This window comes from Rhincodon typus, chromosome 10, assembly GCF_021869965.1.
Source record: "Rhincodon typus isolate 14 chromosome 10, sRhiTyp1.1, whole genome shotgun sequence".
NCBI lineage: Eukaryota > Metazoa > Chordata > Chondrichthyes > Orectolobiformes > Rhincodontidae > Rhincodon > Rhincodon typus.
The window spans coordinates 14,325,118-14,387,784 of NC_063341.1; the positions used below are offsets into that span (position 1 = coordinate 14,325,118).

The 62,667-nt window shown below is 39.5% G+C and overlaps 1 protein-coding gene and 1 long non-coding RNA gene across 3 annotated transcripts; one reads left to right on the plus strand and one right to left on the minus strand.

Moving 5' to 3' along the window:
- Positions 1-10,754: 10,754 nt before the first annotated feature.
- uap1 (UDP-N-acetylglucosamine pyrophosphorylase 1) lies at positions 10,755-53,108 on the minus strand. 2 transcript variants are annotated; one of them, XM_048601874.1, is made up of 10 exons: positions 52,805-53,108; positions 41,503-41,707; positions 39,089-39,264; positions 33,042-33,214; positions 30,818-31,011; positions 30,565-30,705; positions 25,933-26,121; positions 23,607-23,642; positions 21,803-21,869; positions 10,755-11,995 (listed from the first exon to the last, which is right to left on the minus strand). In XM_048601874.1, exons 1-10 carry the CDS (start codon positions 53,106-53,108, stop codon positions 11,903-11,905), a joined length of 1,578 nt encoding a protein of 525 aa, XP_048457831.1. In that variant the 3' UTR covers positions 10,755-11,902. The 2 variants fall into 2 exon arrangements, with proteins under 2 accessions (XP_048457831.1, XP_048457832.1); XM_048601875.1 differs by lacking the exon at positions 23,607-23,642.
- A 146-nt stretch (positions 53,109-53,254) lies between these two features.
- Positions 53,255-57,217, plus strand: LOC125484191. The gene is made up of 2 exons (XR_007263032.1): positions 53,255-53,369; positions 56,836-57,217. It is a non-coding gene; the product is annotated as an uncharacterized LOC125484191 (long non-coding RNA).
- Positions 57,218-62,667: the final 5,450 nt, after the last annotated feature.

Sequence of the window (62,667 nt, forward strand, 5' to 3'; positions counted from 1 at the left end):
AGCAGAATCATTAACAGCTTTCAAACTTCAATTGGCTTTTTAATTGAAAGACGTAAAAATTTCAAGACCATAGGGCAAGACACCAACTGGGTAGCTCACTATTTCAAAGAGGTAGTGCGGGCCTGTTGGTGCAGGGATTAATGGTACTCTTCAGTGCTATATGATTCAATGATTCTATGTATACACATCTTAACATCACTATCCCTCATGTCAAAGATAATACTTTCATTCAAATAACTGTTTCATTGAGATGTCGAATTGGCTGTGGCTGTAGGATAAGACAGGCTAATATACACTTTTACCATGCAGAAAATGGCAAGTAAATTTTCCTTAGCAAAATTACAACTGAGTAATGTGTTAATCATTGTAATTATGTAATTGTGTTGCTTTGTGGCTATTTTTTGTCTTTTGCTATTGTAAATACAATCTGTGGAATAAGAAATGCTCAGCTTCTCATCTAATTATTTAGAATTACTTCTCTTGGAAATAGAGCTGATTATTTTGATTTTAAGAATAGTGCGTACAGTGATTGAAATAAAATTATAATCCTGTGGAGTGGATTTTTACTGGGACCTGAGATTTCATTACACTCAGTGATATGTACTTTTTTCTTTAAAAAAGGGAAAATAATTCTCTACATCTTGCCAGCTTCTTGACAATTTTATAGCAAAAGTACACTGTATTATAGTGTTTTTTTCTCTTTTATTTTGTATGCTGCCACTCATTTTTGTTTAGCAGTTCTCGGCTCTAAAGACAATCATCTGCTTTGCAACTTCTGTAAAGTGGACAGCTTTTTCTGGCAAAAATGGCTTTTGCTAATAGGAAAAGGGGAGAAGGAGCTCAAATTATGTCAAATAATGGGACTTAGCAGCTCTTTATCTGTACGTGTACAATTCCCTATTCGGCTGTCAAGTTAGCAATGACCCTTCTTCAGAGTTCTAAAAAAGGGGTCACTGGACTTGAAATATTAATTCTGCTTGCTCTCAACAGATGCTGTCAGCCCTGCTGAGATTTTCCATCAATTTCTGTTTTTGCTTAGAAGAACAGCCAAATGTAATTCAAATTAAAGTATCCTCTTTGGTAACCTACAATTCTTAGGACGACCAGATTTTCAAATGTTTAAGTCAAGACTTGCTGAATAGCATTGAGAAGGTAGGACTCTGTAATGATTGATGTGACGGTACACCAATGGCAGGAGTCTTGGGCAAGGTGAACCCAGCATCTAATGGCATCTTTTGGAATATATCCAGCCAGCATTGGCAACCCTGTTCTATTGATCACTTAAAAGGTATCATCAGCATTGGAGCTGTCGACACCAAGAAGGTAATGGTAACATCTTTAGAGATGCCAAGGGGGCAGTGGAAAAAGTTGTAAGATCCATTACATACAATGCAATTCACTATGATGGGTGTTTACAGGAAGAAGAATGCAATTTCAGAAACTTTCTCCCTGCCCTATCCCACCTTACATTTTCCTTTTCTTTGTCAAATGTGAAAACTGGAACATTTGAACTATTTTTTGGAAATTGTCAGGACATTTGATACAAAACTGGGAAGTCCCAGCAAAAATGCAATGTGTAGTTATCTATCTCTCCTCTAACCCTATTCCTACCAGAAATAGGCTTGTCCATTTTAAAATAGATGTTGAACAGCAGCGCAGATACCATCTTCATGGAATGAATTCTTTAAAGCTAACATAGTCTTTTTATCCATTGTACGTTACAAGGGTTGCTCCTCTATCACCTCTTTTCAGAAAAGAGGATAAAAGGAGATCAGAGTGTGTAAAATCTGATTTTACTACACCCACCATCATGCATTAACCATATTCACAGCCCAAGGTACAACTGGCAGATAAAGAAGAACTGTTCTGTGATTTCAGGTCAGATATGCAGCCAGCCTTCATTATAGCATTAAGTGTCAAAGAGGCCTCTGCCTCCTTTCATTTAAGCAAAATAAGCATTCAGGAATTACTGGGAGCGAGGCATGTCACGAGAAGCTTGAGATGGTCAATAAAAATGACTGAGATAGTAGGAACTGCAGATGCTGGAAAATCTGAGATAACAAGGTGTAGAGCTGGATGAACACAGCAGGCCAAGCAGCATCATAGGAGCAGGAAGGCTGACGTTTCGGGCCTAGACCCTTCTTCAGAAATTGGGGAGGGGAAGGGAGTTCTGAAATAAATAGGGAGAGAGGGGGAGGCGGATAGAAGATGGATAGAGGCGAGGATAGGTGGAGAGGAAACAGACAGGTCAAAGAGGCGGGGATGGAGCCAGTAAAGGTGAGTGTAGGTGGGGAAGTAGGGAGGAGATAGGTCAGTCCAGGGAGGACAGGGAGGACAGGCGGGATGAGGTTAGTAGGTAGGAAATGGGGGTGTGGCTTGAGGTGGGAGGAGGGGATAGGTGGGAGGAAGAACAGATTAGGGAGGCGGGGACGAGCTGGGCTGGTTTTGGGATGCGTTAGGGGGAGGGGAGATTTTGAAGCTTGTGAAATCCACATTGATACCACTGGGCTGCAGGGTTCCCGAGCGGAATATGAGATGCTGTTCCTGCAACCTTCGGGTGGCATCGTTGTTGCACTGCAGGAGGCCCAGGATGGACATGTCGTCTGAGGAATGGGAGGGGGAGTTGAAATGGTTCGCGACTGGGAGGTGCAGTTGTTTATTGCGAACCGAACGTAGGTATTCTACAAAACGGTCCCCAAGCCTCTGCTTGGTTTCCCCGATGTAGAGGAGGCCACAACGGGTACAGCGGATGCAGTATACCACATTGGCAGATGTGCAGGTGAACATCTGCTTGATGTGGAAAGTCTTCTTGGGGCCTGGGATGGGGGTGAGGGAGGAGTGTAGGGGCAGGTATAGCACTTCCTGCGGTTGCAGGGAAAAGTGCCGAGTGTGGTGGGGCTGGAGGGGAGTGTGGAGCGGACAAGGGAGTCACGGAGAGAGTGGTCCCTCTCACCTTCCTGGACCTCTCTGTCTCCATCTCAGGCAACCACCTAGAAACTGATATCCATTTCAAGCCCACCGACTTCTACATCTACCTAGAATACACCTCCTCCCACCCACCTTCCTGCAAAAATGCCACCCCCTATTCCCAATTCCTTCGCCTCCGCCGCATCTGCTCCCAGGATGAGGCATTCCACTCCCGTACATCTCAGATGTCCTCGTTTTTCAAGGATTGCAACATCCCCCCCTCAGTGGTCGAGAACGCCCTCGACCGTGTCTCCCGCATTTCCCACAACTCATCCCTCACACCCCGTCCCCGCAATAAGAACCAAAAAAGAATCCTCCTCTTCCTCACGTACCACCCCACCAACCTCCGGATCCAACGCATCATCCTCCGACACTTCCGCCATCTGCAATCTGACCCCACCACCAAAGACATTTTTCCCTCCCCACCCTTATCTGCTTTCCGGAGGGACCACTCTCTCCGTGACTCCCTTGTCCACTCCACACTCCCCTCCAGCCCCACCACACCCGGCACTTTTCCCTGCAACCGCAGGAAGTGCTATACCTGCCCCCATACCTCCTCCCTCACCCCCATCTTAGGCCCCAAGAAGACTTTCCACATCAAGCAGATGTTCACCTGCACATCTGCTAATGTGGTATACTGCATCCGCTGTACCCGGTGTGGCCTCCTCTACATCAGGGAAACCAAGCGGAGACTCGGGGACTGCTTTGCAGAACACCTACGCTCGGTTCGCAATAAACAACTGCATCTCCCAGTCGCAAACCATTTCAACTCCCCCTCCCATTCCTCAGATGACACGTCCATCCTGGGCCTCCTGCAGTGCCACAACGATGCCACCCGAAAGTTGCAGGAACAGCAACTCATATTCCGCTTGGGAACCCTGCAGCCCAATGGAATCAATGTGGACTTCACAAGCTTCAAAATCTCCCCTCCCCCTAACGCATCCCAAAACCAGCCCAGCTCATCCCTGCCTCCCTAACCTGTTCTTCCTCCCACCTATCCCTTCCTCCCAACTCAAGCCGCACCCCCATTTCCTACCTACTAACCTCATCCCGCCCCCTTGACCTGTCCGTCTTCCCTGGACTGACCTATCTCCTCCCTACCTCCCCACCTACACTCACCTTTACTGGCTCCATCCCCCCCTCTTTGACCTGTCTGTTTCCTCTCCACCTATCCTCTCCCCTATCCATCTTCTTTCCGCCTCCCCCTCTCTCCCTATTTATTTCAGAACACCCTTCCCCTCCCCCATTTCTGAAGAAGGGTCTAGGCCCGAAACGTCAGCCTTCCTGCTCCTATGATGCTGCTTGGCCTGCTGTGTTCATCCAGCTCTACACCTTTGTTATCTCTAATAGCCGCCACGCCTGTTTATCAAAATGATAACTGAAAAAATGGGGCAGAATTCAGATGGAACTAACTTCCGCCCCTCAGTCCAAGTGACTGGTTCCCTGCTCTCTGCCATGGGATTGGGAATGGGCTTCCAGGTTTATATTTCCCCTAATGCCATCATTACTGAGAACAAACTTGGCAAAATGTAGGAATTGAATCTTTGTATGCTGCATGAATTACTGTTACTCAATTAGTGCTGAGCTTTCTAAAGAATTACAAGCTCATACACTTTGGCATGGTTAATGAAGGATGCTTTGTTTTATCAGATGACTTTAGTCTCCAAAATACACTCGAGTGACAATAGCTGCCTGGAGAACAAGAGTCCACACTGAATGTGAGCCTGTGGCAACAAGTATCATACCAGAGCGGCTGTTCTGCTCGTTGAATTGCATGATAGCTAGGGATTCTGTGGTTTTCTTGGGACTATTCTCTATATATTTTAGGTGAGGCTTTTAGCTTCCAAGTAGTTATAGGGTAGGAAAAGAGTATAGTTTTTCCACTGGTGGGGTTACCTAGGGCAAAAGAACATGGCCTTAAAATCAAAATCCAGCCATTCAGGGTAAGGGAACCCCCTCTCTTGAAGTAATATATGCTGTGCAAGTAATAATAAATGTAAAACTGAAATTGATAAGATTTTTGCTAGATGACTGTGTTAATTATCATGGAGCCAACTCAGGTGAATGAGGTTAAGATACAGATCAGCCACATTCTCATTGACTGGTTCAGGAATCTGAATGGCCTACCTATATTATACATTGCTATAAGCATATTCCCATGTTTTCTGGCCTGTAACTTCCACTGTGAGAATGACTTAGGATTCAAACTTAACACTTTCCCACACCAATTATGCTCAAATCTCAAGGCAATCTTGTTGTCTGAATGTAAAATGGTGTAAATCAGTGTAAGCAATTTGAGCACAAGTAAAGCATGAATAGTTTGATGTATTTTGCTTAAGTACAAACTATCCTTCGTACACGGATAAAATCTTTTGAGAACTGGAATTCAGGGGATGTTTTGACTTCTTACCATTACTTAAAGATACCATAAAATGTATTAAAAGAAATGAAGTTACAGAGCATATCTCATTGAAGATACTTGTAATGATGTAGCTAAAAAAATGAGTTTCCTGCTGCTGATGAAAATTTAGTCAGGATTAGCAGAGCTTCTCTGAACGAATTAAATTGTAGGAAATTTGTCTGTGTGACTCAGTTAGTTGGAGATGGAGCCAGTCTTGTGGTCTGGAGTTGTGTCCAGTTTTGCTATTGATTGAAAGACAGTTGGAAAAAGATTAAGATGATGTATTTAGGGCTTAAGTGCTGTTGTCTCTACCTTTGAGTCATGAGACCTGGCTTCAGGTCCCACCTGCTCCAGGGGTATCTTAAAAACATCTCTGAACAGGTTAATTAGAAAATATCTATGTTGTACATAAACGTAGGGTTTAGGTGATCTTCTGGCACATTTGGTAGTGTCCCTACTTCTGAACCACAAGGCCTGGTTCAAATCCCACCTGTTTCAAAGGTATGTCATAACATATCCCAACAGGTTGATCAATAAATATCAAAAGAAAAAAGGCAACAGATTTTTTAAAAAACTAAACATAGGGCTGCTGTGGTACAGTGGCAGTATCTCTACCTCTGAGCCAGGGGACCCAGGTTGAAGTCCCACCTGTTCCAGAGGTGTGTAATAACATCTTTGGACAGGTTGATTTTAAAAATATATAGTAAATAAAGACAATGCTCTTATGCCCTAGATTTCTGCAATCATTAAAGTTGTGTTTTTGAGAGATTCTTGGGTTACCCATGTTTTGGTGTAAATAGAAAGTTCCAGCCCGCACTGCTATATTAGACACTGCAGAAGACATGTACTCCCACAACGAATGACACTGACACTGTTTCAGTGACCCAAAAAATGCTTGTAGCCAAAACAGCCTGAGATATTGTACCCCTATACCTGGCAAATACACTGACTGTTATTATGAGACATTATCTTCATTCTCAACCTAATTCTAGAAAAAAATTAGGTAGCTGAAATGGAGGTCTGTGGGTTGAGACTTTTAATGGACAGCTTTCTGAAAGCAGAACTAAAATAATGATTTATTATTGTCACATGTACCGAGAAAGCGAAAAGTATTGTTTTGCGTGCTAACCAGACAAATCATACCTTACATAACTACATCAGAGTAACAGAACAGAATGCAGGATATAATGTTACAGCTACAGAGAAGACGCAGGGAAAGATGAATTCTAATATGAGGGGTCCGTTCATACGTCTGATAACATTGGGGAAGAAGGTGTTTTTAAATCTGTTGGTACATATTTTCAGACTCTTGTATTCTGGCTGATGGAAGGGAGTATAACCTGGGAGGATCTTTGATTATATCGGCTGCTTTCCCGAGGCAGTGGAAAGTGTAGACTGAGTCAATGGTTGGAAGGCTGGGTTTCGTAATGGACTGGGCTGCATTCACAACTCTCTGTAATTTCTTGCAGTTTTGGGCAGTGCAGTTGCCATATCAAGCTGTGATGCATCAGGATAGAATGTTTTCTATAGTGCATCTATAAAAGAGTCATTGTGGACATGTTGAATTTCCTTAGCCTTCTGAGGAAGTTGAGGCTTTCTTGACTGTAGTATTGAAGGGGATGGATTGGGATAGATTGTTGGTGATATTTATTGCTAGGAACTTGAACCTCTTGACCATCTCCACCTTAGGACCATTGATGATGAGCGCCTTCATTTTGCTACATTTGTAGGTGGGGTGGGGGGAAAGGAGGAGATTGTTTTCTTTACACCATGCCACTAAGTGTTCTTTTTCCTGTACTGTCATTGTTTGCGATCTGACCCACTCCAGTGGTGTCATCACAAATTTCTAAATGAATTAGAGCAGAATTTGGCTACAGTTTGTGTGTATGTGTGTAAATAGTAAGGGGCTAAGTACGCAGTTTTGCAGGGGATTGGTGTTGAGGATTATTGTGGAGGTGTTGTTGCTTATCCTTACTAATTGTGGTCTATGGATTAGGAAGTCAAGGATCCAGTTGCAGGGCGGGGGAAAGCAGAGTCCTGGTTCTTGGAATTTGGAAGCGTTTTGTTAGAATTATGGTGTTGAAGGCAAAGCTAAAGTCAATAAATAGGACTCTGACCTAGGTGTCCTTGCTGTCCAGATGTTCTAGGGATGAGTGTAGGGCCAGGGAGATGGTGTCTGCTGTGGGCATATTGTGGTGGTAACTGAATTGTAATGGATCAAGGCAATCCTGGAGGCTGGTGTTGGCATGTGTCATTACTAACCTCTTAAAGCACTTCATAATGATGGATGTCAGAGCCACCAGGTGGTAGTTATTGACTAGTTATCGTCAATAACTTTTGGTTTATTTAAGTGAGACTCTGTTTTTGATTTGGTAATCAAATTTTTGAAGATCTTAGCTAGCCGGACATATTTATAACCAGAAATAGGTTTCAGGAAATGAACATGCTTCTTCAGCTAGCATTCTCAGCACTCAGCTTTACCTTTTCAAACCAAGCACTGTATTGCAGCTTGATACAATTCTACCTTGGAAGAATTCAATGATTGATTTACTTGGCTTTGAAAGTCTAACATTTCAGATTAGACAACCTAAGTAAATTTTGGCTATAGTTTGTCTGGCAAAGCACCAGGTCTGTGAAAGAGTTTACAGTGAGCACTTAGGGAACTTGATTTGCAACACATTATTCGGGAACCTTTGTACTTCTACATTAGAGACTGTGTTATACATAAGGGAATGCAATATAATTGTAATCAGTCCTTGACTCTGTTATTCCAATTATGATTTAGGGCTTTAGGCCTTTACAAAAAGTTTTTTCAGTTCAGAATGAGTGATTAAAAATGAACTATGCATTCCTTCTTGTAAATCAACAGATATGACAGAAGTTATTGCTATTGATGATATTAGTTATGTGATCAATGCTTGTACTTTTTTCTTTCTCACTAAAGAATTTACCTTTGTTTTCTTACTCCTTTTAGTAATTAAGTTGATTTATAAAATATCTTGGATGGAAAAACGTTTTAGTTAGAGTTGATATTATATACCCTCACCGATTTATTTTTGGCAGGAGAAGCATGTAAAATAGGCTGGGACATTAGTCCACATCATCTTACCCACCCCCGTAAGAGGGCAAGTAGGTGCCAAAATTGGCATTTCACCCACCATATGTAAATAAGGTTCAATTCAGCATGTTAAAAGCTCAGTCTCAATATTACACAGCACACACCATAGAATGTTTGGTATGGGCTGGAGTGGGCATTCTGTTTTAATTGAAAGTTTTAAAAATAGCAGCAAAGAAGGGTGAACTATCTTTGTGCAGTCGGTGGGGGAGGGAGGTTCCTTTTGCTCATTGGTGGCACCTCACTAGAAGATAGTACACCCTTTCCTTCCTGCTCTCCCATTCAAAACCCACACCCCTACAAACTCTGTACCCTCCATAAGGTTCCAAAGAGATCCCTTGACTGACCCTCACTCTGGAAACTATCCGAACGTATTTCTAGGCCTGCCTATATACCTGTCAGTCCCCAGTCAGACTACCCAGCAGCTCCAGAGAGTGAGAAACCTTTATCTCAGTGAGGGGTACAGCTCCCAGTATCTATAAATTTAGTTCATTCAACTGCAACAAATTGTCAGTAGGACTGACCTGCTGACTTGAGAGTTGAGCTATCTGCCCTCCCCAGAATTTTCTACCCAAAGATTTTGCTGGAAGATCTCCACTTTAGTTACATTTAAGCTGCTCCTTTGCTTAACATCAACTTTGGTTAGTGTACTTTACCAAATGTATCCATTAACTCTATTAAATAAATAAAAATATGCCAAATTATGTTGAGAACATTGAGACCAATTTGTGCTAATTCTTCACTAGTGCACAGCTTGCTGCTTACATATGCTTTAGACATATAAATCAGCATAATACACACACTAGAGATAGCAAAGCACCTGAGAAAACTGCTCTATAATCTATTCATGTTCTATTCTTAGTCTATAGCCCAATTCTGGCACCTTGAATATAATGAAAATTATGTCACAAAATTTATGGCTTGTGACATACTTTGGGCAAAGAAAAATATAAGGATTCAACTTCACAAAAAATATAATCTATTTTCTTCTAGGAATGTGAATGTTAACACAACCAGAATTGGTCTAAATACTATTTGGACAACAAAGTTTTTTTTAAAAATATAAATCATGACCATTATGTCCATAATACTATCATGTGGCATAGCAAAGACATCTTCTCACCTTCCAGTCAGCTCTTCTAGTACTTGGAAATCTTCGATACAGCAGGTAGGACATTGGTTCTGAGGTGATTGTAATAAGTTACAGCTTTTATGGCATCTAGGATCACTATCCAGAATTGTTCAAAGGAAGTGTATAGAATGTTGATACATTGTGCTTCAATGTTTAACCAAACTCCTGAGGACATAGATGTTATGAAAAGAATGAGAATTATGAAATTGTGTCCAAATGAAGACTGACCATAGTTCCTGGGGTGAGGCAAGCAGGCACTTAATGATACTGAAGGATATCAGGACTAACCAACCTTCAGTTCTGAAAAAAGGCATAGCTTACTGCACTATAGTGGGTAAGAGACAAGGATTGAACAAGTCTATATGCCTATTTCCCCTGATATTGGGTACAACTGGAAAGTGATCTTGTGCTGGGATAGTGTTGAGACTACTGACCATGGCTGCAGTCCCAAATTGTGGACAGGTTTTGACCTGCTTCTCAGCAAGGACTTTGCAGGATCAAACGTCGTATCCCCAGTGGTCTTCGAGAAACCTGTTGAAGTCTGAATGAGTGAACAGTTGCAGGAGAAAATAAGAACTTCTTGATAGCAGCAAGACAAACTGATCCACTGTTTAAAAACAGCAGCTCAGTGTGAATGCTACTACAGTAAAAAAAAAGGTACTGACGGGGAAAATGAAGACCACTCCCCCCACCTCAGAGTTGCAAATGAGTGGGCAGTGATCCCCAGGCAGTGGTGCTGTCAGGATACCACAGGGAAATATTGCAGCTAGATAATGAAATTCTAATGGCTGGACATGTTGTTATATGCAAAATTAAAGTCCACATTAGGCATGTTTTACCAGCCACAACTCTAGAAGAAGAAGTAAGGAGTTCTACGATCACGCCTTCTATGATTCTGAGTGGAACCATAACAAATTAGGGAACAATGAAGTCTAATCATAACAAAGGTACAGCATGGTCCTGTATAGATTCCACGTAGAATTTAGGAAGTATCAATGTTCTCACACCATTCTTTTACAGAGTTGCATTCAAGACAGAAACTATTACCTGGAATTTGCTTTAAAAAGATAGTCGTTTATTACCATTTATAAGGCAAGGGAGTCATTGACTTAACATCTATAAATAAATTAAGCAGCAAACAAAATTAGATAAGATTTTATTTGGCTGTCAAAATAATCATTCACTACAAAAATTGGCTGACAAAGAATCAGCTATGTAGCTCAATTTGCTAATGTGCAAGAACCACATTCTGAAGTTCTTTGGCAAGACACCTTTTCCATTATTGAACATTCACAAGATGCAATTTATAGTATAAGGTACCATCAATATCAATATAGAAAAAAATTAAAGAATTTTCATAATCAAAGCAACAGGAATTCAGAGACATTTGTCAGGCATTCCTTTAGACTCTAGAACAGGCTAAGCAGTTCAAGTGAGGTTTCTAAAACCTTTTAAAATTTAGCTAAGTCAGACTTCAAAAGTATCCTTTTTTTCTAAAGGGAGTTATTAATGATTTCTCTACTGCAGTAGAGAAGCTTAATTTGTTACAAACCAGGCTATTGGTCCTGGGTAGCTGAAGGAGATTCTGCATAATGTGGAACGGGCATTAATAAAATTAGCTTGCAAGCTAAATGCAAATTCAGCCTTTGAGAGGGTACCGTAACTGTAGCAGACCAAGACTATTCTATGGAGATTTTTCTTTAAAGGCTCAGTTTTAAATAATAAATACCCTAGTACCAATTGAAACCCTTCATAGAACAGAGGCCATATATAAATATATATATATATATAAAATGCAGTGACTTATTCATTATTAATCACAAGTATAAGATACAGTAACAGATGTTATGGAAGTTATGAAGGTCTTCACCACAAATTAAAGCAGGTAACTTGACCCATCACTGAACATGATATTTTAATTATTATACAGGCTGGGTTTAAAAAAAATTGTCACTGGATTATCACCTAACATGATGTTCAATTATTTTAATGTGATATATTAACATTTAGATCTATAAAAATTCAACCATACCCAGTGAACAAAACCTATTCACCTGAAAAAATAAACCAGCTTCTATAATAATGCAGATAATGATTTAAATACTAAAACTGTAAAATAGTTTAAAAATATTTCCTTTGAAAGAAATTTTTAAATAATAATTTAAAATATGTTTGCCTCTAACTGTTGAACAATGTACCAATGGTCCTAAATGCATGTTGTCGCACAGTTTAATTGCTGTAAAAAGACGACTTCTAAAAGGATCCTCATTCTGCTGCATTTTTCATTTTAGAGCCCATTTGCAGTCAATTCTTGGACCCCATTCTCATCTATAATCAGCGGAGGCCGGAACTCACGTCCTGCAACATATTTATCCAGATCCTGCAACACAAATTACAATTTCAATTCTAGCAATGGAACTATGTAATTACAGGAACAGCAAGAGAATAGTGCCATTCATAAAATTAAAATTATTCTCAGGGTGGTGTTGTCGGTTAGAATTGTCTGCCATTTTTGGGTTGAAGTCTTCCCCTCTATCCACCATTTAGAAGAATCCCACATGTAATGAATATTACTGGGATCAAGCCTCTAGCAGAGGTGAACCTACAGCACTTCTATAGTTTAGAATCTCATTAAAATAGGTCAGAGGAGGAGCTGGGCTGTAAACAATTGTACCGGAGGGTATTCTTTTGATTTTGCAGTTAAAAGATATATCACCAGGTCTGGCAGCATTTATGGAGACAGAAACAGTTAACATTTCAAGTTCAAAGACTTCTTTGGAACTCTATATTCAGTTCTGAACAGGCATATTTCGACTTGAAATATTAACTTTGTTCCTTTCTCCATAGATATTGCCTGAATAGCTAAGTTTCTCCAGCATTTTTTTATTTAGATTCCCAGAATTCATAATTTTTTTTTAGTAAAAGCAAAATATTAATATGTTTAATTGAACTGGCTTAAATGCAAAGGGTTGATAATTTTGCCACATGATAAAGTAACTTCCACCTTTTAGATGCAGCAGGTTAGAAGAAAGCAGGATTTTTTTTCTCCTAAGCATTATGTTGATTTGGAATGCTCTAACACAGATACAGGCAAACTAAAACATTTCTTTCATTAAGTTTCAGTGCTTTTTAATGTAAAATATTGCATTTGCGTTCTATATTCACTTGATAACACAGGCTTGAGTACTACTGAAGAGGGACATGCTGTTGAAACTTTTCATCATGCATCATAGGACAGTGTAAAGTGCTGCATTCCTCTGAAATTTGCATTATTGCACCTGTATTAATGAACGCAAGATGAAAAGCTTTGACACTGTCTCTTTGCTCAACAATATCCTCTACTCTGCACTTGGTACTTACCTCTGTTGGATTTTCAGATCTGTCCAACTAATTATTGTGAAAGGTAGGAAATTCTGGAGTGTTTTTGTACCTTCTATACCTTGAGAGAATCTTTGAACTCTTGGGACGGAATCTTTCAGGGTCTGAGCGATGTGGCTTATAGTGAGACGTGTCAGAGTTGGGTGACAGAAGCAGCAAGGCCCTTCTCACCATTAAAATCATCACACTCCATTTTTTTTTAAATGTCATGGCAAGATTCTCACTAGGCAATGGGGAGATGCCAAATGACATGCATTATTGCTTGTTAAATGCCTTTTTAATACCACCACTCATTTAATAACACACTCCCAAATTACCAAGCTTCCCAATAAGCTAAACACGAGAAAATCCGACAAGGAAACCAAAGTGTGTACTTGGAGGATCCAGATCGTTGTTTGCTCCAAGCATCCTCTGTGTTGGAAACTAGGCACCAACATCAAGGCACTGCCACACATGCCTCAATGGCCACAGATATAGACATAAGATTGATGCCAGCCTTTAAGAAATCTCATGACACATCACTTTACATTTACATTTACAATCGTTTCTATACTTCAGTGCCATATTGCAGGGTGTAGTGCCAACTAGCATTGTAATAATGCAGCCAGGACACACTGTTCAGGGACATGCACCCAATTAATAGATTGGACTAAATTACATTTCTGATCTCTTATCTTACTGTTACGGCATTACTCACTGAGTCTACTTGGACAGTCACAGCATCCCTGCCTTGCATTTTTTTTTCCACTCAGCCAGAGACACCAGCTTCACATTATTGCTCTGTTGCCTTGTTGTTTAGTGCAGCCAGTCAGGAAGCTTGTCTTAATTGTTTGCAGGTCTTGGTCAACTAACTGCTCAGGACTAAGGAGCAAAGGATAGACAACAGACCACACAATCTTTCTGCGCTTGTGGTCTGTTTCTCTTCCACAGTGAGAGAGAGCGAGAGAGAGGTATTCTGGGAGATGGTGGGGGGGCGCGGTCAAGGCTATTACTTTTGGTTCAGGTGGGCAAGTGTGCCAAGCAAGTGACTAGGCTGTGCAAGGGTTATGCAGAGTTAGTGGTACTGGTAGTTAGGGTGGGTCAGTGCAAATAGGGAAATGTTGCAAACAGTAATCAGTGGGAGATGGGTACAGTCACAGGTAGTGTGTAAGGTATCAGAGAAGATAGTGGACCTTACAATGATGGAGTAGGGAAGGACATTACCCTTCTTCCTTCAGTTGTGCTAGGCTCCCCCATCATTGAGGATGGGGATATTTGTGGAGCCTGATCCTCCAGTGTATTGTTTGCTTGTCCATCACCATTTATGACTGGATATGTAGAGCTTGTATCAGATCCGTTGGTTGTGGGATCACGCAGCTCTATCACTTGCTGCTTATGCTGTTTGGCATGCAAGTAGTTCTGAGTTGTAGTTTCGCTGGAGTCGAAATCACATCTTTAGGTACGCTTATGTGCTGTTCCTGGCTTGCCCTCCTGCACTTTTCATTCAGCAGTATTGATCCCCCTAGCATGATGTGTTAATGGCAGTGTGGGGGATATGTCAGAGCATAAGGTTGCAGAATGTTTTGGAGTACAATTTTTGCTGCTGCTGCTGAGGTTTCAAGGATGCCCAGTCTTGGGCTTCTAGGTCTATTCGAAATTTATCCCATTTAGCACAGGGATAATGCGACACAGTTTTGTGCTAGGTATTCTCAACGTGAAAGTGGGACTTGGTCTCCACAAGGACTGCGCAGTGGCTCCGATTACATAAATATCTGAAATAGTATTACCACTATTTGCAGGTAAAATGGAGGCATTATGACAACAGCATAATAAAGCATCCCAAGGAACTTCACAGATCTGTAAAACAACAGGACATTGTGACTGAGATATTAGATGGCCGTATCCTTGGTTAGAGAGTAGGTTTTAAGAAGTGTCTTAAAAGGGACAAACATAGAAGAAGTGAGAGGGTAGGGAGGGAATTCCACAGCTTAGAACTTGGAAAACTGAAAATGTAGTCTCTAATGGCAAAGCAATTGAAAATTAGCACTGCTCAAGAGTTGAGAATCTGCTAAATGCAGTACCTTGAAGGGTTGGCATGTTTAGACATAGGGACAGCTGAGCTTGTGTAGAAGGGTTTGAAAACAAGAATGAGAATTTTAAAATCAAGGTGTTGCTTGACCAGGAGCCAATTTAGGTCATTAAGTGCAGGGATACAAGGGGTTTGGTGAGAATTAGAACAAATGCAGCAGAAGTTTAATGATGTCACGATTAGAAAGAGGAGAATGTTGGAGACTAGCCAGAATGTATTGCAAAATTCAAATCAAGAGATAACAAAGGCACGAATGAAAGTTTAAACAGATGTGCTGAAGCAGGGGTGAGGTCAGCGATTTTATGGAGAAAGGTGACTTAGTTATTGCATGACTATGTTGTTGGAAATTCACTTGCAATCAAGATGGCACCAAAGTAGTGAAGTATCCGGTTTCATTTCAGATAGTTGACAGGGAGGGGAATAAAATCTGTAGTTCATGGATGAAGTTTTATTGCATCTTTGTGGAATGAATTGCCAGAGGAAGTGGTAGATGCAGGTACACATACAACATTTCAACACATTTTAGATAGGTACATGAATTGGAAAAGTTGAAGAGGGATACGTGCCAACTTTAGTTTGGGGAAACTTGGTTGGAATGGGTGAGTTGGACCAAAGAGTCTGTTTCCATGTTGTACGACTGACTCTATACTGGTTAGAGATTATTGGGCAATTAGTTTATTACAGTTGGTTATGAATTAACATTGTAAGTGAGCTGTTAGTATTTGTGGAATTAAAATTCGTCTCATCTCTGGCTTCCACATATCCAATCCCTCAGATACCTTTGGCTGCCCCTGTTGCAAATGGTCCTCGTTTTCTTATACCTGCTTGTATAGCTGCTGCTAAAACTAGGATCTAGTCTTCATACACCAAATACAATAATTTGAAGATATTATGTGATCAGATGCCACACGAACAATAATCTTAACCAGATTTGGGCAAGCGGCAAGTAACATTTACACCACACAAATACAGCGCAAGGACATCTCCAACAGGAAAGAATCTAACCACTGCAATTTGAGGGTGGTGGTGGTGGAGGGTTGCTTTTCAGACTGGAGGCCTGGGACCAGCGGTATGCCACAACGATTGGTGCTGGGTCCATTGCTTTTTGTCATCTTATATAAATTATTTAGATGTGAATGTAGGAGGCACAGTTAGTAAGATTGCAGATGACACCAAAATTGGAGGTTTAGTGGACGGAAAAGATGATCATCTCAGAATACAATAAGATCTTGATCAGATCGGCCAACGAGCCGAAGAGTGGCAGATGGAGTTTAATTTAGATAAATGTGAACTGCTGCATTTTGGAAAGGCAAATCAGGACAGGACCCTTACACTTAATGGTAAACTCCTAGGGAGTGTTGCTGAACAAAGAGACCTTGGAGTGCACGTTCATAGTTCCTTGAAAGTGGAGTCACAGATAGATAGGATAGCGAAGAAGGCATTTGGTATGCTTGCCTTTATTGGTCAGTGCATTGAGTATAGGAGTTGGAAGGTCATGTTGCGGCTGTATAGGACATTGGTTAGGGCACTATTGGAATATTGCGTGCAGTTCTGGCCTCTCTGCTATAGGAGGAATGTTGTGAAACTTGAAAGGGTTCAGAAAAGATTTGAGGATGTTGCCAAGGTCGGAGAGTTTGAGCTTTGGGGGCTGACAGGTGGCCTTTATAAAGGTTTACAAAATCATGATGGGCATGGATAGGGTAAATAGGCAAGGTCTTTTCTTTAGTTTTGGACTCCCCAAACCCAGAGGGCGTAGGTTTAAAGTGAGAGGGGAAAAATTTAAAAAGGGCAACTTTTTCATGCAGAGGGTGGTGCGTTTATGGAATGAGCTGGAAGTGGAGGCTGGTACAATTTCAATATTTAAAAGGCACCTGTATGGGTATATGAACAGGAAGGGTTAAGAGGGATATGGGCCAAATTCTGGCGATTGGGACTAGATTAATTTAGGATATCTGGTCGACATGGATGAGTTGGACCAAAAGGTATGTTTCCATGCTGTACATCTCTAGACTCTGACATTCAAATGTTTTAACGTTGCTGAATCTTCTACTGTCTTTGTAAGGGCTACCATTTACCAGAAACTGAACTGGACCAACCATATGCATACTACACCTACAACAGCAGCTCAGAGGCTCGGAACCCTACAGCAAGTAAGATCATGTGACAGCCCAATGTATTTGCTCCACCATCCGATGAGATTATGGCTGATCTGATAATCTTTAACTCCACTTTCTTGCCTTTTCCCCATAATCCTTGATTCTCTTATTGATTAAAATTCTGTCTATCTTAACGATGAATATACTTAATGACCCAGTGTCAATCTACTTCTACGGTAAAAAATTCCTCAGATTCACTACCCACAGAAGAAGTTTCTCCTCTTCTCTGTCTTAAGTGTGCAAACCTTTATTCTGAGATGCTGCCCTCTGGTCCTAGACACTACCACAATGGGAAACAACCTCTTCACATCTACCCTGTCTCAATATGGTCAAATCTCATTCTAAATTTCCACGAGTACAGACTCAACCTACTCATTGTCGCCCCATAAGACAGCCCCTCCAACCTGGAATCAGCCTATGCACCTTCTCTGAACAGCCTCCAATGCCAGTATATCATTTCCTTAGATAAAGATAGCAGAACTGTTCATGGTATTCCAGGTGTTGTCTGACTAATGCCTTGTATAGTTTTAGCAAGATTTCCCTACTTTTATACTCAATTCTCTTTAAAATAAGGATCAACATTCCATTTGCCTTCCCTATTACTCCCTGAACTCTGACAATTTTTTTGTGATTCATGAACTAGGATCCCTAAGTTCCTTTGTTCCGTAGCTTTCTGCAGTCCTTCTCCATTTAAATAGTATTCAGCTCCTCTATTGTTTCTGCTAAAGTGCATAGCCTCACATTTTCCCACATTATATTTCATCAGCCATGTTCCTACTACTTGCTTATCCTGTTTACATCACCGTCATCCCCACCACTTGCCTTTTCACTTGTTTTTGTGTCACTTGCAAACTTGGTTATAACATATTCACTTTCCTCATTCAAATATATATTGAAAATAATTTGTGGTTCTAGCCATGATCTCTGTGGCACTTGACTAGTTACAGGTTGCCATCCTGAAAATGCCCTCCCTTATTCCAACTGTCCATTAGTTAGACTATCCTCTATCCACACAATATAGAATGTCTAACACCATGGAGGTTTATCCTATCAAGTAGGCTAATGTGTGGTACCTTATCAAATGCCTTCTGAAAATCCAAATATAACATTCAATTCTTCCCCTTTATCTATCCCGCTTATTATCAACTCAACTAGGCATGATTTCCCCTTCATGAAGCCACACTGACTCTGCTTGATCATATTATGTATTTCTAAATGCTCTGCTATTATGTCCTTTACTCTTAACACTTCTCAACAACAAACGTTAAGCTAACCAGCCTATAGTTATTTGTTTTGGTTCTCCTTCCCTAAAAGGTCTTAGTGAAAGTTTTCCTATCCTCTAGGACCTTTTCAGAATTTATGAATCCTTGTAATAATCTTTCAAGTAAATCCTCTATTTCTGTAGCTGCTTCTTTTTAATATGCTAGGATGCATCCCTTCAGATCCAAAGAACTTCATGGTCTTTAATCCACAACAGTTTCTCCATCACTTTTTCTCTCCTGATGGTTATTGTATTTAGTTCCTCTCCTCCTTTTTGTCCCTTGATTATTTAGTAATACTAATATCATTACAGTGTCTTCTACTGAAAACTAATGTAAAATATTTATTGTACTACTCTGCCATTTCCTGGTTCCACATTACTTCCCCAGTCTCATTTTCTAAGGAGACGTTCACTTTGGCTTCGCTTTTCGTTTTAATATACTTAATGAAGCTCTTGCAAGTTTACACTCAAAACTTATTTTCTCCTTCTCTATAATTTTCTCTCACTTCCTTACTCCTCAAAGCTTGTCCATCATCCAAATGGCACATGTCAAGAGTATTATGGAATATTCCCTACTTGCTTGGATGAATGTAGCTTTAAAGCACTCAAGAAGCTCAACACCATCCAGGACAAAGAAGCACATTTGATTGGGACTATATCCACAAACATTCACTCACTCCACCACTGATTCGCAGTATGAAACAATGTGAACCAGCTACAGGATGCACTGCAGAAATTCACCAAGTCTCTTTTGACAGCATCCTCTAAACTACCACCTTGAAAGGAGAATGGCAGCAGATATGTGGGAATACCGGCAATTTCAAGTTTCTCTCCGAGCCTTTTACCATCCTGACTTGGAAATGTAGTGCCTTCCCTTCAGTGTTGTTGGGTCAAAATCCTGGAGTTCCCTCCCTAACAGTGTTGTGGATGTACCTAACAATAGAGATTGCAGATGTTCAAGAATGCAGCTCACCATTACCTTTTCAAGGCAACTAGGTTCGAATGATTAAATATTAGTCCAGCTGGTGACACCCACATCTCTCAAATTAATTAAACTGCAACAACGGAGAGAAAGCCACTGATGATTTGATTGCTGCTAAGGAATCATTGCAATGATATTCTGGCAAAGAATTGATTGGTTGTGGGTGTTAAGTCCATTCTTTGGACCGGGCTGACTTCAACCTCAACTAACTGCTTGGCAACATGGTACAACTTGCTTTTTTGGAGCAGACAGGAAAACATGGAGGCTATCCAATGCAGGCCTCAAATTTTATTTGTTCTTCTCAAAGTTTCAAGTTTTGGCTTAAATATAAAATTTGATCTATTCATGGAAACTGCTGGGAGTGTGTTATAAACGGAAGATTTGGAAGGAACAATCTTTACCAACAGTCTGTTCTAATAATGTACTAATACTCCAAGTCACTGTTCAAAGCCACTAATTAGTTTAAACAAAACTGTAACAAAAATGCCTTGGAGACAAATGGGAAAAGATTTGCAATAAATCCCATATGTTTCAAACAGGAAGAGAAATATTCTTCAAATTCTTAATTTCCTTGCTTTTACATATTGCCAGAATTTAATACTATTGTGCCAGATTTCATAATCCTCCAGTATTTGAACTGAATATCTTTTTTATTCACAATATTAACTTGTACCATTGGAATTGGGACAGTGATTTCTAGATTTAAAATAATTATACTTGCAACTCAAACTATAATTTTAATTTTCAGTTAACTTAGACAAAAAGTTTTGGAATTTAGACTTAAATGGGTATGCGACTCACCTTTGCATCTGCGATCCATGATATTCTTTCCCTTCATCATAGATGCACTTGTGTGTATGGAATCTACATAGTAATACACAGTGCCCTATTCTTTGCAGACAGAAAGAACATGTACATACACTGTGCCTGATTCAAAGTAATAAACTAGGTGACAGCCATTCACTGATTCATTTCTCAGGCTAATACCTTAACCAGTCAATATGCCTGATTTTAAAATTTAAATCAAGCCTGGCAGTTAACAGGCAATCATTAACTGTACTCTCTGTGACAATGCTCTACCAGAGTCCAAGTAATCAGCACTCCCCTTTTATGCAGTATAAATGGTTCCTTTCTGACTCCATTTTGATTTAACCTTCTCCTTCCCTCTCCCTTACTTCTTGGTGCCATTGCTATTGCTTGATGGCATCTGGACGTAAACTGAACAACTGGAAACACATAATTTACTGACGGAGGTTAATAGGTGAAGTTGCCACAGGTGATTTCATGGTGGGAAAAGCTGGTCATGTGTTTGTGACAATACTTCTGGATATAATAAAAATGCTGACTCTCCCCTTGAATTGGTAATCCTACAAATTGTCTTGACCAAATTGTCAAAAACTTTTCATTACCAAAAGAATGTTTAAAAATTGGAGTGGCTGTCTTGACATTAACATGGAATCAAAAGTTGCCAATACTCAGCTAATTTCAATCTTCAATAACTCCACCTTGTTAGATGCAAATTCTAAATCGTTCTGCCCAAAGCTAAAGGCTGGAAAATAAATCATTAACTTCACAAGTACCAGAAAGACCTTAAGTGCAAAACCAAAACCTCAAACTATCTTGCAGAGGTCTGAGAGCCTTCCGTCTTCAATTGATCCCTGGATGCTTGTTGAACATATTTCCCCTATTCTACATGAAGTACATCTCTCTCCTCCTAGACTTATTCTTAAAGAATGCAATTTGTTAGTGTAACTTATGAATGTTATACCGCTTATCTGTTTTAAAGAGAAATTACACTGCAAAAATGTTCCTATTACTAGCATGGAAATGGGAGGTGGGAGGAAGGGGTGGAAGCCACAAAAAGGGTCAAACTTTTCATTGGGCAGATCAAAGAACAGAGAAACAAGTCCCAGAAACAGTTTAATATTCCACAGCACCTTCCAGGGTTCTGCAATTCAACATTCTATCAGAAGGAATTATGTACAAATCTTCCTAGAAATACCAGTAACATGTCCTTCTGAACAACTTTACAGAGCCTCCTGAAAGTTACTTAATCTACCAGTATACCTAACACTATTCATTATTTTTACTAACTCAGCAGCTTGAGACATCCACTCCTAAATGTTTGAAATGTGAGAATTCATCATGGTCTGTTTTCTTGCTAAGTGTGTTACATTCACAAAAGGTTTCATCCATCAGCTTTATACAAAGCTCGTTAAATCAGTACACTTAGTGTTGGAGTTTATACTGTTTTGAATAACTGACTAAGACGATAATTCTCCATAAATACAAGTTTCACTTCTAAAGCAATCACTTCTTATCCATGTTAAGTAAACACTCACCTCTCCAGAATAAGATACAAGTGGAGAAATTTCACATTTGATTGGAACATCTGCTAACTCCTGTAGACTGAAAAGTAAAATATGATTTTCAGCAACTTACTAAAACTCACTCAGCAAATACTAAGTCTTCTTAGAATCTATCACAACAATTCTTGCATAGTCGCGTTTTAACATAAAGCTTCAAAGTCAATATTAACATTAGCCTTTCAATTTTTATTAAAGTGGAAGATGATAACTGGATTAGAATTGTAAACAACCAAATACCCTCATTGAGGTAGCTGGAACTAATTGGTTATTTACAAAGTTTCTTTACATCATCCCATAGTGGTGTCTAATGAGGTGAGAAACAAGCAGTTTTTATTCATTATGGATCACAATCATTCTAAAACCACCATCACATATCCAGTCTGTAAGCAGGACTCTTCAGTAGTTGGATTAAAAGGTCAGAATTGTACGTGGAAGGAACATTTTATGCTGAACATGTTAAAATGCAAAATCAGGTTCTAAATTAAAATAATGGCAAAAAAAAAAGCAGATTCACCTCTGCTGGTGAGTCGGTGCGAACCAGATGGGCCAAATGCCCTATTTCCACATTGTAGAGATTCTAAAAACTGTTTAATAACCCAACCGTTTCTTCATTCAATTGAAGGAAATGCGATAATGTTAGTATATCAATGGGATTTAATTTTATTTCAGTATTTGGACATAATGATTCTTTCAAGATCAACCTTTGTTTTAAAAAGGAAGGTGAAAACCAAAGTGAATTTCGGTGCAATTTGGTTTTCTGGAGAACGAGTGTCTTCCAATTATCTTTTGTCTTCAGTAATCATCAACACTAAAGGAATCAAATTAAAGACCTATAATTTTTAAAGGGAACTTTGACTGATGTATTTGTGGATAGATTCTTTAGAAGAGATAGTACTGCTGATTTAAAAGTCCAAACCAATCACCATTACTCAAATTAACATGCTAAGTAGTGTTCAGGCATGCAAACCTTGTTTAGTGTTAGTATGTGTGTTTTCACCGCCAATCTAATAAGATCAGCATTTACCTGCAACTGCCAATGTCTAAGCCCAGTCGATCCATAAAGAACTACATTATAGAAAAATAGCCATGGACTATTCTTTTAATGGTATAATCTATATTCCATTAACAGACTGTTTTAAAAATTGAATTTTTAAAAGAAAGAATACAGCATGCTAAAAATAATGCATTAAATCCAATGTTTCAGTGGCTTGAAGAGGGGTACACCCCTAAATGAAGTGATAGCAAATAGTAAATCACCAAGCAAAACAAAATAAAAGTGGAAAGGATGGTCAAATTAAGTACAAACAAAAATAATGTCTCCTTGGGTTTTTTGATAACTTGAAAGTCAGTCTGGGTCACAGTGAGGCAAATAGAACTTGATCAGATGTGTGGGCGACTACCCCTCATATACTGTCAAGTACTGACATATTTAATGTATAGCCATAAGGCAGCATGTGTTCTTCGGAAATTAAGGCTTTTCCTACATACTTCTAATACAGAGATAATAAATTTGGACTTGCAAAACAAATTGCATCATACATGATCCAACTATGCCCTTTAACACTATAGTAATAAGATTTTCAGTGGATAATATTATTGTTCATAATAAGGGCCTTAATTAATTATACAAAACATATTGATAGAATCTTGTTTTGTTTTATAAGCATTTACACACTGGCAGTACAAAAAGGCAAGTCTTCCTCTACATTGTTTCCTTTACTTCAGCAAAGCAGCCATGACCCATCACCATGCATTAAACCAAACCCAAGATATTTACTTGTTATTGATCGCTTCTGACATTCCAGTTGTCGAACTGCCACATGGGAAGAAAGAGTGAGTTAATGGGAAAATAAAATGCAACAAAACCACAAAGTTACAAATAAATATGGAAATGAAATAAAATTGATTTAATAAAAAACAACGTTCTACAAAATTATATGAAAGTGAATTTTAATAAACTTCAAAGACCGTAAAAGGGAATAAATAAGAGGCTTGTCTCGGACTTCAAATTTCTCCCCAATATTCCCCAAAAGATTGTGTGTTAAAAGAACTCAAACTGGACTGGCTGGTCTGCTGTCGAAATCACGAGTTACAAAATAGACTCAAATCAAACACTTCATACAGGAGGCATCTCAAATAAATGCAGACATCACAAAGGGATAAGTAACCATTCAATGTGCATTAAACTTTTGTGAAAGATGTTTCCTGAAATATATTACATGGATTTATCAGCAATCATAAACAACATTTTTAATAAAATATATCTTTTGAGGAGAATCAACTCATTATTTTTATCTGATAAGGTTACTTTATAGACATGGGAAAGTGGCATTCAATTTTATTTAAAAGATGGTAAAGGAAACTTCAAAATAAAAATGAATACCAAGAATTCTGTAGCAGATACCATTAGTTTGAGAAATCAGGAACATTCATAAGAGCTCAAAAACTGTGAAAGTCTACCATGGGCTGATACCACATTGCATACATAGGGATTGCTAAACTGAGGTGGGAGAGAAGTCTCACTGGATTTGGGCAACGTACATATATAGCTGTAATTATAAATTTAATTGTGAAGCTGTACAAATTTTAAAGCTAAATTGTAATTGCTTCTGGCTACATTATCAACTGCAGTTACTTTCACACGAATGTAAATCACAAATTAAACAATAGAACGTAACAGCATAAGAACTAGGAGCAAGTGTAGACAATTCAGCCCTTCAAACCTACTCCACCATTCAGTATTGTTTTGCTGACCTCAGCCTCATCTCCACTTTCCTGCTCATTCTCCATTACCCTTCAACCTATTAAAGATCCATCTATCTCCTCCTCAAATTTACTCATTATCCCAGCACCCACTGCAATCTGAGATCAGGATTCCACAGATTCTTGACCCTTTGGAAGAAATTATTTCTGTTCATCAGTTTTAAATCTGCTACCTCATCCTAAGTTGTCACATGAGGTAACATCCTGGCAATCCCCTTTAGCATCTTGTATACCTCAACTAGATCTCCTGTCTTTCTAAATTCCAGGGAGTATCTCTCTTCATGAAAAAAAATCCCTCATCTCTGGAATCAATCTAGTGGACATTTTCTGAACTACCACATACATATAAAACCTAGTTGCAGCTGGATGTATTTGTTAATATTTTAACACTGATAATACGTCTTAAAATCTGTCTTTCCTTATATTATACAACAGTTTTTATTCCGTGTGCTCATGCTTGCAGAGTAAGCTATTGCTGTGCTGTAGCAATCTTATAAGTCTCAACAAGATGCAGGAACAAATAATGCAAGATAGATGATGATGATGATGATGATGATGGACAGCTTCTGAGATGGGTGTGAACAGTTTTTCTGCTGAGCAGTTACAGCAGCCAATCAGATTGGCCCAAGAAGATTTTTGTTGCTTTCTTTCAATTTATAATCATCAGCTGCATTGTGATGTAAATACAAAAGATGATATAGCATGTACTGGAAGTTCTAAAGGTAGAATTTTAGACTTGGGAAATAGAGAGTTTATCTGGATAGTAATCCATCTTTCTACCCAAACGTTTGTACATATTCAGTCACAGGATGTCGTCATCACTTGACGATGGCAACAGCTATTGCTCATTCATCAACTCCCTTGAAAAAAGTGATCATGAACTTTGTTTGAACCACAACACCAAGTATAGAGAAGGTATTCCTAGAGATAGTGTGTTCTAGGAATTTGACCCAGTAATGAAGGTAAAATGATGAGATGTTCCACTGACATACTGACTTGGAGGGAAGATTGGAGGTGACTGTCCTCATATTGATCATGTGTTCTGGTACTTTCAAGTAGAGTAGGTTGTGGGTTTGGGAGTTGCAGAAAGAATCGTAGCAAGTTGCCTCCTGATTCTACTCTGAATTTAAAGGTTTTCTTGAGAACTTTTTAAAAGGGATTCTGGATCTTACAGCAGCAGCAGTTTTACTATATTTAAACCAAATTTCAAAATGGAGGTGGAGGTGATGGTCATTCCATGTGCAAGTTATCTTTAACCTAGGTGGCAGAAGTCACAAGGTTTGGGAAGTGCTACCAAACGAACGTGTGCTTTATCTAGAACTTTTGCTCAAATTATATACCTGGGAATTGCTGGAATCCTTGTTCCATTTTCATCAACAAAGTGTCCACCCGCATTTAGTACCCATCGATGGTGCAGGGACATCAGTGCATGGCGTGCTGTTGTAGGTGTGTCTTTCCCATTCTGACTATCTGCATTCTTCAGTGGAGAAAATTCATCTTCTCGCAAGACTTCAAACACTACAAATTTCCTATGAAAATATACTTTGATTACATTCCTGATACAGAAAACATAAAAATTATCCTTTCACGCGAAAAGTGGTACTACTAAAGTTGATTCTAAATACACTCAAAAGGAAACACAGTTAATGTCTCATGAAAATAGACAAGAATTATACAGTAACAATGGTCCCTAAGAATAGTGAAAACTAACCTTTGTTCCCTTCTGCTAGAATTTGAAACTACTTGATTTGGTACTTATAACACAGTGTGGAGCTGGAGGAACACAGCAGGCCAGGTAGCAGAGGAGAAGGAAAGCTGACGTTTCATCAGAACATAAGAATTCGGAGCAGGAGTAGGCCATTCGGCCCCTTGAGCCTGCCCCTCCATTCAATAAGACCATGGCTGATCTTTTTGAGACTCAGCTCCACTTACCTGCCCACACACCATAACCCTTAACTCCTTTACTGTTCAAAAATTTATCTAGCCTTGCCATAAACGCATTCAGCAAGGTAGCTTCAACTGCTTCACTGGGCAGGAAATTCCACAGGCTCACAACCCTTTGGGTGAAGAAGTTCCTCCTGACCTCAGTCCTACATCTGCTTCCCTTTATTTTGAGGCTATGCCCCCTAGTCCTAGTTTCACCTGCTAGTGGAAACAACCTCCCTGCCTCCACCCTATCTATTCCCTTCATAATCTTGTATGTTTCTATAAGATCTCCCCTCATTCTTCTGAATTCCAATGGGTATAATCCCAGCCTACTCAGTTTCTCCTCATAATTCAACCCTCTCAACTCTGGAATCAACTGAGTGAATCTCCTCTGCACCCCCTCCAGTGCTAGTATATCCCTTCTCAAATAAGGAGACCAAAACTGCAGACAGTACTCCAGGTGTGGCCTCACCAGGACCCTACACAGCTGCAGCATAGCCTCCCTGTTTTCAAACTCCATCCCTCTAGCAATGACAGATAAAATTCCATTTGCCTTTTTAATTACCAGCTGCACCTGCAATCCTACTTTTAGCGATTCATGAACAAGGACACCCAAGTCCCTCTGCACAGCAGCGTGCTGCAATTTTTTACCATTTAAAACATAGTCCATTTTGTTGTTATTCCTACCCAAATGGATGACCTCACACTTATCAACATTGTACTCCATCTGCCAGACCTTGGCCCACTCACTTAGACTATCTATATCCCTCTGCAGACTTTGTGTCTTCTGCACACTTTGCTCTACCACTCATCTTAATGTCATCTGCAAATTTTGACACACTACACTTAGTCCCCAACTCCAAATCATCTATGTAAATTGTAAACAATTACGGTCCCAACACTGATCCCGGAGGCACACCACTAGCCACTGACTGCTAACCAGAAAAACACCCATTTACCCTTACTCTTTGCTTTCTACTAGTCAACCAATCCTCTATCCATGCCAATACATTACCTGTAATACCGTGCAACTTTATCTTATGTAGCAACCTTTGGTGTGGCACCTTGTCAAATATCTTCTGGAAATCCAGATACACTACATCCACAGGTTCCCCATTGTCCACCATGCAAGTAATGTCCTCAAAGAATTCCACCAAATTAGTTGAACATGACCTACCCTTCATGAACCCATGCTGGGTGTTCCCAATGGGAGAATTTGTATCTAGATGCCTTGCTATTTCTTCCTTAATGATAGATTCAAGCATTTTCCCCACTACCAAAGTTAAGCTAACTGGCCTATAGTTACCTGCTTTTTGTCTACTTCCTTTTTTAAACAGTGGCGTCACATTGGCTGTTTTCCAATCTGCGGGAACCACCCCACAGTCCAGTGAATTTTGGTACATAATTACTAGTGCATTTGCTATTTCCCCCATCACCTCTTTTAGTATCCTGGGATGCATTTCATCAGGGCCAGGAGACTTGTCTACCTTTAGCCCCCATTAGCTTGCCCAGCACTGCTTCCTTAGTGATAATGATAGTTTCTAGGTCCTCACCTGCTATAACCTTCTTGCCATCAGGTTTCGGCATGTTATTTGTGTCTTCCACTGTGAAGACCAACACAAAATAACTGTTTAATGCCTCGGCTATTTCCTCATTCCCAGTTATTAAATTGGCCTTCTCATCCTCTAAAGGACCAATGTTTACCTTCGCCACACTTTTACTATTTACATATTTATAGAAACTTTTGCTGTCTGTTTTTATATTTTGAGCTCGTTTACTCTCATAACCTATCTTACTTTTCTTTATAACTTTTTTTGTGGCTTTCACAAAAAAAAAAAGTTTCGGCTCAGGACCCTTCTTCAGAAATGTCAGCTTTTCTGCTCCTCTGATGCTGCCTGGCCTGCTGTGTTCCTCCAGCTCCACACTGTGTTAACTCCGACTCCAGCATTGGCAGTTCTTAATATCTCTCTTGATTTGGTCCTTTCCTCCTTATCTAGAAGGAACTAGTACTCAAAGATTGGGAATACTTAAACATCAGATAAACAAACTGGCTGAGTGAAAAACATTGTGCACTTGCAAATAACAGAGGTTGCAGTGAGCAATTGAACTGAATTATGTGGTACATTTATAGTGAAGTTTATTTCTTTGTTATGGATAAAGAAAATTCTACTGGTCAGTGTAGAAGCCAGCATGACAAATAGAATTAAGCTTAATCAAGGGATGATGGGAAAAAAAAAATCACTCCTTTCAGCAATATGTCCCAAGCAATAAAAGGAACAAATCACCAGAAGTATGGGCATTACTAAACTTTGAAGTGGGGAGAACAATGCAGGCCCCCTCACAAAGTAAAACCTATTTAACCTAGTGCTTAAAACTGTCGAAGAGTGGAATTTAGAAAGTGAATGCTATTCTTTTCCTACGCAAAGTCTAAGTTTTCTATGATTTCTTCTCTTTTGGAAATAAAAATGATGACTTTTTATTGACATAAAATTTGTGCCAAAAGTCTCATTATTTACTACAACAATTTAAAGAAATAGTTTTGGCTTCTCAGGAGTACAAAAAACAAGACTGTATTTCAGGAGTTTGGTGAGCTGACTGCTAAGGAAGCTGAAGCCAAGACCACATCAAGTTGGAAGTTTCAACACTTAGTCTTCATACTGGATACAATAAAACTCTAATTAGACATAAACTTACCTTTATATTATTTTAATTCTGCCAAAGACAGTGTACTGCTCTCCATAACTTCTTGACATTAAAAAGAATCAAATGGAGTGGTAAATCACTCAGAGATAGCAAGAACTGCAGATGCTGAAGTCAGAGACAACACAGTATGGAGCTGGAGGAACACAGCAGGCCAGGCTGCATCAGAGGAGCAGGAAAGTTGATGTTTCGAGTCGGGACCCTTCTTCAGAAGTGGGGAGGGGGAAGGGAGCTCAGAAATAAATAGAGGAGGGGTGGGGCTTGGAAAGGTAGGTGGGATGGTGGTACGTGAGTGCAGGTAGGCTGTGGTGGGGATGTTCATTTCCAAGCCCCCTCCCTCATCCCCGCCTCCTTGACCTGACACAACTTGTCCATCTTCTCTCCCACCTAGCCACCCTATCCTTCCCACTGACTAACCCCCACCACTCACTACCTGCATTCACCTATCAACATCCCACCTACCTTCCCCAGCCCCACCACTCCTTTCTCTATTTATTTCACAGCTCTCTTCCCCCTCCCCATTTCTGAAGAAGGGTCCTGGCCTGAAACATCAACTTTCCTGCTCCTCTGATGCTGCCTGGCCTGCTGTGATCCTCCAGCTCCACATTGTGTTTTGTCTAATGGAGTGGTACCTCACAGCTCCTTTGCAGCTGGCAATGCAACTAGTTGTAAAAAATAAGTTTGTTTCAGAACAAATGAACAGACTGAATAGTGCAAAACTATTAAAAGATGTGATTACAAAGATAACAAAAAAAGCATGAAATAAACAAAAGTTTGAGGATTTTTTTTCAAAAGTTGGTAATAACTGCCATCTAGTGTTGTGACTGTTGAAACATTCAGTTCAAAACTATTTTCCATTCAGCACAAACGAAAAATAAGGGCTCAACCCAGTAGAAACAAGACAAAAATGGCCAAAGTTCCTGAAAGAAAAACTCAGCAATCAGGGTCTCTCGATAATGTTAATGTTGTTTTCCTATCCATAGCAGTCTTACAAATCACATTTCACTCATGCGTATGAATAGTTGGCACTTCCATTTATGTTGAGCGTAAGTGACACAATGAGGTCAGGTATTTATCTTACAGGCTCCCTCTATAGCTGAGAGGTTAAAAGGGCTGACTGGTGTGTTAAACTATACACATCAGGGGAAGCGCCAGGACTGGGCAAGACTCTGCCAGCCATAACTCCATATAATCCAATAGCTGACAATACTAATTTTTCCAGACTTGCAAGTAAAGCATGGCAATCTGGCCAAAATATTGTATCAACCATAATACAGCTGGAGATCCTGCTTACAGGAAGAAAAGAAAAATGTATTGAAACATTTTTTTTCTATAAGAACACTTACTTTGAAAACTGAAAGATGTCAAATACAAATTTCTCCAACTTGATTCCATTAGGGCTGTCTGGTTTGATTTGCTGACCATTTTCATCAATATAAGGAATTTTCTTCCGGGCAACATGGTGTCGCAATTTAGGCTCATAGTCTCTGATAGAAGAAAAGGAAACCAACTCATTTGGTCACTCTAAGTTAAATAATTACACGATATTTTCTGAAAACAATTATATTTTACAGAATAGTCCCAAATGTATTAACATACTTAACAATGTTCTTTAAGAACTGCAGTGTAAAGAAATGATTGCATATGTTCCCTGCGTTGAATGTTAGACGTCCATCAGCATTCCTTCTCTGTGCAGTAACTAGGGTGATTTCACTGTATTCCACAACTTGATACAGGCCATTTACTTTACATACAACACCAACAGCCTCAGTTGGATTTGTCTTTTCTACTACCTGGAAATTAAACAATTTCACAAGAATCCATTATTCAATGCTGCTTCACTTATTCACAACAACAGGCACCTATAATATTTCATAGTTACGGGAAAAAGGATTAATAAACTTCAAAAATTTAGCCAAAGTTGCACAACTACAAAAATTGAACATTCCCTTTTAAAAATCCACACTACTTTCAATTTAAAACATTTATGTAAAGCTTCCAAGCTTATTTTAAAGTTGGCATTTATTTTGGCAACACCACAAAAACATCAAAAATCTTCGACAAAAGATACAAAAGAATGGGATCGAACACAAGTACTCTGCCTGAGTTAAAACAGCCATCTGTACAATCACAGCAGAAAACAGATGATCAAAATGTTTTGAGTTCTTCCACTTTCTGGGTACAATGACATCAGTAGTATTTTTGTAAATTTTCTCCCAATCCCTGTACATACCAAGAAGTGATTCACCCAGTGAAATTGGAGCACTGCAAGGCCTAAAATAGGAGCATTTCATTTATTACACTGTTCCGTGCCCACCTCGTCCATCATGCTGCTGTTTTCCCTCTTAAAAGATGCTCATTAATTCTGTAAGTATGGATTCTATGGTGCCCACAAGATCACAAATACAATTTTGCAGTACAAGCAGGCAGAAAGTATTGGTAAGCAATACTTTCAGCAACCTTAAAAGAAATTTTTACAGCCTATTCATAAAATTGTCTCTTCCACTGCCAGTTTTCTACCATTACATATGACTGTCTCCCAAATCTCATCTACCCACTATTTGTTGGCTGGTTCAACAAGAAATTCAACTAATTATCCAACCCCCAGAACTATCTAGCTGTAGCAGGCTACTTACAGCTCATTAGTGGAACAACAACAAGCATCAGAATCCCCATTGACTCAAGAATGCAAAGTCATGAATGGACAGGCATGCTCCATCAGGCAGTTAAAACCAGCCTTATTAATAAAACAAAGACTATGCAGCTAATAATATTTGATTTTTAAAAGATGCATCCTGCATCAAAAATCGGACCAGTTATTCAATGCAAATACAGTAGAGAGAGCAATATTTACCTTTCATTGAGGAAAAAAAAATCTAGTCTACAAATAATCGAATCTCAAACTAGCATCATAAATCACATCAGGAAACATTTTAAAAATCTGGTGAACAAGCAGGAGGATAATGTTTAAATATCAAAATAAGAAAAAAAACAAAACCGCGAATGCTGGAAATCAGAAACAAAAAACAAATTGCTGCACAGCATCTATGGACAGAAAACAGTTAACGTTTTGGGTTCAGCGGCCATTCTTCAGAACAGTTCTGAAATTTTTGTTTTAAATATCAAAATGGTGGCATCCACAAGTGAGTGCACACTGCCAATGGAGGCTCAGTTATTAAAGTATAGAGAAGAGAGAGATCAATAGATTTCTAGATATTAAAGATGTCAAGGGCTGTGGCATTACTGTAGAAAAATGGTGTTGACATATTTTTTCTAATAGTTAAGACACGGTTTAGAATCACACAGCACAAAAGGACAGCATCCAGCCTATTAATTCAATGCAGTTCTTTGAAAGAGCTACCAAATTAGTCCCAATGTTCTGCTCCTTTCCTCACAAACCTGCAACTTTTACTTCCTCTGCATATGTCCAATTCTTTAGTTAGAAAGTTGAAACTGCATCCGTCAACTTTAGGCTGTGTATCCCAGATTATCATAATATTTCCATTTTAAAAAATTCCTCTCAGCTCCAGTTCTTTGCTAATTTTCTTAAGTTAAACACTCTGGTTACAGTCAGTAGAAATAATTCGTCCTCAACCTCCGTTTTTAAGGAGGACAATGCAAGTTCTCTAATCTTTCATCATAAAGTCTCCATTCTTGATAGCATTCTGATAAATCTCCTCCGCATCCTCTTGAGCTCCCAGCTCTCATTGCTGCGAGATCTTTTATATCCACCCAAAACAGCAAACATCACAGCTCAGCAAGTTAGAAACTGGATTGTAATGGTAGCTTCAGTGTCAGAAGAATACTAATAAAATACACATACCTTGGCTCCACAATCAGCTTGCTGCTTAACACAGAAACCAATGAAGGTTGGATCAGCAACTTTAACAAGAATATTGTCCACACAGTACACATGAATAAAACTAATGCCTCGCTTTTCCATATCCTCCACAATCTTCTGATTTCGAAGTGCTCGATAAAGGCCTCCATTCCCATCTATAAGAACAGAATACTTTATATATGTCAGTTCCTGGAATGTATATAGTACAATGGCAAGCTTTAAATTCTATACATCTTGAACTTGAAAATTGGTAAAATGTCCAAAAATCGGCAAAGACAACAATAATTTTACAAATCAACAAACAGAACAAAATTGCTGCAGAATGGCTGGCAAGCAAGACTACAGTGCCACTCAATGACTGCTGGTGGCGTTGCAAGAACATGCAGTTCTAGAAACCGAGTTGAAGGCAGTGATTCAAGAGGACCACAAGTTTTTTTAATATACTCATTCATCCGCAAATGTGGACATCACTGGTTATTGTCCATCGTCAATTGCCCTTACAAAGTAATGGAGTACAACTATCTTGAACTGCTGTAGTCCATGTAGTGTAGGTTCACCCACAGTGCTGTTCGGAAGGAATTTCCAGGGATGGCAATACCTGTATAGAGTCATAGAGATATACAGCATGGAAACAGATCCTTTAGTTCAACTCATCCATGCCAACCAGATATCCTAAGTAAATCTAGACCCATTTGCCAGCATTTGGCCTATATCTCTCTAAACTCTTCCTATTCATGTACCCATCCTGATGCCTTTTAAATGTTGTAAACCACCACTTCCTCTGGCAGCTCATGCAATATCCTCTGCGTGGAAAAGTTGCCACTCAGGTCCCTTTTAAATCTTTCCCCTCTACCTTAAACCTATGCCCTCTAGTTTTGGACTCCCCTACACCAGGGGAAAAAAAAAAACTTTGTCTATTTACCCCATCCATGCCCTTCATGATTTTATAAACCTCTATAAAGGTCACCCCTCAGCCTCCAAAGCTCCAGGGAAAATAGCCCCAATCTATTCAGCCTCTCCCTAAAGCTCAAACCCTCCGACCCTGGCAACATCCTTGTAAATCTTTTCTGAACCCTTTCAAGTTTCACAACATCCTTCCTATATTCAGGGCGATCAGAATTGCTGCAGTATTCCAATACTGGCCTAACCAATGTCCTGTACATCTGCAACATGACCTCTCAACTCCTATACTCAATGCACTGACAAATAAAGGCAAGCATGCCAAACGCCTTCTTCATTATCCTATTCACCTGCGACTCCACTGTCAAGGAACTATGAACCTGCACTCCAAGGTCTCTTTGTTCAGCAACACACCCCAGGATCTTACCATTAAGTGTATAAGTTCTGCCCTGATTTGCCTTTCCAAAATGCAGCACATCAGATTTATCTAAATTAAACTCCATCTGCCACTCCTCGGGCCATTGGCCCATCTGATCAAGATCCCTTTGTACTCTGGAGATAACTTTCTTTTCCGACCGCTACACCTCCAATTTTGGTATCATCTGCAAATGTACCAGCCATACCTCCTACATTCACATCCAAATCATTTATATAAATGATGAAAAGCATTGGACCCAACACTGATCCTTGTGGCACACCACTGGTCACAGGCCTCCACCACCACCCTCTGTCTTCTACCTTCAAGCCAGTTCTGTATCCAAGTAGCTGGCTCTCTCTCTATTCCGTGTGAACTAACCTTGCTAACCAGTCTACCACGAGGAATCTTGTCGAACGCCTTACTAAAGTCCGTAAATATCACATCCACCAGTCTGCCATCATCAATCCTCTTTGTTACTTCTTCAAAAAACTCAATCAAGTTCGTGACACATGATCTCCCACAGACAAAGCCATGTTGACTATCCTTAGAGACAGCAAGGACTGCAGATGCTAGAAGCTAGAGTCAATAAATATGAGGCTAGAAAAACACAGCAGGTCCGACAGCGTCCAAGGAGCAGGAAAGTTAATGTTTCAGGCCAAAATCCTTCGTCAGGACTTGGATCTTGCCTTTCCAAATACATGTAAATTCCGTCCCTCAGGATTCCCTCCAACAACTTGCCCACCACCGATGTCAGGCTCATCACTCTATAGTTCCCTGGATTTTCCTTACCACCTTTCTTAGAGAGTGGCACCACGTTAGCCAACCTCCAGTCTTTCAGCATCTGATCTGTGGCTATCGATGATACAAATATCTCAGCAAAGGGCCAAGCAATTTCTTCCCTAGCTTCACATTGAGTTGTAGGGTATACCTGATCAGGTCCTGGGAATTTATCCAACTTTATGCATTTAAAGATGTCCAGCAGCACCTCCTCTGTAACATTGAAATTTTACAGATGTTGCTATTTATTTCCCCACATTCTCTATCTTCCATATCCTGCTCCACAGGAAACACTGATGCAAAATACTTGTTTACTCTCTCCCCCAACTCCTGCAGTTCCACACATAGGTGGCTTGCTGATCTTTAAGGGGGACCAATTCTCTTCCTAGTTACCCTTTTGTCCTTAATGTATTTGTAGAATCCCTTTGGATTCTCCTTAACCCTATTTGTCAAAGCTATCTCACGTCTCCTTTATAGTCCCAGCTCAGGGTGGCCTGGGACTTGGAGAAGAACTTGTAGATTTGAAAACTGCTGTGGAAAGAGCCTGGTACATGGTACAAGCTGGTGCCACTGTGCACCTGTGGTGGAGAGTGAATGTTTGACATGGGGGTGCCAATCGAGTGGGTGCTACTTGGTCTTGAATAGTTTTATGGTTCCCGAGTGTTGGCGGAGTCACGCTCAACTAGGTAAGAGGTCAGCCATGATCCTAATGAATAATGGAGCAGGTTTAAAAGGTCCAAATGGCTTATTCCTGCTCCTATTTTCAATGTTTCTATGACAACATTCTACTACACTTCTGACTTTTGCCTTGGAAACAGTCGATAAACTTCAGCAAGTTGGAGGCAAGTTACATGCTATAGAATTCCCAATCTCTGATGTGATCTTTGTTTAACTAGATCGTCCAGTCAAGTTGCTGTTCGGTAGTAAACCCCAGGATGTTTGTACTAGGGAATTTAGTGATGGTAATATTATTGAACATCAAGAGTAGACTGTTAATTCTTTCATGTTGAAGATGCTCATTGCTTGCCACTAGTATGGTACAAATGTTGCCACAGGTAAGAGAAGAAGCAAGTCAAAACAGACAGGCCTATGATTGCCTGTAAATGCAAAGGTAATGAAGAAGGGCCGACAACTCCCTGTCGATCGCGTTCCAAGATGCAGACACATTTTGCGTTTTTCTCTTTGAAGAATACACAAACACAGGGGTTTAAAAAGCCAGTTTCAATTCTACTGGAGTGCGATAGTGGGAATTAGGTTCTGCGGCCAGTGGGCTAAGATACCCGTGTGTACTTGCCTGGGTTTCAGCAATGACATGCTATGAAGGTTGAAGTCTATCCCCCAGTAGCCCCCGTGTTGCAGTTAAAGGGACTGAGTGCTAGAAGCTGGCTAGCTAACTCGCAAGCCTGCCAACAAGGAAACAAAACACCAAAATAATTCTGAGATAACAAGGTGTGGAACTGAATGAAGACAGCAGGCCGGACAGCATCAGAAGAGCAGGAAAGCCAAACCCGAAACGTCAGCTTTCCTGCTCCTCTGACGCTGCCTGGCCTGCTGTGTTCATCCAGCTCTACACCTTGTTATCTCAGATTCTCCAGCATCGGCAGTTCCTACTATCTCTCACCAAAATATTTCTCTTGTACCCAGAATCCTGGAATTCAATTACAGTCGAAAGGATTCGAGACCACAGAATCTCAACAACCTGCAAAACTTTCAACGTCAACACTACCATTAACCTCAAAAACTTTCAAAACCTTAGTTCATATAGGTACAGGAGAAAGATATCCTCAAGGGAAGGGATCCATCTTAAAATTAAATGTTGTTGTGACCAACTGAAGTGGTGGTTGAATAAAGAAAGGGAGCAATTCACCACTCCTCACCCGGGAACTCAATGATTTGGGGTATTCCATCTGAAACCATCATAATTTTGGGAATGCTCTCTGGGATCTGAACAACTCCTTAGATACACAAATGGCATAAATGGTGGTTACCATTGTGCAATCATCAGCAAACATCCTTACTTCTGACCAAATGATGGAAGGAGAGTCATTGATGCAGGAGCAGCAGATATTTGGGCCTAGAATGCTTCCCTGAGGAACTCCTGCAGTGATGTCCCAGGGCTGAGATGATTTGACGTCTGACAATCACAGCCATCTTCTTTAGCCTAACTCCAATCAGTTGAGGCATTTCTTCCAGATTCTCATCAAATTCACTTTTGCTAGAGCTCCTTGGTGCCACTCAATGAAATGCTGCCCTGATGTCAAGGGCAGTAACTCAGACCTCACATTTGGAGTTCAGCATTTTTAACCATGTTTAGAGCAAGGCTTAATTAAGTCAGGTGCTGAATTGGCCCTGGCAGAATCCAAATTAATCATCAATGAGACTACTGATGATTCCTTCCATGACGTTTACTGATGGTCAAATGCAGACTGACAGCAAACTCATTCGCCAAATACTGCCCTGAGCATTATAATATCAATTGCAATAAAGTTCCCAACATCTCATATTATTGTGAAAATATGGTTCTTTTTCTCAAAATGTTACAGCAAACAATTCAAAAACATTTAAGTTTACAAATCTTTACTATAGATAACATTGTCATAATGGGATTAGCTGTACAGTAATACTCTATATCTTGAACAAACTTCAAAATACAATCATATGATCTAGCGTTTTTTAAAAGGCATTTCCATAACTCGTCTTGCAGAGTTGCAAGTAGATGGAACTAAAGCAGATGGATTTCAACTTGGGGATGAGAGGTCATTTTCTTCAGAACTAAGACAACCAAATTAAAATAATTTCTTAAACAGTAAGAAATTAGGATCCATAGATCTGTAAAGGGATTTAGTTGTCCATGCACACAAGTCATTAAAAGCTCATGCAACTGTACAAAACAATCAAAAGGAATACCAAAGTAAGGAAATGTCTCAGCTGGGTTAAATTTCAAGTATTTAACAAAGGTACTAATGTTAAGAAAGGATTTATTGGCCTCGGAAGGCAACAACATAAATTTACCTGGTAAAAATTGTTAATCTGAAGAAAGCTCACTAAAACCTGGTTCATATTCATTTGAGCTTAGCAGGATAAGGAGTGATCAAATTTAAGCCTACATTGAGGTTTGAAATGACAATGGATTCAGTAGGTTAGACGAACAGGCACTATTTTTTCAGGTGATGAAATCCAGAATGAATGGACATGACCATAAATTAAAATTTAAACCAAACAAAATGAGGAATGTTCATTCTATAACAATCCTCTCGCTGTTCTTCTTCCCAGGCTCCCCGGCTAAAACCCTATAACATTTCTAATTTTTAAAAATTCTGATGTGAGGTCATAGACCAAAAATAGGCCTGCAGAATGTTTTCAGCATTTTCCATTATCATTTCAAAATGGGAAGTACGTTTTCACCATCACCATTCCACCACTCTCCCCACAAAAATTTCCCCAGAAATAAATTGAAATTCGAGGCTTGCACTTCTCAAACTCTGTGGTTGGTAAGTCCACCAGAGTTTTAAACTTGAAGATTTGCATTAGGTAAGATTATCAAAGCTTATGGAGTAAAGGCAGATAAATAATCCGAGGAATAGATTAGTTACAATCTAATTGAATAGTCTACTTGGTGTACCTATTTATTTTCTTGAACAATTTTAGAAGAAATATGTTTTTTTGGTGGAAATGAATGATCAATTATTAGTTTTTCTAATAGAAAACAAATTAAAAACTGCCATTAGTAATATCTTTGAATTGTCATAAAGTTGCTCAACATCTAATTACAATATTGTTAAAGACGAACAACATTAGCAAGGAAACATCTGAATTCACTTTGGACCAGGGGAGAACACAGCTATAATAAGGCATTCTTTCATAATCTATATCCAATCTGCTTGTTGTAATATCAAATTGACATTTCCACAATTTGCCCAAAATTTTCACCAACCTGGCGCCAGTGAAATTTTGCTTTTTCCTTCAAGGATAGCTTTCCCATCAAAAGCCATAGCTGGCAACATTCCCTGTTGGAAAAATATGACATTTCCTTCCTGTAAACCAAAGTAGCCATTCAGATTGAAAAATTCTTTTGTAGATTCCATTGTCCGACTACTAGTCATGATATACCTGTGATTGGAAAAAAAGGCACATTATACTTTTTAAAATTCCACATCTAATCTGTTGGTGCTGTTAAAAAACATTTTTATAATTTTAAAATTATACAGAAATATGACCAAGGGCAGGAGCATAATACAGTATTGATTTGAAAATAAGAGGAATCAAAAAATATTATTTGATGATTCGAACACAAAATGCTCTTACACAGAATCATGAAGTCATGCCATTAAGTATGAAATTTCAAGTTGAGAGGAAGAAAGTGGTACATTGAGGTATCTTTCACAAAAGCATTGTGTTTTTAAATTTGGTACAGAACAATAAAAAGACTTGAACCATAAGATATAGGATCAGAATTAGGCCATTTGGCCTATTGAGTTTGCTCTGCCATTCAATCATGGCTATATTTCTCAACCCCATTCTCCGGCCTTCTATCCATAATGCTTGACGCCCTTACTAATCAAAAACCTATCTTAAATACGCTCAATGACTTGGCCTCTACAGCCTTCTGTGTCATTGAATTCCACAACTCACTACTCTCTGGCTGAAGAAATTCCTCATCTCAGTTCTCAACTGTCATCCCTTCACTGAGGTTGTGCCTTCAGGTCTTAACCTCTTCTAATAATGCAAACATCTGTCCATGTCCACACTCTCAGGTCTCTCAGCATTCTCTAAGTTTCAATCAGATCCCTCTTATCCTTCTGAATGCCAAGTACATACCATGAGTCCTCAACTGCTCTTCATGACAAGCCCTTCATCCCTGGAATCATTCTTGTAAACCTCCTCTGGACCCCATCCAAGGCCAGTATTTCATTCCTTAGATTAGGGGCCCAAAACTGCTCACAATATTCCAAATGCAGTTTGACCATAGCCTTACAAAGCCTCAACAGTACATCCCTGCTCTTATATTCTAGCCCTCTTGAAATGAATACAATCATTGCATTTGGCTTCCTAATTTGGCTGCCAAATGAACCTGCATGTTAACCTTAAGAGAATCCTGAACTAGTGCTCGAGTCCCTTTGTGCTTCAGATTTCCGAAGTCTTTCCCCATCAAGAATATAGTCTACACCCCTATTCTTCCCAAAGTGTATAACCTCATACTTTCCCACATGTGGACAGAAAAGTTTCTGCAGAAGTTGCTAGAATATATTTTTAGCTTCAGAATAAAATTAATTGACTTTTAACAACTCGCCAAACCTTCTTCAATAGAAACTTCCAACACAGACTGGATTTTACAACCACATGCTTGTGGTTACAGGGGTGGTGTTGGAATGGGAAAGAAGATGGGTGGCTAGCTCACCATTTCTTACTCATCTTGTTTCTCATAACAATAAAAATTTCAAAAAAAAGACAATTAACAGGCATTGACAAGCTAATTGATCTGAGCACTACACTGTCCATACCACAGTATGATTGAGATGACAGGATGGGCTGTATTTCTAACCATTTGAATGTTTAAAGGCTGTTCGATGGTGGTTACATTCTGGGGGAATGCCATAACATGGGTCAGCTAATGTCCAATAATTCATCTGCTAGTTAGGCAGTGGATGGTGGGGATGGTCAGCTACGCAAGCCTTTGATGATATCCTACGATAAAACTGAAGATGGATCACTGCTTGATCTTGCAGTAAGCCATTTACAGTGAACATCAAATGACCCTCTGAGACACAGGGAACAAGCACTGTGCAGTCTCAAAAACAGAAGCCAAAAAATATCTGGAGTAAAAAAAAAGGACTGGAGCAAAAAAATCCCCAAAATGGGAGTTAGATTTTTTTTCTAATCCAGTATCATTCTCACATTAACATACACTTTGTTGTTCCATAATATCCACAGTAATTATATTTACTATGTAATCCTGAATTAAAACAATGAATTAATTCTTAAACTGATCATTCTGAATCATTCACACTTCAAATAAACAAGAAGTTGAGACTTATTCTCATGTAAACCTTCTCAAAGCTCTGCAAGGGTTCCACATATTCCTTTTCCCTGCCTCCCTAACTTTGGACATACAGTTGCTGTTTCTATATTCAGCACACAAGAGAGGTACTGCTAAAGCAACATTGTAACAAGCAAAACACTGACTAGATCAATTTAAACCATGACAAACTCAATTCAATCTACATCCACTTTGTAAGAGATTATTTTAATTGTGCAGCTGCAAGGAATACACCATTAGTTCAAAATTTCATCTCTGCACTTAAACTAACATACTGGAGTTAAAATTCTAAAGTGGGTTGACACACTTACCATGGAATAGTGCATCTGTGCCCAAACTGCTCTGACGCCAAATGCTGAAGTTTCAGAATACGTTCAGCTTGAATCTGAAAGAGCGTTTTCCTCGATAGCAAACCAACGTTGTACATTCCTTTAGGATAGGTTACTCCAAGACGTGTTCCCTGTCCACCAGCTAAAAGTAAAACTGCTACTTTGTTCTTAGAGATTTGAAGAAGACCTGAGGAAAAGAGATTAGAAAATAAATAGTGACTATTTCTTCTTTTCCCTGTAGACATATACTGACCATTGTTTCAAGCAAACTCTACAGAAATAAGTGCTGATACTTAACAAAAATAACCCAGAATATGAAAGATGGACATCAAACTGGCAAAAGAACAATTTTTGAAATATATAAAACAAAAATTTATTTAATCAACCTGTTCAGATGTGATACGACATTTCTGAAGCAGATGGAATTTGAATTCAGGTATTCTGATTCAGAGGTAGGGACACTACCACCGTACCACAAAAGCCCTAAATTTCTGTTGAATTGTTAGGAGTAAAACTGAAACACTGTGTGCTTATGTTTCAATGAGAGATCACCTCATGATCTATCAATCCAGATTTCAGACTGGGATTTGACTCATTCAGTCATAACATCACATGGGATCATAACAGCCCTTACAAAAGGTAACAAACCCGATCGAATGTGTGCTGCACTCTAAGAATTAGATCAACCAGTTTTAATGCAAATATGCTTCATTAACCAGTTAATCTTTCTTTGTATCAGTGGCTGCAGTTAATTAAGAATTTGACTGAAGACATTAAATCGTTATCTCCACAGATATTGTCATTCCTGATGAGTATTTCCAGCACTGTGTTTTCAGTGTTGGTTTCTGTGTTGCAGGGGTGTAAGTGTCATTCAGTACAAAGTCAATTTGCTCGTACAGTAAGAATCCAGGGTTGATTAATGGAGCTTGGCCGGTGTTCTTGACTTCTTCTGTTTGGTTGTGCTTGGATTACTAGTGTAAAAACATTTCCTTACACTTCCTGGTGGTATATTTAATGCATCCTCTTCACCCACCAGAAAAGTTACCAATTTTGAAAGACCTAAATAGAACCAGAGGCTAAAAGTATATAGTTGATCAAATCAAGAAAAGTAGCATAAGTGACTCCAACAGCAGCAAACAGATGCTATCTTAACCAGCAAATAAACCACCTTACAAAAATTATAAAAATGTAATGTTGTAGATATTTAGTATTTTCCAGCTTGAACTTAGTACATAAAGAAAAACTTCACTGTACTTCACTAGTATTTGAACAAAGCTACGACATTTAATATTCCTGGAAAATTCAGACATATTTCAACAAGAAACAAGACTTGTAGGAAATAATTTTTCTTACAGTATTAGCTGTTTCCAGTGAAGTTTTTTCCAGAGACCATTCCTTTTTTCAGTGCAATTGCTTTGGATTTATTTTTTCATTGGGACTATTTACTGATAGGCAGTGATGTAGTGGTCATGTCACTGGACTGGTAATCTGGAGACCCAGGTTAATAGGGACACAGGTTCAAATCTCACTACAAGCTGGAATTTGTATTCAATCAACAACACTGGATTTGAAAACTGATCTTGGTAATGGTCACCACAAAACTCATTGATTGGTGTAAAAAACCCATCTGGCTTACTAATGTTCTTCAGGAAGGAAAATCTGCTATATTTATCAGATTCATTTAAACCCATAATAGTGTGGTTGATTCCTAACTGCCTTCTAAAATGGTGTGGCGAAGAAAATTAGAGATGGATAACACATGCAGGCTTTAACAGTGATTCCCACATCCCATGAAAGAATAAAGAAAATTTCATAAATAGCAGCTACATTCCAACTTAAGGGGAGGAAAATAGTACTAGTTTGTGTTATATCTATATTTTTCAAATTATCATTCACATGCAAGAAATTTTCATCACTACTAAATAAAGCCTATGTAAATTATTGAGCTTGATCACTATACAACTTTGGAACTGTTAGTAATTTTATTGCTTTATATTTGTGAGGACTTAAAATAAATGTGAATGAAAACAGAAGCCACACCAAATCATTCCTTTTCTTTAAGGTTTCGCTGCACCAATTTCCACACTTATAAACAGACCTTAAGTCAGCAAGTTGCCAAAATATACAGGCACTCCAGTTGCTGTCCCCCTCCATACAGCTCCTTCAGTAGCCATTACAAAGATTGTGACCCTACATTAAACTGTGGTGGATAAAATGTATCATAGAATTTTGATTTAAATCCGATTTTCAGGCTGAAGCTTTAATTTTAATCATCATGAATAATTTATTTAAAGCTAACAGCCAACTTAAGTCAAAAACTTACAGCAATGCTATCCCCAGCATAATCTTAGACTTTTAGAATTATAGTTTGGAGAATGGGTGGAAGAATTAACTACATATAATGCTTCAACTTGTAATATCAAAATAGTTATCTCTTGTTATTGTGTAAATCAGCCAGCAATTTAAGGGGTAATTGCAAATTTATGGGCAATTAGTGTCAATCTGGTGTGAACTTCACGGAAACCACAGTTCACCCTCAATCACCTTTTGGATTTCAATAAATTAATTTATTTGCACATCAATTGCTAATTAGACCCTGAAGAAAGTTAAGATCAATTTTAGCAACACGAGACATTTTTATAAAATGAGATTTAAGTTCTTGTAAACTGTGGGGCCTCAGAAGATTGCTAAATCTTAAAAACATTTTCCGTTTTTCTCTTTTTTCCATTAGTCCAATGTCTCCCCGGACTACTTCTCCTTCTGTGTTGGATCAAACTCTATTTCACACATTTTCCTTCTCTGTTGTTTCCGTTTCTTTCTTGATTCTTAAATCTGATTGATTAAGCTGCTTCCCTCATTTACCAAGACCCTAAATGTTTTGTAATCTTCACTGGGACAGAATGTACTTCTAGCAACTTTTAGAGGGAAAAAAAGCTGAAGGTGGGAGGGTGAAACAAGTAGGGCATACCAAATCCTGATTCATTATAAAAGTGTTATTTACACTAAATGCTTCCCTGACAGAAATAAAATTAACATTGAATCAGTTGAAAATCTTGCCAGACTGAATGACTTAAGAATTCCTCTATCCCCCAGCGATATTCCTTACCATCACCACCCAAAGTTTAAATAATGACATCCATTCACTTCTCAAACATAATAGGCTTCTGGTAAAGGTAGAGCTCAAATGAAGCATAACCATCTACACAAGTCTGCATTCAAACGTTCCAATGAGAATTTTATTCTAAGATTTCAGCCTGAATTATGGCATAAAAATCAAAAGGAACTCATGCAATATCACCATCTCTTCTCAATACATGAAGGCATGCCTGTTGGAAGCTTCTTGAAGTTAATAAATATTTTCTATTACATGCACATTAAAATAATGAATACATTCTTAAACTAGGGATGAAATGAATGACAACTTTGTCCCGTAAGCATGTACCCATTGGGAATGAACATTTACTGAAAAAATACTTTAACTGACAGGGAAAGGAGAGTTTTGCCATGATGTCTGGATTGGATCTTGACCAAGAACTTGCTTCATGAATGAATGACTCATCAGTACATGGCCAGTCTCCAATTTACTTACAAATACCTACCCTTTTAGGAGATGCTGTTAACTTTAATCTATAATAAATACGTGGCAAGCTGGAATCATCTACCCACATAAATTATTTGTGATTAATTTAGAAAAAATGCTGTGAAGGTGGTCACAGATATTGTTGGAAACAAAGGATAGTTAATTGTGTATTTCTAACTCATGTTTGAAAATCATTTCAACATTTATACACTAATCTCTCATTTGGAAGCTTTTGCAAATCAACCCTGCTCTCAATTGAGACACAAATAACATAGCGTCGTCTAACATTTTACGCAGCTCTTGGGAAATCTATTTTCTACAGCAGTTAGAATGTTTAGTACTAATATGTCATATCACATTCCCTTCTGGTCATTGCTTGGGTACCTCCTAAGCAAAGCAGCTTAAAATGGCTAAGGTTACTTGAGGAATAGCCCATGTAGTTCAGCTCTTTTTATCAGGTAAATTTAATATAACCTATTTGTCCGGAAACTTACAAGGTTAGATTTGATAATAGTTTCTCTCTCTGCCTCTCCCTTAAAATTGATTGTGTTTTATATAAATGTGATGAACTATATTCAATATAGATCAATAAATGATTGAATTAAAGAAGGCCTGGCATGTGACAAAAATAGCAGCATTGTTGTTACTGTATTATAAACATAGAAAGGGTGGGTGGGTTGGGGGGGGGGGGGAAACGATTCAACAGACCTGTTCTGCCATTCAAAGATATTGACTCATTTAACCTTTGTTTCTCAGCAACTGATTCATAATTTTATTAGGTTGCCCAATCTGTCTCAAAAATGTCAACTGACCCACATCTTTTGAGAAAGAATATTCCAAATTTAGTTTACTTGAAAAGAAGGTTTCCTGATTTCATGTGGTAAGCACTTTGCTCCCATATAAAAATATTATGCTTTCTTGTTCTGGATTACAACCCCACTTCCGACTAGAGGTAACAATGTACCTACCCTATCAGATCCCTTTCTCCGTTTAAAAAAACCCTGATCATATCACAACTCAATTAACATTCTTGGAGGCCTGGATGTGTTTCCAAGATGTTCTAAAAACAAATGGTCCTTCCAATGAGTCATTTAAGGTCACATGGGATTAACACCTGAAGTAAAATTTTTGGTTCAACGTGTGTATGAATTTAAAAAGTGAAAAACTAGCTTTTTATTGCTTATGAAAGAAACATCCTCTTCTCTAACAAGACCTTTATTATTAGCTTTGATTTTTCTTTGTTCTAGATCCCGGAATGCTGGAGTCTATATTGCTTTGCCAGTTTTCCATTTCTACCAGGTTCAGCTTCACCTGCTTGACCGTACTTCTCTCAAAACTACAAATGTGCATGAACTTTCTGTATTTGTAAACTGAAAAGTGAGTAATGTGATATTTAGTTTTAATTAAAATTTTATTTTTTGCTGCAAGCGCACCATAGCTCTTACAATTTAGAAAATGAATGGGTAACTACTTGAATAAACAGTTACAGCTACTTAACTTAAAAGCTACTGACTTGAAAATGGAGAAACAGAAACGCACTACAGCGATTTTAATTCTGAGGAAGGGTCACCAGACCCGAAACGTTAACTCTGATTTTTTTCTTCACAGATGCTGCCAGACTTGCTGAGTTTTTCCAGCAACTTTGTTTTTGTTCCTGATTTACAGCATCCGAGGTTCTTTCAGTTTTTAATTGCATATAGAATCAGTGTAACATAACATACAGCACAACAATATTTGTAGCACAATGGCACATTTCATTAGCTTCATAGGTTACATAGATATTAACTCTTAACAAACAATACTTTCAGCCTACTGCCAGTACACATCAGTAATTCATCAATTACTTGATTCTAGAAGTAAAACCTACCCATTCAATGATCATCCATTTAAGACAGGTAATAACAAAAGGCAAGCACGGTTTTGCTGAACGAACCAAATTTCCTTCACACAACGTCATTAAGCCTGGACTGTTATTACTATTGGACAGATTAATTATGTACTTCACTGTAACTTGAATTGCAATAGTTCCTTGCCTGCACAAACAATGGACTATTGAAAGACTAATTCTGTATATGACCAATCAAATTTATAGGAATAACTTGTGTTTATATATTTGTTTTTCACAAACCCGAGCATATTACAGCAGTCACTGTTGTAATATAGATAGCACAGCAACTTTCAGCCAGCAAGCTCCCTCGAAACATAATGAGACAGTGACTGGATAATCTGATTAAGTGATATTGATGGAGTTCCAGACTAATGAATGAAATCCCTTTCCAGAGTGGTGGCAGGAGATTTGAAATAGCATGATTGACACTATTGTGCAAGATGTTAATTGAAAACCATACGCATGAAATAATTCAGGATTATGAAATTTTGCTTATGAAATAATCAAAAATGATTATTTTTAAGAATATATAGCTAACCTAACTAATCAACTTGACTTGTGATAATCATGACAGCACTTCCACGCATAGCTGCAGCAATTATCCCAAATTTAGTTCAGGAAAGGGTGCACACCTTCATATTAAATATTAAGTTAGCTGTTCTTTCCCCAGATGCTGCCAAAAGCTTCCAGCATTTCCTATGTTTAGTACCTCAAATTTACAATGCCAACAGCTACATAAATGCAAAAACCAAACTGATTTAATGCCAGAAAACTAGCTGAGTCATTGTGAATGAGTATTCAAACTCAGTTATTTTATTCAAGCAAGTTTTGCAATTGCATAATTGTTTTACTGTAACTGAGTTAGATGATTAGTCATAAAGTTATTCATTTTTGAAATGAGCTTAAGTTTCTTTAAATGTACTTGTGAAGATATTCCTTTTTTGTTTTCTTTACCATTTAATGGGTTTTGAAATGGACTTGATTTGAAGCGAACTTTGGGCCAATTGTATTCTGTAAGCATACAGTTTTTGTTTCCTATAATTAATTTTATACAAAACAGCTTTGCTTATTTTCCACCAATTTGCCTTAAAACTATTGTACTTTCAACTTGTATGTTTATATTGTAATATATTCATGCAGTGCTGTTTTGTCCTTATTCAGGGTCACTGAACAATTTTGAATAATCAAGGCCTTAAAACAAATAATGCAGGAACCTACTATGTAATGTTTCCTGGTAATGCCAACAAAATAAGAAGTTTTAAAATTAAATTTTAGTCTATTTCAATTTATAATCAATCAATTATGCAATAACACAGAAACAGAGGTTACAGGGTTATTTCCACCAGTGATAAAATTTGGCAAGTATGTGCTCACACTGAATTTCTGACAGTCCAGGCCATTGTTTAGGGCAAGAAGATGTTGACAAGTTAATATTTACTTGCAAACAACTATATCTGTTAGCTTTATTCTATGAATTTAAAGTTGAAGAGACATTTTAAGCAAGTAAATTATTCATCCAGGTACTGATAAGTGAGTTACAGTCGAGTGAGTTTTTGAATCAGTGTACAGTATTTACATTTATCCGATTATGGGTTCACACGTGCTTATTCTCTTTGCAGATGCTCACTACTCTGTATTTCCCACATTTTCTGTTTTGAGATTCCCATTATTTACATTTTTAGAAAAGTCATTTTCATGTGTCCAGCTGAAATAGTATTTGCAAGCAGAGCTCTCTTATAGTTAAAATCTTGTGAACACGACACAACCTAATGCAATTATGAAAAGATACATAGCTTTTGATTTCTTTCATTTCTGAACAACTTTGGAAAGGTACAGATATTAATTGAGGAGATTTTATGTGCTGTTGATCTGATTTCCTTTGAAGCCATTAGGAAGAAGATTGAAGATAATCCATGAGCCCTACATAGTTATGGTCATGGGATCCCATTTTAAACATAGTGATATCTATTACCTAATTTCCATACTTAGGATTTTCCATATACTATAAATCTGCTCTTCCTTCTGTTGCTGACGGATATGATAGTAAATTTGTTCTGTATTCATAATTTAAACAAATCCAAATAATGTTTTCTAATACCTTCCAAATTCTAAATTATTATAACAGGGCTTATAATAGGCAAAAGCAGAAAAAAGGCTTTCTCTTTCAAGCTAGTCCTTCGCTCTTATCTTCTTCACAGCATTCTAATGTATACCTCAACCACTTATTTTTAAACTTACAACCGACATTTCGAACTGTTCTTCATAATTCAGCTTCACACAGAACAAAAAGATTGGTTCTTCCACCATTCACAACATAATTTGATAGTCAGAACATTTGTTCTTTTTCTCACCTTCCCATTTTCCAACGAGACTGTTCCTTTTGCGATACCATAGGTTCACATTTTCATCCTCCCACATTCTATTTACCCATCACCAATTAATCCCCATGTTAAAGTATGAACTGCATCACCAGCCCATTCACTTTTCAGGACAAAAAAACAAACTTCCCACAAAAATATAATTTACGTATATTTCAACTAATCTAGCATCCACTATATGCTAACGTGCAGTCTCCTCTATAAATTGGAGAGAATAAAAGTTAGGTTACGACTTTGTTAGTTTGCTCTCAAGTAGATTGCTACTTTAATACTCTACCCTCTGATCTCTACCCTGTGAAGAATTTCTTCCAAAACAAGTTTCAAAACCAATATTTAATTTCCTTCTCGGCATTTGATTGATTGATTAATTGATTTATTTATTTAGTGTCACGTTTATTGAAATACAGTGAAAAACTTTGTTTACAAGTGGTACAGTAGACCATAGTAAGAAAAAGATGTACAGATCAAAAAGACTTAGACAGAGGCAGCCCTGATATCATTAACTCCAGGCTTAGTTACATCATTTTCAAATTTCAAACAAGTTTGCCATTTGCCTCATTTCCCCAAACATACTTCTGGATTACTTATGCAGTCTTTGTCTCTTTGGGGGTCTTAATATTTCTTATTGCTCAGAGTTGAAAAATCTGCATCCAAAGCATTAACTCAGTACACTCTTGCCATAGATCCTGGCTGACCTATATCTGTTAACAGCACTTTCTGTTCTTGTTTTACATTTCCAACATCTACAATATAAAATCATAGAAAACCTACAGATAGAGGCCATTTGGTCCATTTAATCTGCACCAACCATTCAAAGAGCATCAACCCTATCCCCATAAGTCCACATTTACCATAGCTAATCCACTCAGCCTACACATCCCAGGACACTATGGGCAATTTAGCATAGCCAATCCACCTAATCTGCACATCTTTGGACTGTGGCAGGAAATCAGAACACCCGGAGGAAACCCATGCAGACACAGAGAACATGCAAACTCCACACAGTCACCCAAGGCTGATTTCAAATCCAAGTCCCTGGCGCTGTGCGGTAGCAATGCTCACCACTATGCCACTGCACCGCCCAGTGCTCTCCCCTATCCAGTGTGGTGCATTGCATGTTATTTCCAAAGTTCACAGATGTTTCATGAACCATAATGAACACAGTGGTTCAAATCTCGCCTGACCAGTTAATTACTTGGCCCCCGCACTGCTGGAAAGTGCACTTAATTGTTCTGCTGTACATTTTCACGTTTGTTGGTCTTTGTAACTTCTGTTCTATTTTCTGTGTTTTGACGTAATTACTTTTCCACTTTGAACTCAGTATGAAAGTGGTGGGTTAACCAACACATAAAGGTCACTGCCTATTGTCTGCCATTTCAATCTAATTCATTGTATTTATGAACATAAAATTGAAAATTTGTTCACTATCAAGGTTGAATTTAACCTGCTTTATCAATAAATTGTAAATTATTCTGCAAAGTTTTAACGCACCCTCAACACAACCGATCTTTTAGGAAACACAAATCCTTTCGTCGCTATCTTGATCACTGATGTCTACCACAATATCAGTCATGACCTGACATAGTTTGGAATTATTAATTACTTCCAAGTTCAGTTACATTCTGAAGGATTTGCTTTCAGTTACATGACAAATTTGAAATATCCATGATATTCTCTACATTAAAAGTTCATCTTCTTTGCTTTCCAACCAACAGAATGGCTTTATCAAAAGAAACTTCCACATCAAAATAATGTTTTTATTAGAAGTATAAATAAAAAATTAGAAATAGTCAAATTATAAACAAGTGTTACCTGAAACGGTGGATCATTCTACTTTGAAGTGAATGTCACTAAATTGTCTTGACCCTAAATAACCTTGAGATTACGAAAGACCAGTACAGACCCACAAAACATTTGTGGGTGTATCAGTATCTTTATTGCAACTGTATTGCTTTAATAGTTTGAGAGATGTTCACTGAATCCTTACAGTGTGGAAGCAGGCCATTTGATCCATTGAGTCCACACCGACCCTCTGAAGAGCATCCCACCTATACTCATTCACCTACCCTATCCCAATGCTAATCCACCTAGTCTTCACATCCCCAGACACAACGGGCAACTTAGCATGGCCTATCCACCTAACCTGGACATCTTTGGACTGTGGGAGGGAATCCACGGAGACACGGGAGCATGTGCAAACTCCACATAGACAGCCACCAAGGCTGGAATCGAATCGGGGTCCCTGGCGCTGTGAGGTGCTAACCACTGAGTAACCGTGCTGCCCCCAATGCCCATTGGAATCAGATTGTTTGAATACTGTGGATGATCTAGACTGCTACTCTGTTCTTCATCTATAGAATCAGCACTGATGTATTCTTTTAAAGATGACAGCCTCTCTGTAACTTTTTCATTCAAATCTATTAAAACCTCAATTTTAGCATGGTGATTAGCTTTTGAATAAAAAGTTAAATGACTGTGCCATTTTGTTACTCAACTAATTATATCATCGCATCCACCTTCCACACACCATTCTCATCCGAAGGCATTTCTCTCATGGCATTCCCATCCCATTTCTTCCATCTCTCTTATTCGATCGCATTCCTCACAGAAATAATCTTGTCTGCCAGGGTAACTTCGTCATTGGGGTCCCTTTACCTTCTATTTTTTTCCTCCACTTTCGCATCTGACATTTCTAACAATCATTTGGGTCCCATTTGCACTTCATGCACTCTGGTCCTCCACATGCCCCATATGTACCAGGTGCCACTTGTAAAGCAAAACACCCCTTAAACTGACCAATCAAAACTTGGCAAACGACAAAAATAAGACGCACTTGTTGCATCAATTTTACCACAGACAGTAATAGACAGCATGCAGCAGTTTTCAACCCGAGTACTGGGTTTATTTAAAGAAAAAACAGAGGGTGTAGAAGCCCAATAAAACAATGCCAGCGGAGAAAAAACTCAGTTTACTGTGGCTCCTAGACTCAGTTAGATAATTAGAATAGAAAACCATACGCACGCATAACTTTCGTTTCTTGGAAAATTTGCATTTTTTGCTGGTGTCACAGATGTCCCACCCAACCATCCCAGACAGCGATTTGACAGGATCCAGGCAGGGAGGTAGCTATTCGGCAGTGGTGGTATCAAAACACTCGATAGACCACTTCTCTCAGGTCTATAGCTGCGCTTTCGTGCTGCACCAATTCCCTCACCCAACAGGTTTAAGTGTTCGATACCAAAAGCGGGCATCTTAAGAAGTCGTTTCAGAGATAGTAGGAACTGCAGATGCTGGAGAATCTGAGATAACAAGGTGTAGAGCTGGATGAACACAGCAGGCCAAGCAGCACCAGAGGAGCAGGAGGTCCAGACCCGAAACGTCAGCTTTCCTGCTCCTCTGATTCATCTTAATAAGTCACCGAGTTCGCTAAGCTCTTACCTTCTGCCTTCCACTCGGGCAGTCTCTCCCAGTCTCTGGACACGCTGCCCTGCACTTCCCTGGGCACCGGCTCCATCTGCTCGTCCATCTGCTGCTGGATCGGCACCGGCGCCGACACGGCCCGGTTGAAGAAGCTCATGATCTCGGGGAAGTGGCACCCGCTCAGGTCGCCCAGCAGCTCGGCCCGCTCGGCCTGGTCCAACTCGTCCCAGAAGCGGAGCAAGTGAGCCTGGCCCGACCGTTCCAGCTGCTCCCGGTGGGCGGCCAAGGCCAGGGCCAGCTCCTGGTCCTGGTCCCGATCCATCGCCTTCCCCAAACGGCCGGAGCCGCGCGAGCCGTCCAGCCTTAACCGCCCCGCGTTCGATTCGATTCAAACCGAGCTCGAGCCCAACGGACTACCTTCCGTTCAACGATTGAGTTATTAGCGTTTGGTTTACAACAAACAAAATATTTGTTTTTTTTCGGAGGGGGAAGGGGTTGTAAAACGGAAACGGATTTTACTGAACGCCAAAGAGAATTTTCATGATGGTTTACCAATCTTTCTAACCGTCTCACCGCCGACACAGTGAGTAGGCCCGAAAGGGGGGAAAAATCGTTTTCTGTTTCAGAATTCTGTGATAAATCTCTTAAGCCACTGCTAAATATCCGCGCATTTCCCTGTCCGGCTGCTGCACGCTCATATTTAAACACGCAGCATCAAAGGTGCCGGCAGCCACATGGAGTTGGTAGACAAGGGGAATGGGGGCCGGGCCCAACAGGGGACGGCCTTGGTAGTAGTCCCGCCTCTCCGTTTCTCCACGCCGCTGCCACAGAAACCCCGGTCCCCTCCCTCATTCCTCCGCCACAGTACAGTCTCACTGACGTGGCGGTACGGCAGGCCCCAGTCAGGCTAAAACCCGCCTCCCACATCACCAACAGCACGGCGATGAGTTACTACATCCTGTAGCACTGCTGCATACGTTTCTGGCAAAGACGGTCACACCCACCTCCTTAGAAAGCCAGTCGAAAACCATCCAGTGGTGGTCCTGGGCGAGTGGCATTCACACCACACAATGACCCATCTCCAACAAGTCTAACCGCCCCTGGCTTTCTTCAACTGGATCAAAAAACCCTATGGCCAGGAAATTTGAGAAGACCAGAAAAATAATGGGGAGGTATCAGGATACTCGATTAAACCACACCTGTAACTTCTGATACAGGCAGGATGCCAACTTCAAATTTGTGCTGCCGTTCATTTAAGCAATGAAAGAAAAAGACTGGTGGGTGTGCGCACTGAAATGCATCAGGTGTTGTCACATCTGCCGGAAATACTGTGGCCAATGCTAAAGAGGAGTTTTATCCGGCCCCAACTCAGCACGGGGCTGTCTGTGGAATTTGGAGCTCCACCTTCCATTGTGGAAGTGATACTCAACACGTATGAACATAAAAAGAATCACCAAAGTTCACCCCAGTCTTAGTTTATATTCTGCTAAAACACTCATCCCTGTCTTTGTTACCTCTAGACTGGAGTATTCCAATGAACATCTCAATGATCGCCCACATTTGGGGCAGCGTGGAAGCTCAGTGGTTACCACCGCTCCATCACAGTGCTGGAGAACTGGGTTCATTTCCTCCCTTGGGTGACTACCTGTGTGGAGTTTGCACATTCTCCCCATGTACGTTTGTGTTTACTCCAGGTGCTCTGGTTTCCTACCACAGTCCAAAGATCTGCAGGTTAGGAGCAAGTGGCCATGCTAAATTATTGTGCAGTGTCCAGGGATATGCAGGCGAGGTGGATTAGGCATGATGCAGGGTTATGGGGATAGGGTGGAGGACTGCATTGGTGAGATGCTCTTTGGAGGGTTGGTGCAGACTTGATGGGCCAAATGGCCTCTTTCCACATTGTAGGGATTCTGAGATCAACTTACAATGCTCCAGACATCTCTACAAGAATTCCTCAGGTAATGTATGGGGCCCAGTCATCTTCAGCTGCTTCACTTTCCCTCCATCATAAGGTTAAAAGTGGGGATGTTCACCAATGTTCTGCACTGTTTGCAACTCCTGAGATACTGAACTGGTCCATGTTCAAATGCAGCAAAACCTGACAACATCCAGGCCTGAGCAGATGAGTGGCAAGTAACATTAGTGCCAGACAATGACCATCCCCAATAAGCAAGAACCTAACCATTTTCCACAGCATTCAATGAAATTATCATTGCTGAATACACCACTTACAACATTTTGGCAGTTACCAAAGACCAGATACAGAACTGGACTTGCCATATGAATATTGTGGCCACAAAAGCAGTTTAGAGGCTAAGAATTCAGTAGCGCGTAACTCACCTCCTAACTCCCCAAAGCCTGTCCACCATCCACAAGGCACAAGTCAGGAGTTTGATGGAAAACTCCCCGATTGCCTGGATGGGGTGCAGCTTCAACAACATTCAAGAAGCTTGACACCATCCAGAACAAAGTATTCCACTTGATTGGCACCACATCGGCAAACATTCATTTCCTCCACTATTGACACTCACTAGCAGCAGTATGTACCTTCTACAAGATAATCTACAAAAATTTACCAAGGCTCATTATACCTCACAAACCCACAACCACTACCATCTAGAAGGGCAAGGGCAGCAGATATACAGAAATACCATTACATGCAAGTTTCTCTCCAAGTCACTCATCTTCCTGACTTGGAAATACATTGTTGTTCCTTCAGTGTCATAGGGTTGGAATACTGGAAATCCCTGACTAGTGATATGTGGGTCAATAAGAAATAGATTGCAGTTGTTCAATAAGGCAGCTCACCACCACCCTCTCCAGGGTAACTTGGAAAGGACAATAAATGCTGGTCTACACAGCAACGGCCATTCACATGAATCAATTTTTAAAAAATGACACTGGGAAGAAGTTGATGGCAGTGATAGGGATCTTGCCATCAATACCCATTCCCCCATCAACCCCCCGTCCTCCACATGCCAGGTCACATGATCAGGCACTAAGTGTCTTTGAATACATTATCCTCCCTGGAAGACTGCATGCAAACTCCAATAGTCTTCTGTCCTCCCACATGACAGACTTACCTTAATTGGTCAATGCAATGAGTATAGGAGTTGGGAGATCATGTTGCAACTGTACAGGATATTGGTGAGGCCACTTTTAGAATACTGTATTCAGTTCTGGTCTCCCTGCTTTAGGAAGGATGTTGTTAAACTTGAGAAGGTGCAGAAAAGATTTACAAGGATGTTGCTGGGATTGGAGGATTTGAGCTATAGGGAGAGGCTTGGGCTTTTTGCCCTGGAGTGTTGGAGATGACAGGTGACCTGAAAGAGGTTTACAAAATTATGGGGAGCATGGATAGGGTGAATAGCTAAGGTCTTTTCCCAGGGTAGGGGACTCCAAAACTAAGGAGCATTGGGTTAAGGTGAGAGGGGAAAGATTTAAAAGGGACCTGAGGGGCAACTTTTTCACACAAAGGGTGGTGCATGCATGGAACGAGCTGTCAGAGGAAATGGTGAAGATGGGTACAGTTACAACATTTAAAAGCCATCTGGATGGGTTTATGAATAGGAAGGGTTTAGAGGGATATGGGCCAAATGCTGGCAAATGCAACTAGATTAAGATATCTGGTATGCATGGATGAGTTGGACTGAAGGGGCTGTTTTCCTGTTGTGTAACTCTATGACTGTATTACCCCTTGACTTTCAATGGCATTACCATTCCCCCATTATCAACATCTAAGGTATAATCATTGACCAAAAATTGAACTGAAAAATTATCATAGACAGAGATGATTGGTGATGAGTTTAACCTAAGGTTTACCACAGCCTCAGGTAAAATTGAGAAGGCAAAACCTTCATGATGACTTCAGCTAGTGTGAGAATTGAACAAACCTGTCCTCTCAGCCAACTGAGCTAACCAACCTCCTCATTGCTATGACTACTAATGTGATCATATGAATACTTGTGGTTACAAAGAGCAGATTGCAAGATAGGAATCTGCAGGAAGTAATTCACTCTCTGACTCTCCCATGTCTGTCCCATCTACAGGGCCCAAGTCAGGAGTGTGTTGGAATTCTCTCCTTCAACAAGACGTACTGCAACAATTTACATAGTCTTCTTCAACAGCATCTTCCAAACATGCAAACTCTTCAACCTCCAAGGAAAAGATCAACAGGTGCATGTGAATGCATCCTTCACCATGCAAGTTCCCCTTTAAGACATGTACTGTCCTGATTTGGAACTATATTGTTATTCTTTCACTGTTGCAGGAATCCTGGAACTCACTTCCTTTCAGAAATGCAGGTGTACCCACACCAGATGAACTGACTTCATGGCCAAGAAAGTGATTCAGCACCACATTCTCAGGACAATTAGGTTGTAGCAGCAATGTCCACATTTCATGAAAGAATAAAAATACTGAATACCTAAATGTGTATTCCTGCTGCAAACACATACCCACATGTTCCCAATGCATACTGTCACATCTGCATGTGCATTTCCAGCTGCTATAACACAGCTTGCTCACAAATTTGGCTGCAGTCTGCTGTTTTGTTTCCTGGTGCCTAAAGTTCTCACCCATACAAGCATTCCTGTTTTAAATATGTATTTATATTCGTAAAAGAGCACCCTTCTTTAGTAAATTTGACTTGCTAATACCCAGGTTCACAAAAAAGACAATTCCAACCCCACCAACTATCAGTCTGCCCTCAAATATCAGTAGAATAATTGGAGGGGCGGTGGCGGGGAACAAATTCCTGCTGCCTTAAGTGTATGAATAATAGCAAGAAAATATGGGAAAATATGATGAGAATGGAAAAATCAGATACTCGATATCACAATAAAATTTTCTCCTGAAGATTTAAATGGGGAACTTTGAATCTAGCTAATGAGCAACAGTACCTTATTTCCATGTATTTGCATCCCCATTATTAACTCATACTGCCTTATTTCTGGGCAGCTCCCAATCCTCTGTTTCTTCCCAGAGAAACTGGGTGGTGCTAATTCCCAACATGAACAGATACCTGGCAGCAGTAGCTTGCCACTTGCTTCTCTGGACCTTCATCCAACAATTTCTTTGCATGCTCCATGGACATCTCTTCAGTCCTCCAGCCTCATCACATCATCATGGCTGCTTGTGGACTAATTCTCACACCACTTCAGTCCTTCAGTATCTCATTTTGAATTTTGGGCACACTTATTCCCTGCGTGCTACTGTCAGGTCATTTTGCTCACAGGGATATACATTCATCCCATGCACCTACACACAATGGCTCTTATTTCTTATGGCTCTTATCTTACTTTCTTAGTGTTCACTCACTTTGCGCTTACTTCAAGGCTAATGGCCTTTGTGTGGCTTGCATTGCTTTTCAGCCCGTAGATTCTCCAGACCTAATTTACAGGCTGTCAACCTCCTGTCAACAGGCTTGCATTGCATTTTAGTACATATGGAGAGATGGACAGCTTGTTGCAGTTCAGAGCACTGAACAGTCAAGGAGCCAAACATGTTGCTGTCTTATTTCTATGCAATAGTCTACATCAACATCACACTTTAAACATGTGCCAGCAGCTTATGCAACAAACACACTGTATGTGCTTCAATCAATTGGCCATGTCTGCAAGTCAAAAGTGACCAATTCTTCGTGTAGTGAAGGGGGGGAGCAAAGTCAGTTAAGGGCTGCAGTCGCAATCAGTTGGGTGCTTGGTCCGATTAGAGTTTGGGATCAGGGTCCTTGCAGCTAGGGGATTGGGCCATAGTCTTGGAGGTTTAATAAAGCAAGTTTGAATATCACAGGTTTATCAATCAGAGTGCTGAGGACGTACCAGTTTGGAGGTATCCCACGAGTGAATAAAAAGAAAACAACTGGGGGCTGAAAGGTCACTGGGGATACAGAAATGGTAACCCCAAAAGAGGGAACATGAAGGGTAGGGGTGTGGTGTGAATCATCTTTCATCTCAGGCAGAACCTGCAACTCACCGACAAAGACAACAAGCTCAAACCTTGCCATCTTTGCACCAAACTCAACTGTGCAATAACAAATCAAATAATTGCCATCGTATGCAACTTGAGCAGAGTAAGTCCTCTTTAGGAGTGAAGTACAATTCTTTGTACGTTTGGGCCTGCTAGGAGAAATTGTATTAATCTTGTTATGACTAATTATCACCACACTATCACGTTGAATTTCATTGAAAGGTAGTTGCTTTTGCAAGATTGAAGATTAAAATTTATAGCTTCAAGCAATCATGACTTTTACATACTTTGCATCAGTTGGCCCCAGTCAAGTCAGATAAGCACATCCATGCAAATGCAATTATGAAAGACTCAACAGGGTTAGCCACTTCTGCATCATTTTCACACTGGACACTGGAAGACAATGCTTCAAAACTGCTATATTCTCAAATCCAACTGCAAGAGTGCAATGGCATGATCTGTGATGTTGAAGGCCTATTTGAGACAGATGCTAATATGATGAATATGCCTGAAATTCACTACCCCAATGTGACATTAGCATTTTTAGTTAGCAATGTTCATCAGTATAAGGATACATAGCTCAGAGTTTCTTATTGAGGCAACATATTGGCCTCCTGCAAAACGGCCTTGCCAGACTTTCAGATATAATATGTCATGTCATTGCAATTTATGTAAAGGACTAGGAATACTATTACTGATATGCTGTTTTATTCCTGACAAACTCTTGGCTCACACGTCGGAGATAGAAGGTGCATCTGGAGGTTTTCTTGTGGCTTCACTGGACATGTGACAATAGTATCTCAGAATACGTTAATTACAATGTCTTGAGCAAGGCCAGACAGAACAAGGACCTCCACCAGTTGTTCAATCTCCAGAGGAAGGATCAGCAAGTGAAAAGCCACATCAATGTAGCATGCTCTTCATTACTGGAGCTGACAAAGGTGTGATATCCTGGATGCAGACAAAATAGGGAATTGAAAACAATCCACTGAGGATGAAGATAAGGACCAGGACATTGACCGAGTGGAAAATTTAAGAGACCATCATAGAACTGTGCACATTTGGACATGAGATGCCAGATAGACAACCAAAATAAAGGAAATTACAAAATTCTAATGACAGAGTTTGAGAAAATAAACTGCTAAAATGGATTATAAAGATAGAGCAATGGATAAACCGTGCATTCGTGCCTAGAAACCTTCACGATATCGGAAGTTCTCTGATTCTACTCTCTGGAGCATTGGTAGTTTAACTGTTCCACTATTGGTATTTATGTCTTTAGCTGCCTGTGGCCTAAATTCTGAAATACCCTCTCTGAGCCTTTCAATTACCCTCTCTTTTCTTTAGTACTCTCTTTAAAACCTATCTCTTTGACCTAGCATTTACTCCATTATCTACTTCATTGGTGTGGTGTCAATTTTGTTTTATTATAATCCTGACATGAACTGATATAGTCATAGAGGTCTGCATGGATACAGGCCCTTTTGCCCAACTTGTCCATGCCATCCAGTTTTCATAATTTAAACTAATCCAAGTTGCCTGCATTTGGTCCATCCCTCCATACCTATCCCATCCATGTACCTGTCCTAACGTTTCTTAAATGACAAAATTGTATTCGTTTCTACCACTATCTCTGGCAGTCCATACCAGACACTCACCACCCTCTATGTGAAAAAATTATCCCACTGGACTCTTTTGTACCCCTCTCCTCTCACCTTAAACCTTTGCCATTTAGTTTTAGACTCCCCTATCATGGGGAAAAGCTGTCAGCTATCTACTTTATCAGTCCTTATCTTGATTTTATATACCTTTATAAGGTTATCCCTCAGTCCCCTACGCTTCATGGAAAAACTCCCAGACTACCCAAACTCACCTTATAACTCAAACCTTCCAGTCCAGGTAGCATCCTAGTAAATCTTTTCTGTACTCTTTCTAGTTTAATAATATCCTTTCTATAGAAGGGCGACCAGAACTGCATGCTGTACTCAAAATGTGGTCTCACCAAGGTATTGTACAGCTGCAATAAGACATTCCAACTCCAATACTCAATGCTCTGACAAATGAAAGTGAGCATGCCAAAAGCCTTCTTCATCGCCCTGTCTACCTGTGACTCCATTTTCAAGGAGCTATGAACCTGTACACCGAGATCTCTTTGTTCTATAAAACTCCTCAGGGCGCTACTATTGACTGTATAAGTTCTGGCCTGGTTTGTCTTACCAAAAAGAAAATCTTGCATTTATCTAAATTAAACTCCATCTGCCATTCCTCAGCCCACTGGCCCAGTTGATTAAGATCTCTCTGCATTCCTAAATAACCTTCTTCACTGTCCACCACACCACCAATATTGGTGCTATCTATGGACTTATTAACCATACCTCCTAAATTCTCATCTAAATCATTTTTATAACTGATGAATAACAGTTGACCCAGCATTGTTCTCTGTAGCAAACCGCTGGTCACAGGTCTCCAGTCTGAAAAACAACCCTCTACCACCACCCTCTGTCTTCGACCATCAAACTGATTTTGTATCTAATTGGCTAGCTCTCTCCAGATCCCATGAGATTTAATGTTGCTCAACAACCTACCATGTGGTACCTTGTCAAAGGCCTTGCTAAAGTCCATTTAGACAACGTCTACCACACTGCCCTCATCTACATTTTCAGTCATCCCTTGAAAAAAATTCATGAGACACAATTTCCAAAGATCAAAGCTATGCTGACTATCCCAAATGAGTCCTTGCCTCTCCAAAGCCTGTAGATCCTGTCTCTCAGAATCCCCTCTAATAACTTACCCACTACAGACAATAGACTGACCAGTCTATATTCCCAGGCATTTCCCTGCAGCCTTTCTTAATAGTGACACAATATTAGCTGCCCTCCAATCTTTGGGCACTTCACTCCACTAGGGGCCCTGAAATTTCCTCCCTAGCCTCCTACAATGTCCTGGGATACACTTGATCAGATCATTGGGATTCATCTACCTTAATGTATTTTAAGACTTCCAGCACCTAATCTTCTGTAATGTGGACACTCTTCAAGACATTGCTATTTATTTCCCCAAGTTCCCTAGCATCCATTTCTTTCTCAACAGTAAATATGAGAAATATTCATTTGGGCTCTCACCCATCTCTTGTGGCTCCGCACATGGATGACCTTGTTGATCTTTAAAAGGCCCTATTCCCTCCCTAGTTACTCTTTTGCCCTTCATGTACTTGTAGAATCTGTTTGGATTCTCCTTTAATTTATCTACCAAAGCCATCTTGTGTCCTCTTTTACCCCTCCTGTTATCTATCTTAAACATACTCTGACATCCTCTATACTCCTTAAGGAATTCACTTGATCCAAGCTGCCTATATGTGTCATGTGCCTCCTTTTTCAAGACCAGGGCCTCAATAACTCTAGTTCCCTATTCCTCCTAGTCTTATCTTTCACTCTAACAGGAACATGCTGGCCCTGAACCCTCATTAACTCACTTGTGAAAGCCTCCCACTTACTAAATGTCCTTTTGAAAGTTCCTATTGATGACCACCAAAATTGGCATTGCACCAATTTAGAACTTTAACTTGTGGACCAGACCAATGGTTATGTTAAAGGTTCCATATAAATATGAGTTGTTATTGTATCTCTTTCCTCAGATTAGAAAATCTCCGTCTTCATTTTCATTCTTTCATTGGATTTTCTCCTTCACTGCTGCATGAATCATTAAGACAAGACTCTTAAACTATGTATTTGTATTGAAGCTTATTCATTAAACATATTCAACTGCATTTAAAATATACTTTTAAAACACATTACATGTATAATGAATATATAACCTCTGCTGATGAATTTCTGGCTAAATGTACTAACCTAGTAGGATACTGGCATTGAATCAGAGATAGTAGGAACTGCAGATGCTGGAGAATCCGAGAC

Coding starts and splice junctions, on each gene's coding strand:
- uap1 (XM_048601874.1), bottom strand. CDS start 53,108: ATGGATCGGGACCAGGACCAGGAGCTGGCCCTGGCCTTGGCCGCCCAC. Junction 39,265..41,502: donor CACAGATGCACTATTCCATG/GTAAGTGTGTCA, acceptor TTCCAATCACAG/GTATATCATGACTAGTAGTC. Junction 31,012..33,041: donor AAGCTGATTGTGGAGCCAAG/GTATGTGTATTT, acceptor TTTAATTTCCAG/GTAGTAGAAAAGACAAATCC.